Source organism: Melanotaenia boesemani, chromosome 8 (assembly GCF_017639745.1).
Source record: "Melanotaenia boesemani isolate fMelBoe1 chromosome 8, fMelBoe1.pri, whole genome shotgun sequence".
Classification (NCBI taxonomy): domain Eukaryota; kingdom Metazoa; phylum Chordata; class Actinopteri; order Atheriniformes; family Melanotaeniidae; genus Melanotaenia; species Melanotaenia boesemani.
Window position 1 is genome coordinate 33177285 of NC_055689.1, and position 70992 is coordinate 33248276.

Genomic DNA, 70992 nt, shown 5'->3' on the forward strand with positions numbered 1-70992 from the left:
GTTTTGTCATGTCTATTTGTCACATGTCTCTTATTGTGTAGTTATGTGATGCATTGTGCAGGGGAGGGGTGCAGGATGAAACTCTGAAAGAGTCACAAAGTTTTAGTGATTCATGTCAGGAAGTCCAGAAAACCTACAGTTCCAATCTGATGCAAGACGTTACATGACAAAGTGAGCAACATGACCACAGACATGTTGAAAGTATACAGAGAACAAGGTAAACCAGAAGGAGCTAATGGCAAACAAAGAGCAGGTGTAGTAATTAGTTAACTAAATACAGGTGTGTATGAAGACAGCGGAAAAATGACAAACTGAAACAAAACAGCAAACAGACTAAAGAAACAAAACATGAAAACAGATGCAAACAACAGAGAAAAACTAGGAAAAAAGAAAATAAAAAAAGCCAATACAAAACAAAATATTAAAATAAGGACACGATATTACAAAACCAACAAAAACCTACAGACCATGACGCCCTTTCCTTTCATTTAAATTGGAAAATAAACCAAATGTAAAAGATTTGTAAAAGAATTCACAACAAAGTCATCTCAAGTCACTTTAGACACGGTTCAGGTCAATATAATTCACTGTAGTCCCATAATCATCCACGTAAATCAGATATTTGATCCACAATAGTTCAATTTATGACTGTGCTCATATAAACCTACTCAAACAAAATGGAAAATGGTCTGTGTTTATAATGCACTTTTCTGTACCTGGAATGATACCCAAAGCACTTTACATCATACATCACATTCACCCATTCACACACACACATTCACACACTGATGGCGGAAGCTGCTTTGCAAGGCGCTCAATCACAACCCATCGGGAGCAATTTGGGGTTCGGTGTCTTGCTCAGGGAGACCTCGACATGAGCTCGACAAGCTGAGGATCGAACTGGCAACCCTCAGGCTACAAGACGACCACTCTACCCACTGGGCCACGCCGCCCATAATTAAAAAATTATAAACCCACCAAAGGACACCAACTGAGTTCATTCATCAAATCTTCTCTTTGATTCAGTCCTCCATCCTGAGCTGCATGAGGAGACAGTGGAGAAAAAAAACTCCATCAGAACCAGAACCAGGAAGGAAAACCTCTATCAGAACTACAACCAGGAAGGACAACCTCTATCAGAACTACAACCAGGAAAGAAAACCTCTATCAGAACTACAACCAGGAAAGAAAACCTCTATCAGAACTACAACCAGGAAAGAAAACCTCTATCAGAACTACAACCAGGAAGGACAACCATATTCCTGGAGAGGACAGGAAAGAGGGGTCAACAAGCAGCATAGAACGAAGAAGAGAAACACAAATGAATGAACGATGTCAGATATTTCTACATGTTGAGTAAAGAGAACAGAGAGGAGCCCAGTGCATCATGGGACGTCCCCCTGCAGCCTCGGCATGTAGAAGCAGGACTAAAGGGATGGATCAGGGTCACCAAGCCAAACCTGCTATAAGAGTTATCAGGAAGGAAAGTGTGAAGATGATCTGAAGGTAAAGAGGGTGTCTGCTTCCTGAAGTCAAACTGGGAGCTGGTTCCACAGAGAGGGTCCGATAGCTGAAGGTTCTGCCTCCTGCTCTACTTTAAGAGCCTCTAGGAACCACCAGTAAACCTGCAGTCTGAGTGAAGTGAAAATCTGGAACTCTGAGATCTTTGATCATGGAGCTTGGTCACTAAGAGCTTTATATGTGAGGAGAAGAATTTTCTATTCTTTTCTGGATAAAGCAGGGAGCTGATGAAGAGGAGATAAAACTGGAGAAGTCAGAGCCCTGGACTAGTTCTTTTTCATCACTCTGAGACAGGATTTTTCTCATTTTGGGAGTATTATGTAGCTGAAACAGGCTCTGGAAGCTTGTTTAATAAATTAAAGTCCAGATCCGGTACACCAGGACCACAACATGTAAAAATACTTAAAGAATAATTAAAAGATGTAGAAAAAAAGATGGATTTGATAAAAACTGTCTGTGGTGAGTTTGTGTGCCTGGTTTGTTATACGTGGATGATTTATAAAAGTGTTTCCTTCAGGAAGCTGACGTCAGTATCCATCGGCATGGGAGCGTTCTTTATTAAACTGAGTGCAGAATTAAATTATTCAGTAACACAATAGGATGGATTACTTTGTTTATAATGGGAGGTCACAAAAAAGAAAAACAATCTGGTGTGTTAAAATCTTTTGTTCCAGCTCCTCAGAAGCTGGAACTGTAACCGTCTGTATTTCCTAGATTATCCTCCCTCTCTCTTCCTGCCACCAGATCTGAGCATGACAGCACCATCACATGCTCCCAAAGCCCGGTCACATGCTGCTGCTGTCCTCCTCCACTGCAGCTCCCTGCTATGATGCGTTCAGGTGCTCCTTCTCCATGATGTAGTCAGGAGGGGAGTTCAGGAGCTTCCCCTCCAAAACACTGAGGCATCTGTTAAAATATGCATCCTGCAGATGTGTCAGATGTCTCTGTGTACGTCTGCATACACAACTCCATCCATCCATCCATCCTTTCATCCATCCATCCATCCATCCATCCTTTCATCCATCCATCCATCCATCCGTCCATCCATCCATCTATCCATCCATCCATCCATCCATCCATCCATCCATCCTTTCATCCATCCATCCACGCCCAAGATGAAGTGATGAAATCATCTATTATAGAGACAAAAATAAAAGCACTGCCTCTAGCTCTACATGACAGCACCTGGATCCAGCTGGACTCACAGCAGTCTAACTATCACTTAATGATGACGTCCCCTCATGTTTATATTTTGCTTGTGTTGTTCTTACTCTCAGATGTAAGTCGCTTTGGAGAAAAGCGTCTGCTAAATGACTGTAGAACAGAATAGAATAGAATAGAATAGAATAGAATACATTGTTATGTTTCTCTGTCATGTATCTATCCATCCACCTTCTCCCCATCTATACATCCTTTCTACCCCAGTTCTCATCCATCCATCCTTTCATCGTTCTTTATAACTCTCTCCTCTCCTCTCCTTTCCTTTCCTTTCCTTTCCTTTCCTGTCCTCTCCTCTCCTCTCCTCTCCTTTCCTGTCCTCTCCTCTCCTCCATCATCTGGGTGGCCAGCGGTTAGATCGGGTTAATGACATCCTGACAGAATCACCGAGTTTCTACTAAACCTCCAATCACACCTCTGTACAGACCTGTCTGACTCCTTATTAAACCAGTTACACTGTGAACAAGGTAAAAAAGGTCCTTTTTTGATGAAAGACAACTTAAAAGAAAATAAATAGATTAAATAACGACGGCATCTCCAGTATAATTGTCCCACAGGTGACTGCAGCAGAGCAGAAATATTAGAAATCCACCAAATCGAAGCTCAGGTGGGTCAAATACATGAATAAAACATTATAAAACAGTTACAGCATAGAACAAACACAGAAATGATGATTAAAAGTTAATAGAGTAATAAAGACCACCATCTCCATCAATGAAGTGATGACTGTTTGTGCTAAAATCTGCTGCTAGAAGACGAAGGACCAGTGGGAAGAACTGGGCTCCTCACTCCTTTAAACCTGCTTTTCAGTTCATTTCTGATGAAGCATCAGTAACAGCTGAGGGTTCAGATTCATCTCTAATGTCTTCTTTTGTCCTCCACATGTCCAGTTTCTGCACACCATGCTGAGATATGCCAAGTTTTCAGCTAACAGCTCTTTGGAAATCACTCTGTCAGACTGTCTGGTCTTTGCTGTTTTTCCCACAGATCAAACTACAGAAATTGGAACAAATGATTACAAGGAGCCTAAAGATCAAATTTAAAACTGCTTCCTTGCTAAGTTGTTATGTTTTAAAGCTGTTTAATCCCCTGAGTTAGGAGCTTTTTTTAAGCTTAAATGATTCATAGGTCAGGGTTAAGTGGCTTAACAAAAAAGCAGAAAATGTCCAAAGAAAATGTCATGGAGCTGGAGACTTATAGATCAAAACTACTTACAAAGATTGGAAAGATTACAAGAAAATTTGACTGCTTGAAAGGAAAATGTGAACAAATGAGAAACAGAACAGAATACGAAATTTTGGCTGTAACAAATCTGAGGCTGCGGCAACTTGAATCAATTTCTTTAAATTATTTAATGATTACCTAAAATTAATTAAGAAAGGTAAAGATATCTCCACCAGTTAACCACTTAACATCAAACTTAGCCAATCATCTTGTAGTAAATCGATGGCTGGGTTATCATTTGTATTTTGCATTAACACAGTTTAACATTTATTCGTTTAGTCGTGTTATCCTGTAACGTAAAAGCAGTATATAATCTCCTTCAAATGCAGTAACTCCTCTCTTTTTAGCTGTAAAGCTATGCAGCTTTTCCACGTGTTATTCTGTCCTTTTTCTTCTTCTTATCTCTCTGGAGTGCATAAACCTGAGATTTCCGAAAACCCCTGAAGGCGTCACATCCTACATCCATCTGCCGTGGTTCCAGACAGAAGAAAACCGCGCTACACCGAGAAGAGGACACACATCTCCCAGAGAGGACAAAAATAAGCCCACAGATTCACTGTAAGTCACTTCAATATATTTTAAGGTGGTATTTATCTGTTTTGTGTCTGACTGGAGCCGCTTCATGTCCGCTCCGGTCCGCTCCGCACGGCGGCGGCAGCGGCGCCTGGGTTCAGTTTCCGGGTTTGCCGTCTTTGTGCACACGGCACCGGACTGGTGCAGAGCGCACAAACCCAACGTGTTAATGTTTACCTCTGGAGTGTGTGTCCACATTCAAACACCGACACGCATGGCCGCTCGTACAGACGGAGATGGATCTGATTAATTTTATGGTTTTATTTCACCAGCGGACGGAGGCCGAGACCGGGCGGCAGCACGAGGCCCGAGGCCGGGCCGCGGCCACCTGGTAGGTGCTGTCTGTCAGCATCCACTGACCAATGTAGTGAAATCACCGCGGCTAGCAGGGTCGCTTAACCGGCGAACTCACGGTTGCGCGAGACCGTGTGAGTGTTATCACTACTTATTAATAAGTATTAACAGGTAACCATGTGAAGTAAATTAAACTACTGATGGCTAATATTCAAAATGTTAGCTAACGCGGCACCATTTCCATGCGCCGAAATCCTTTAAGAAAACCTAAAATATGGAATTTTCTTTCCTTTCAGGGTGTAAGCAATATGAATGAGCCGCTAAATGATTTCGTTTAAAGCGTGTTTTAAATTCGGCTTAGCATAAAACAAACCTGGGCACAGTTTTTCCACTGATGTCACCTTTTCATCAGCCCCCATCTGTCTATAAACGGCTCTGAGCTCAGTGGCTGCTGTGATCACAGCATTCTTTAATAGGATTGATTGAATAAGAGCTGTTTTTATAGTCATCTACATCCTGAATGAACTTGGCTTGACATATGTTAGCTAATCTTGTCTTCTATTGTGTAAGGTTTTAATACCTTGAACGTAAAACCACTAGAGGCACATCTATTTTTTTTAAACCAATTTAAAGCTACTTGGTGGTAATATTTTCATATATTTGTGGATGTCATTTTACCTGCAGAGTGCAGCTGTGCATTAAATACATCTTGTGGATGAGGTTTTATGTTTACAGTACATTGCTGACAGTCTTTCCACTCAAGTTAGTTCTGAAATAAAAACAGCACACAGTCCAGAGAAAGACTGAATTCCCCTTAGTTCCAGTCATCTGTCTGGTTTACTTCCATCCTCTACAAACAAGGCTGTAATTTAATCTGGATCTGTTATGACCACTTCACTGACTCATGCAATAAGAAAGATTTCAAATTTCTGCGGGTATTTGAGGATTGCTCCACACTGATGACAGCAGGCGCTCGATTCATCAGCATCCTGCAACTGGAGTGTCATTTATTTATTTCTTCATTAATAGTTTTTATATTATTTAGGGCATACGTTACAGTTAACCCTGTTTTTATTCTCTCTTGAGAATTTGGTTTGGATTATGTTGGGAAACGCTTTGAAATTTGAAATTAATACTGACATTTTGGGATTAATTCTAACTTTAACCCTTTAATTCGGCATCATATTTTATGCAGTTTCTGAGACCTTTTGCACCATTTCATGGTAAAAACTTTGCTCGAAACCCTGTCAAACACAAGCTGAGGTCCTTGTCTTCTGCCCCCTGGTGGACACATTTTACACTACAATAATTTTGACAAGCTGTAGTAAACTATAAATACACAAACACACAATTAAACAATCTTCAACATTTTGTAAAAGGGCCAAATAAAGACGATGATGACTGAGGAGGCGGGTGCAGCCGTGCTGGCTGTGATGCTTCTCTTTGCTGTGAGCGACGTCCGAGCCGGTTCCGACTGCAGCCCATCCACCGCGCAGGCGAACGGCGGGACGGGTTTCCTGTCGGCGGTGGTGGACCCGCAAAGAGCCGAGCAGAGCCGGAGGCAGCACCTGGAGGCTCTGTTTTACAGGTGAGACTCCGGAAGATGAAATGAGGTCACTTCGCTGCATTTGGAGTAAAAGTTCTGTTTTTAGAATAATTTTAGTTTCTGAAGGGGCCCTTTTGTCACATAAAAATGTTACATGATCTGCCGAGCAGACTAGGAAACAGTGTGGCTTCTAGTGATGATAGATGCTGTGATCTGGTGGTTTCGACTGAAGGTTTAATCCTCCTGTTTTGTGGAATCGGGCAGATACGGAGAAAATGGCAGCATCTCTCTGGCCGGGTTAAAGCGTCTTCTGCAGAGCGTCGGGCTGGACCGCATCAGAACCGTTATGGTTCAGCATCACGAACAGCCCGGCCATCACCACCATGAACATGAAGGTCATCATCACCATCACCACAACCACGAGCCTCACGACCATGGCAAAAACCTGCATCACCAGAGGCATCTCCATGGCAACCAGTCTCATCCCGGCAAGTTTCCCCAGAATCAGGACGGTGCGCAGAGGAAAAGAAGAGCGGTGGCGGTGACTGCTCAGGTTACCGGATCCACGGCGGCACACAGCGCCCAGCTGGTTGGGAAGCTACAAGATGGAAGCTCGGGTCACCCGAGTCCTGCAGGAGAGGAAGCCATGACGGTGACCCCAGCCAGAGCTGTCACGGAGAGTCAAACACAGGCAGCTGCAGTCAGTAGGGGGGATGACCGCAACCACGACCACGACCACGACCACGACCATGACCATGACCACGACCACGACCATGACCACGACCACGACCATGACCACGACCACGACCACGACCACGACCATATGAACCAGGATCGTCTCCACAACCCAAGTCTGGACTCTGCAGAGGTGCGTCACTGATCCTGATGCTCCAGTTTCTATTTAGCTTTTTTAATCTGAAGGATTGAATCATTGTGGATATGAGGCTCCCCCTGATACTTAAAGATTATTCTTTATTTTTACTTCATTTATTGCTGAATTACATATTAACCCGACACGGGAACATGAGGAGGTGGAGGGTGAGACGAAGACAAAAACAGCAACTGATGTTCAATCAAAACCAAAACACACCAAACAAGACAACCAGCTGCTACACCTGCAAAACAAACAAACAAAAAACATAACAGAAAACATCCAACAGCCTTTGCAAGAAAACAAAACAGACAATGATCAGGAGCACCTACAAGAGGGCAACTGAAGACAAACACTCCAGTTTCTAAAAGAAGCGACAGAAATAACATTTTCCTTTGTTGTAATGTAAATAAATACATTATCAAGATGTTTACTTTTAATAAATGATCATTTTAGAAAATATTATGAACAACCTGAAACCTGAAATTATAAGTTTCAGCAATAAATAATATGATTTATTGCTTAAGATTATTGTTATAGATATAAGTGAAGTTTCAACAGTATTTTACACATTTAATTTGATTTATTTACATATTTTTATTATATTTCACAAATAAAAATGTATTAAAAGGTAATATGTAATATCCATATTATTAAAATATTATAAATATATAATTATAAAAATATTTATGAATTATATAAATTAAACATGTTTTAATTGAAATTTATAAAATTTTATATTTTTTCCAGTAAGTATAATTATCTTCATATTAAATTTTCTATTTTATCAAATCTATTTATATTTAATAAATTATATTTATATATAATTTTTTAAACTTATTTGTATTTGACTTTCTAATTTTCTCGACATGTTTTATTTATTTGACATATTTACTCGTTTTCATGTGCATCACGACTTTCATATTACATTAGATCTACTAGACCACTAAACATTTAATCCCACGTAGGGTGAAAAATCCAGTAAGAAATTAAGTAAAAAAGATATAAAATATAGAAGAAGTTTTCCCAATTTTTTATATTTTCTCATGTACCCCCTGAAGTGTCTCCACGTACCCAAAGCTGTACGTGGACCCCCATTTGAGAAACACTGGTCTGGAGCTCTGAAACAGTTCAGGTGCTTCAACAGAGAAACTAAGTGACGGTCAGCTGGATCCTGGTTTTCAGAGCCCAGATTTCATATTTTCTCTGCAGTGCCTGAACGCCTCCATCATCCTCTCCTCACACGGGATGTCCCAGGAAATTGGCGTGACCCTCCAGGACTTCAGCTACCTCTGCCCCGCCCTCCTCAACCAGATAGACCTGGGAGCCTGCATCTTGCACGAAGAATCTTCGCAACATCCGGAGAGAGGTAGGAACATCGGAAAACTCCACACATAACAGGATAAATCCACAGAAACAGTCAGAAAAACAGGACAGATTTATGGTTTAATGTGACAAAACCCGACTTATTTCATCATTTTCTGTCTCTTTTTTTTAAGAGCATAAACATCACAAACATGCTCATGGTCACCATGGAGACCACAACCACTCAGCCCACAACCACAGCGAGCACGGCAGTGGGGGGATTGGCAGGAACATCGCGACAGGTGAGGCGGGTCTGGACCGTGATCTCGTGGTTCATGAGTCTTTCCTGCTGTTTGCATTCTGCTAACGTTCCACTCTCTGCCTCCAGATTCAGGCAAACCAGGAGTCGCAGAAAACTGTGATTTTTGGGGCAGAAATCACAAGTCGCTGCAGTTTTCACTCAAAGATTTCTAGGTCATGATCAAATCAGCAGCTTAAATGTGTCTAGACAAAAATTTGCACCTGCTTTCTGCACAAATCAGCTGCGACGCAAATGATCCGAACGATTAACCTGCTACGTTAACGCTGGTCAAAGGAAAATTAACATCTGCCCTCACATTCAGTCCTAGATGTGGTTCATCACTACATGGAAATTAAAAAGACTCACCTGCACCTGTAAACTGGAGAGAAACTGCATCTACCAGCAGAGAGAAGCGGTGAGCGTCTTCTCTGAAGCGTCTGCTCTGTGTTGCAGCGTGGATCGGCGGCTTCCTCTCCATCACCATCATCAGCATGCTGTCTCTGCTCGGCGTCGTCCTCATCCCCCTCATGAACAGAGTCTTCTTCAAGTTCCTCCTCAGCTTCCTGGTGGCGCTGGCTGTCGGCACGCTGAGCGGCGACGCCTTCCTGCACCTCATCCCTCACGTGAGTCCCTGCAGAACCTCATGGTTGACCTGCATGTGTTCGCTGGATGAAGCGGTGGTCAGACAAACCAAAATGACTCGCGGTGCAAGATGTCGCTCCAGGTTGAGTCCGTACAAGTTATCTAAGATTAAATCCTTCAATCAGAATCAGTTTGGTTCCTGATATTTGAACCATCTGCTGTGTGTTTGGTGAAGACAAACAACAACCAGCTGTTTCACTCCATCATGGTCTAGATTCTTTATAGGAACCTGGTCTATGTCTTTATCATCCTGGTGGAGGATGCTGGAATCTAAAACGTGAAGTGGACGGGCTCGTCGTTCTCTTACAGAACGTCCCGTTAACTCATCATCACGTGTTAATTCATACTTCTGTAAAGTAGCTGTTGTGTTCAGGGACATAAAATTGTGGTTTCCAGTCCAACAGAATCCCAGACTCCACAGGCTCTGGTCTACAATGAACTGAGTCGACCACCGCGTCCTGTCACCTCCAGCTATTCATGATGTCATGTAAATAAAGTTTTTAGCTCTAGAGAAGCTGGTTGATGGATTTGTTTCCATCTAACTTCCTGTCCGTCTGGTCCTGTCAGTCTCAGGGAAGCCACCATCACCACCACGAGGAGCCGGGCATGCACCTGGAGGAGCATCACCTCCACGACGAGCGAGAGGAAAACATGGACGCCGTGTGGAAGGGTCTGACCGCTCTGAGCGGCGTCTACTTCATGTTCCTCATCGAACACTTCCTGACGCTGGGAAAGATGTACAAAGACAAGAAGCAGAAGGTCAGAAACCCTCCATCAGAGAACCGAATGTTAATAACGTTAACTGTAACCGCAGCAGCTCATCTAATGTAAAACCGCATCAGCTCTGATTTTTATACCTATAAGTTTTAACAGTGAAGTAAAGTAAGCCAACATCTGTGTAAAGAATAAACAAATCCTACATGTTAACGCAGAGAAACCAGATGAAACGGCTGCAGGACAGAAAGCAGGAAGAACATCCAGCTAGCTTTGATTTCCAGCCTCCTTTATCAGAACAGCTGCTGTTTGACACACAAATAGTCCTGGAACAGTGGAAATAAAGAAACTAGACCACGTATCTGGAACTTAATACAGACCATCAAACACTGACATGGACCTCATGCCGGGGCGTTATGCTGGAAGCGTGACGTGTTTAGTTTTTTCTCATCCTTGCGACGTAACCTTCAGTAAACGCTGCTGAACTCATCACATTGCTGCAAGTTAGATAAACATCATTTAACCAAAAATACTAAAACATTAAGCTTTAGCATATAAAGCTGCTGCTTCTCCTGCAGGTGGTGAAACACTGGAAAGATCTCCTCTTTTCTCTGCAATGTTTTTAATAATAATAATACATTTCATTTCAAAGGACACTTTACAAGATAAAAACAATAACAAATAAAAAGCAATCAGGAATAAAAGTGCACTAAATGGATGGATGGCTGCGTAAGTTTGCAGTTTAGTGGTTAAAGTGAGCGGGCAGTTTAAACAGATGAGTTTTGAGTCTGGATTTGAAAATGGTGAGTTTCAGCGTTCCTGATGGCTGGTGGCAGAGCGACTGAAGGCTCGCCGTGGTGCTGAGGCGGACAGGGGGTCCAGTCAGGTGTATGGAGGAGGAGGATCTAAGGGAGCGAGACGGGGTGGTGATGTGGATGGTATCGGACAGATCGATGTTTCGTAGGTGGAAAGATTTTATTCGTGTTTTACAGCAGTGGTCTACAAAGTCGGCCCTCGGGGGTTGCTGTTCTGCAGGTTTTAGGTGTTTCCTGCTGCAGCGCCTGAATCGGATTAATAAGTCAATTTGTTTGAACTTGACAACAAGCCGTTAAGAAGAGATGTTTCTGTTGGATCAGGAACCGTCTAAAACCTGCAGGACAGCGGCCCCGGAGGGCCGGAGCTAGACTCCCTGATTAACACGCTGGAGAACCGTCCTCCACAATCACACCTGGTCTTTATTTTCTGCTCTAACCAAAATAAAACTAAAAATCAGACAAAGATGAAGTATGTTTGGAGGGAATAACTCTTCCTCTGCTGGACTTTCTGGCTCCAACATGGAATGAAAACAAAGCAACACGGATGTTGTGTCAAGGATCTCGTCTCTTTCCATAAAGACATGAGCCATTACGAAAAATTTACAGTTAGTTAATCATGGCATTTAATACAGTGTTTAACTGGAATTAATGAAGTAAGTGTCACATCTCTAATATGTTAACAGGATGACAGAATTCTCCCTTATTTACAGTGAGGCAAACGAGGAGCTCCAGGTTTATTTTTATGAACAGATTTGTTCCTCAGCTGCAGAATATAGATGAGAAAGCTGTGATTTTACATGATGGCAAGAAATACATCATTTATTTTCTCTACAAAAATCTATGAATAATCTTTTAAAGAATAAATTGAGGTCAGATTCAGCTGGTTACTGTGTCCTTTAAGCTCAGTTATTACAGCTTTATTTTATCAGCTTGTTTATGCAACAACATGAGATTTTAAAGCTGATTGGTTGTTTGACATCAAACATTTACACAGTGTTGTTTCACATTAACCTTAAACAGTCACACAGAACCAGTTAAACAGCCCAGAGTTTCCAGCTGGTTTGTCCCTTTTAAATGTGAGGGAAACAAACTCCATTACCCTTAAAACTGTAAGATACCAGAGCACCATCTCTTATATCACCACCAGTTACTCAGGAGCAGGTGTGTGTAACTCTGGGGGATAAATACTGATGGATAGCTACCCTTTAGGTGATCTACCGAAGTTTTCCAGGCATTTCTATCTCGTCCAAGAGGTTTATAATCCAGCTCCTAAATGTAGTTTTTATTCTGGTAAATCCACAATGATCCATAATAACAGCATTATTTATCACATTTCATCATAAAAAGATCACTATCACGGCTATGTTGCTGAGAGACCTCAATTTAAACCTGGACATGATGATGAAGCCACTTCCTGTTAAACTTTCAACCAATCAGAGAGCTTAGATTGACGGTAACGTCCAATCAGGAGCAGCCAAAGATCAACCAGTGAGCAGAAAGTTCTGTGTGTGTGAAAAGAAGAAAAATGATGCAGATGATGTTGGCAGCGGTTTCACGTCGTCATGTTGCCGTTGGTAACCTCTGTCCTCCACACAGATCCAGAAGAAGTGGGATCAGAAGGACAAAGCAGACCTGGAGAAGCAGCCGGCTCTGGAGGAGAACGACCTGAAGCCGAGTGAAGGTGAGACTGGAAACCATCACATGATTCAGAGCTGAGACTAGTACCCCATAAAGGGTGTCAGTTTACATTTGAGTTCAGGTTCCACATTCAGCTCAATCTGGTTTCCAGTGGGTCGGACCAGTAAAACATCAGCAAAATAACCTATAAATAATGAAAACTCCACATCCTTTGTTTTAGTACAAATTTAAGCAACTTTCCATTTAAAACATGAAGTTTCCACAATATTTGGCCTCAGTTACACATTTACATTTACATAATTTAATTGATATTTATTTATTTACATATTTTATTTGGAAGCTGTCCAGGTACTGAGCCACGTTTCTCAGACTGCATTGTGTCTTTTCCTCCGTCTGCAGACATCGAGACGAACGGCGGCGGGGCGCTTGGCGAGCTCTCCTGCAGCCTGCAGGGCAGCAGCGTGGCGGAGGAGGAGCAGGTGATGCTGGCGCCGCAGGTGTCCGTCGTCTCGCCGCATGGTTACGGCCCGTCTGCAAGCGCTGCTGCCTACACCGCAGAGGACTGCGAGAACAAGTGCCACTCCCACTTCCACGACACGGTGGGCCAGGCCGACAGCATGCACCACCACCACCACGACTACCACCACATCCTGCACCACCACCACTCCCAGAACCACCACCCCCACAGCCACTCCCACTCCTACTCGGAGCAGCACTTCCAGCAGGCCGGCGTGGCCACGCTGGCGTGGATGGTCATCATGGGGGACGGGCTGCACAACTTCAGCGACGGCCTCGCCATCGGTGAGAAGCTGCAGGTGGCGTCTGCTGAGACGTGGCCTCAGAGCTGTGAGGGCGCCTCAGAATTCCAGTCCTAACTGGTTCTTCTCATCTCTGCTGTGGGAAACGGCACATATGAACCAAACTTTCTCTTTTCTCAGCTTTAAATATCTTTTAGTCATTATTCAGAAAACAACACTGACTGATCACACCGATTCACGAAGTTTCATGTCTGAGTTTTAATGTTGGTTCCTCCTGCAGGAGCTGCCTTCACTGAGGGTCTGTCCAGTGGTCTCAGCACCTCGGTGGCGGTTTTCTGCCATGAGCTGCCTCATGAGTTAGGTAAGAGATCTGATCTCGTCTCACACCTTTTATTTATTTATTTATTCCTGAAGTCCAGATGTTTGCTTGCAGTCCCAGAGCCAGCTGCAGGGTCTGAACCAGCACCACCAGCCAAGGCCTGAAAGTGTTTTAGTTCCTTGAAAGAAGCCGTTGTGGCTGCTGTTGATTTTAATGTGTGTGTTTAGTCCTCACTGTTCTGTGTGAAAGGTGAAGAGATGAGGGAGGGGTTACTGCTGAGACTGGTGTGTGAACATGACAGCTGTTACAACAGTCAGACTACCCTAACAGGTCTGGTCTCCAGGTCTGAAAACTCTTCGGTTCTGTTTAAGCAAATGAATTAAATCTGTCAATTAAAGGAAAAAAGTTTCTCTCAGTGTTAAAAACTTTTTAACGGATGAATGATTCCACTGTGAACGCCCTCGTCCTCCAGCAGGACTCCAGTGTTCGCTAACGTCATGTTGCTAACATGCTGTTACTTTTCCATTCAGCCTCCAGTGAAGAGCAGCCATGGAAAGCCCGTTCTCCAAACCACCTTTATTTATAAAAGCACTTTACAACAGCAACCACCAAACAAAGTGCTGAATATAAAATATTTTAAAACAATAAAACATTAAATAATAAAAGACAAGACAATAACAGTATGCATCTCGGTCCTGGCTCTGATCTGCAGAGCAGCTCTGTGGAGTTTCCACTAGAGTCTGTTCTCTGTCCTTTAGTGAGAAACAGCTCTTCAACCCTCACCGAGTCTTCGGCTCCAGCATCATCATCATCAGCTTTGTCAGCCTAATGTAAACTCAGGCTCAGCTCAGTGCATCAAACTACAAGAAGAAGTAGGATCAGGTCTTTGGTTTTCCTCTTTGAGATGAGGTCCAGTATTTACTCTTCACATATAACATCGGACCGGATCATGGTCCTGCTCTGGTTCATACGGTACTGATGAAGAAACCTGATTAAATGTTGCAAAACTGGATCAGAAACTGAACCAAAGTCTGATTTGTGTTTCCTGTGTTTAATAATCTGCGTGCCGTTCCTCCCAGGGGACTTTGCGGTGCTCCTGAAGGCTGGTATGACGGTGCGCCAGGCCATCCTGTACAACGTGCTGTCGGCCATGATGGCATATTTAGGCATGGTGACCGGGATCCTGATCGGGCACTACGCTGAAAACATCTCCATGTGGATCTTCGCCCTCACAGCCGGGCTGTTCATGTACGTGGCCCTGGTGGACATGGTGAGTTACCACGACTCCTGTTGCACCTAAACGCACCACGAACAACCAGACCACAGAGCATCAGCAGTGAGGCTGTTTGTACACACAGGTTGTGATGTTTAAGTAGATCACACTACACCTCATTTTAAACAGCTCTTCATTTAGAAGTGTCATCATTTTGTTGTCATGGAAACAAACTGTTCAGTCAGCAGACACCTTCTGCTTGTGTGACAGGCTGATAAAAGACAAACAGGTGAGTTTTTAGTCACCTGCTTCCTGTAAACACAGCAGAGACAGCCGAGGATGCCCTCTTGTGGCCACTATGCTGCACTGCACCCTGTAAAACGGATCTCTGGACCCCGAAGCTGACGGATATTTCATCAGGCTGTCGGCATCCAGCTAGTTTTGGTAGTTTTTATTTAATGGAAGAAATTCAGGTGTCTTCATATAAAAACAGACCAGATGTAGAAGAGATTGATCTTTATATATGAAGATTTGCCCTATTATTAAAGAAATATCAGGATATTTTTTCACTGGTTCAAAATACATCAGTAATAAAGTCATATTAAAACCTGTATATCTTCACAGCCAATAAAAAGCCAATTAGGACCAGAGCTGCAGTTAAATAATCATCCTGCTGATGTTTTCAGTCAGAAATGAGTCATGTGTGTTTGTAGTCTGAAGTTTGAACCTGTGAGTGTTATGACCTCGGTAATCTAGGGTGTAGGTCGATAACAAACCGGGCCGGAGTCAAATCAAACAATATCAAAGATTTATTGTACAAAACAAATATCGAGATATAAACACAAATACTGCCTCCGGCTATAACCAAATATAACAAAAGGTGTCCACGGTAGGTGCTTTAACAATTATATCTACAACAAAAAAGGGTCCACCAGACAATTAACGTACTGGGACTATCAAACAAATCAATAAAGAAACAAAACAATTGCTGAACAAACACAAATTCCTCCTCTTGTTGAGGGAAAAACCAAACCAAAACAGTTAGCCAAAATCGCTCTAATAATGTAACTCAAACACAAACGTCTTTTCTTCAAACCAAACTTAAATCACTGTCACAGAAAGCTCTCACAAGTCCACTATGTCACAAAGAGTTCCCAAACCGGCAAGACTGTGCTCAATGCTCACAGCTGCCACGACCGAAGCTGGAATGAACCATTTATGGGCGAGGCCTCCCAGCCGAACGGTCCCTCGGGCGAGTCCGGAATGCCGGTCGACCAATCCCGGTGGAGGAGGGCGGAGCCGAGGCGGCAGCTCCTGCAGGCGACTGACGAGGCACAGCTGTTCCCAATAATACGGCCTCAGGCTGGCAGGCTGGGGGCCGTAACACCCCCCTCCCTAAAACTTGGCCACCACGCCAAGTAAGGAACCCTTTTCAAAAAAAAAAAATAATCACGTAAACATGCCAGTGTCAAAAGCTATCACGAGGACACAAGCTCATGGTTATCCTTCATTTCGGTCTTTCTGTTTACACACACACACACACACAATGTTCACAATAAATCACTTTGTCACCCTCGAGACAAGGCATCAGCAAACTGGTTGTCAGTCCCTTTCTTATGGGATATCCTCAGCTGGTACTCTTGTACTACGAGCGCCCACCTCATGAGTCGCTGGTTGCTGTTGTACATCCGAGCAAGGAATGTTAGCGGGTTATGATCTGTGTATACCTGTATGGGCACTGGCGAGGACCCCACGTACGCATCGAAGTGTTGTAGAGCCAACAGAAGGGACAGCGTTTCCTTTTCAATTGTGGAATAGTGCAGTTGGTGCCGGCTGAACTTCCGGGAGTAGTAGCAGACGGGGTGATCAATTCCGTCGTCACCAGTCTGGAGAAGTACAGCGCCAACCCCTACCGCGCTGGCATCAACCTCCAATTTAAAGGGTTTAGCCATCTCTGGGGCAGCTAAGACGGGCGAGCTTTTAAGAAGCGCCTTTGCACTGTCGAACGCGTGCTGACAGGCTGAGGTCCAAATGAAATCCTTCTTGGGACTCATGAGCGAGGTTAACGGTTCCACCACTGTGGCATAGTTCCTACAGAAGTTGCGGTAATAACCAGCCATACCTAGGAAACGTCTTAAGGATTTTCTGCTGTCGGGAGCCGGGTATTTGGTGATGGCTGTCACCTTAGCTTCAATCGGGCGCACCACCCCTTGTCCTACCTGTCGACCTAGATATGTGACCGTAGCACGACCAAACTCACATTTCGCTAGGTTTAGGGTTAATGAAGCCTCAGCTAGTCGCGAAAATACCCTCTCCAAGGCAGAGGTGTGTTCCTCCCAGGTAGCCGCGTACACAACCACGTCATCCAGATATGCTGTACACTTAGGCAGATCCGAAAGCAGTTCATTCACTAACCGCTGAAACGTAGCCGGGGCGTTACACAGCCCAAATGGCATTACATTGTATTGTAAAAATCGGTCTGGTGTCACAAATGCGGATATAACTGAAGCACGGTCAGTTAATGGAACCTGCCAGTAACCTTTCAGTAAATCGAGTTTTGTCACGAATCGAGCTGACCCGATCGTGTCCACACAGTCATCTACTCGGGGTAACGGAAAAGCGTCTGGCACGGTAACAGAATTCACTTTTCTGTAATCCGTAATGAAACGCGGTGTCCCGTCTGGCTTGGTCTCTACCAGACAAGGCGAACTCCACGGGCTATTACTAACTCTGGCGAAATTTTTTTCCAGCAGGTAGTCAGTTTCACGTTTCATTATTTCCCTCTTCGTCGGATTACAGCGATACGGGTGTTGCTTGATAGGACGAGTGTTGATGAGTTCAATATCATGACTGACAACATGCGTGCGGGTTGGGATATCATTGAATAGAACACGGTACTCTTCGATTAGCTGGATAAGTTCTGTACGCTGGACGGCGGAGAGATAGTGCAAAGTGGACGGGAGCGCAGCTAGCATCGCAGTGTTAGTTAAACGCGGTGTGAGTCTGGACGCGACCGAGAGAGAGATGTCTTTCTCCTCCGTTGGTGGTTCGTCCCGAGCAATCCCCTTCTGTCCGACTATCACCCCCACCGGTGCAGCGCTTAATGAGGCTGGAGTCGCAGCCTCTTCCTGGTCCATTTTGACGCTCGGCGACACATAAGCCTTCAACATGTTAATGTGACATTTACGCGTCTTTCGCCGGTGGTCCGGAGTAGCGATTACATAATTCGTCTCACTAACACGCTGTGTAATCGTATATGGTCCCGCAAACTTCGCATCCAAAGTTGTCCCAGATATAGGGAGCAAAGCCACTACCTTGTCTCCTACCTTGAACTCTCGTTTTTTCGTCTTTTTATCGTATCGTCTCTTCATTTTAGTCTGGGCTATTTCTAACGAGGCCGCCGCAAATTTTCGTGAGCGCTTCAAACGGTCTCGGAACGAAGACACAAACCCAGAAACGTCAACACTGGGAGACAGTGGTGTCTCCAATATCTTCTCTTTTAACACCTTGAGCGGTCCCCTCCGCTCGTAACCAAAGATGAGTTCGGCCGGGCTGAATCCCAAGGATTCCTGAGGAGCCTCTCTAGCAGCAAATAAAAGGAAGGGAATTCCTTCATCCCACGTATTTCCTTCTACTTGGCAGTATTTTCGCATCATTGCCTTCACAGTTTGATGCCATCTCTCTAACGCACCTTGGCTTTCCGGATGGTACGCAGTCGACGTTACATGCTTAATGTCTAACTCGGCTAACACCTGCCTGAATATTTTAGACATGAAATTACTCCCTTGGTCTGTTTGTATGATTCGAGGTAAGCCGTAAGTTGAAAAGAAGGTCAGCAAAGCTGTCGTCACTGCGCGAGCGGTAATCCGGCGCAACGGGATTGCTTCCGGGTACCGAGTCGAGGAGCACATAAGTGTCAGGAGGAACACATTTCCTTTCTTAGATCGGGGAAGAGGGCCTACACAGTCTATTATTAACCGTTCAAAGGGTTCGGATATAACAGGGACAGGATGTAGCGGAGCACGGGGCACTTTCTGATTTGGTTTGCCTACGATTTGGCAAAGGTGGCAGCCATTGACATGTTTAACCACATCAACTTTCAAACCCGGCCAGTAAAAGTGTTTTAATATCCGCTGGTATGTTTTATTTATCCCTAAATGGCCCGACCAATGATCGTCATGCGCTAATAGTAGAATCTGTTCACGGTAGGGTTTTGGCACTACTACTTGCTTTTCGACATTCCAATCTACTTCCGGGATCACTACCGGACACCAACGTCGCATCAATACTCCATCCTGCAAGAAAAATGCTCTATCTCCAGTCTCCAGTCTGTCAGCACTCACCACCTCGTTAAAGTACTTGCGAAGCGTGGGGTCCCCCCTCTGCGCCTCACACAGTTGCTTTCGGGTCATCGACAGCCGGGAGGTAGCCGGGGACGAGGGGGCCGGTCGAGCTTTTATGTCTGCCTTTACCCCCCTCCCAGCCACTCTCCCAGGTGGCGACTCCCCATCTCCACCTGAAAAAGGTGTACACAGAAAACTGTCAGATAAATCAATCTCATCATCGAGTGATCGATTCTGACGAGCCTGAGCTCGAGTTACCACACATGTTTCTCCCGTGACATCCCTCACCGGATGGTCCAGCACCTCCAATGCGGGGATTACTCTGCCCCCTGCAATGTCGTTCCCTAGAAGGACAGAAACATGATTAATGGGCAGCTCAGTACATACCGCCATCGGAAATATCCCCGTCACTAGATCAGTTTTTAGGTGTACCAGGTGCACAGGACGGGGCGCATACCCCATCTCCACTCCTCGCAGGATCACGCTGTAGCCAGCGTGCGTTTCCTGCGAAAAGGGAAGGGTGCTCGCCAAAATAAGGGACTGGGAAGCTCCTGTGTCCCGAAGCACGTCGACCTGCTTACCTCCTGTGGTACAACCGGGGACTGACACGGCCCCTTTCATCAAAAATGGAGTAAAACATGGATCTATTGAGGAACCTTCTAGGGTACTGACAACCTTACCTGCCTTGCCTGTATTCTGAACAAAACCCACAGACTTTTGTTTTGAAGGGGAGGAAGGGCTGTCCTGCTTGTACTTTCTGCACTGGGCAATTAAATGACCCGTCTTTTGGCAGTAAAAGCAGGCTCTTTCCTCCTTTGATCGGCCTTTTACCGATCTATATTCAGAGACAGGTTGTGCAGTAGAGTCATACACCGTTTTATGTGTTAACACAAATTCGTCAGCAACCACTGCAGCTGACGCTAACACCTTCACTCGCTGTTCATTTAAATGAACAACGAGACGCTCAGGGAGCTGCTTCTTAAATTCCTCCATTAAGATCAGCTCCCTTAACGCCTCGAGAGAAGTGACCCCACATGATGAACACCACCGGTCAAACAGGTTGCACTTCTCCCGAGCAAACTCCACATAGGTTTGGGAAATCTCTTTCTTATAGGCACGGAATCGCTGTCGGTAGGCTTCCGGTACCAGCTCATAAGCTTTCAACACCGTTGCCTTTACAATGTCATAGCTTTGACTCTCCAACAGGGGGAGTGCTGCCACCACCTCCTGAGCTTTCCCCGACAGCCTGCATTGCACCAGGAGGGACCAGCAATCCTGTGGCCACCTTAAAGCCAGCGCGATGCGTTCGAACGCTGGAAAATAACTGTCTATGTCTGCTTCCCGAAACACCGGCACAAACGGAATGAACTTAGACACATCAAAAGGGCCCGAAGACGTGGCGGCGCTGTGGGATCCCAGCGGGGTCCCAGCGCTTGGCTTGGCACCGGTCGCCGCCTGGGCTTCCAGCTCCAGGCGGCGCAGGCGGACAACCTTATCAGCTTCTATCTCCATCCTCCGGATGTCAAGCTGCATTTGCCTCTGGTGGGCCTTTTCCTGGGCTTCCAGCTGTAGCCTGGCCAACCTGACCTGTAGCCGGACGTCCCCCCGAAAGGGACTCGAGCCGTCCACAGAAAAGCGGGGGGGATCAAACCGGGGCAGGGTGACAGGGGTCGCGGGCCTGTCATCCCCCTCGGCCGTCCCCTCTCCCGGACTTCCAGGATCACTCAGATCCCCGCTCTCAGGCTTGCACGGCCCCGTCTCACCTGCTACCTCAGGCACAGTCGGAACACCCTCGGCACCACCCCCTTCCAGGGTCAGCACTCGCCGTTCCACCAAACCAGCCACAACCAACGCCTTCAATTCCCTCTTAAGTACCTGTTTTGGCACCGGGATCTCGTAGAAGTCAGCAATGACAGCTAAATCGTCCTTACGACATAACGCCAATAAATCTAATGTCGGGTTCTCACGGAACCGATCCAAATCGAATTTAGCCATCTCTCTGGCTGCCACAGCCCCTCACAATGCAGTAAGTTTGCAGGAAAGACAATCCAAGCCACACACGCTGATCAATCTATTCACGGCTGATAACTGTTACCAATCAGGTATTAATTAGGCTATTGTTCTCACAATAAACTAATTAAACTCCCGGACGAGCCCCCATTTTGTTATGACCTCGGTAATCTAGGGTGTAGGTCGATAACAAACCGGGCCGGAGTCAAATCAAACAATATCAAAGATTTATTGTACAAAACAAATATCGAGATATAAACACAAATACTGCCTCCGGCTATAACCAAATATAACAAAAGGTGTCCACGGTAGGTGCTTTAACAATTATATCTACAACAAAAAAGGGTCCACCAGACAATTAACGTACTGGGACTATCAAACAAATCAATAAAGAAACAAAACAATTGCTGAACAAACACAAATTCCTCCTCTTGTTGAGGGAAAAACCAAACCAAAACAGTTAGCCAAAATCGCTCTAATAATGTAACTCAAACACAAACGTCTTTTCTTCAAACCAAACTTAAATCACTGTCACAGAAAGCTCTCACAAGTCCACTATGTCACAAAGAGTTCCCAAACCGGCAAGACTGTGCTCAATGCTCACAGCTGCCACGACCGAAGCTGGAATGAACCATTTATGGGCGAGGCCTCCCAGCCGAACGGTCCCTCGGGCGAGTCCGGAATGCCGGTCGACCAATCCCGGTGGAGGAGGGCGGAGCCGAGGCGGCAGCTCCTGCAGGCGACTGACGAGGCACAGCTGTTCCCAATAATACGGCCTCAGGCTGGCAGGCTGGGGGCCGTAACAGTGAGCCAAACAGCTTCTTGTATTTAAACTGTGTGTCGTCCTAAAACCAAAGCAGAAACAGTATCTGACTGCTGGTTTCAGAGGAACTCCGAGCCCTTTTAATCCCTGGAAATGACCGTAGAGATGCTGATATAGTCTGTGGGTGGAGTTCTGCCTCCACCTGGTCTGGTCTGAAACCTTCATTACTTTTCTTTGGAAGGAAACAGCTGTTACTTAAAGTCCAGTGACCATAAAACCCTGCCTAACTCCATCAGCAGATTTCAGACTTAAACCATGTGTGAGCAGGTCTACTATGCTCCATCATGGCTGCTCAGTGACAGTTTTCCGTCTCCTCCTCAGGTGCCCGAGATGCTGCACAACGACGCCGGCGACCACGGCTTCAGCCACTGTGGCTTCTTCCTCCTCCAGAACGCCGGCATCCTGCTGGGCTTCTCCATTATGCTGCTAATCGCTCTCTTTGAGCATAAAATCCGTTTGGACCTGGACTAATGGAGGGGAGGCGTCCGGTCCGAGCCCCATGCATTCCAGCGTCTTCGTCTCATGTCTTTTTGTTGTCAGACACTCCAGCCTCCTGCTTTAGTTCACGTTTCACATGGTTCTTACTGAAGGCGACGCCGGCGAGCTGGTGGAAGCAGAAGTCAACGTGTTCAGTGTTTACGGAGCTCAGCTGGAGATACGGCTCAGAGAAACTTCTTTTTTTACTTTGGTTTAACCTTCATCAGACTGGTGAAGAGTCCTGAAGCAGCTGGATTTATCCTGGTTTTATTTTTCTGTCTGTGTTCAAAGCCGATCAGTGTTACAGTCGATCCTCACCGAGCCGAGTTACACGTTCACACCAGCTGATGTGAGCAAACATAAACTTCCCTGATGTTACATCATTTAATGTCATCACATTCTGGAGCCAAAGACGACGATCACTAATTAATCTGTTCGTGTTTGGGTTGAAAAATGTGAGTTTCCTCGTTATCTACCAGAGCTCCAACACTGTGAAACCAGAAGGAATAAAATCTGGATTTATTCATGTTTTATAAGCTAAAAGCTGGAAGTCAGAGCAGATTTTTCCCTCTTTGTGTTTATTGTGACTCAGTTTTCCTTCTGTTTGTCTGTGATGAAGAAAACCTCTCTGAGGTGTTGATAACCTGAAACAAGGCTCGGGTGTGTTCTGGTCCACTGAGGCGATGCAGGAAGAGGTTAAAGGAGTCATGTGACCCTCGTCAGCAGGTTGAATCTAAGAGCTGGACCTGGAGCTGCTCGTGGTTGTGAACAAGTCTGGTGAGGAGCAGAAATACCAGCAGCTGTATGTAAGCGATGAAGAAGATCATCATGTTGAGTTCAGCTCCAATCCAAACATGTTTTAAATGTTAAATAAAGTTTTTGTTTAAAGTGACTGATATATCTCTAAGCCAGAGCAGAAAAGTTTCATCATATTTCTGTCAAAAATGAGTTTCTAACATCATCATGTTGGTAAAAATGTAATATGGTGCATCTTGGAGCTTTTATTCACGTGAAGGTTTCAGCGTGAGGGTTTGCTGAGTCAGCAGAAAGTCCGTCCAGCAGGAGCTGAGTCTGTTGAAGGTTGAAGCTCTGAGTGATCTCGCAGCAGAAGTTTGATTTACATTCAGCTTGTTATTGTCTGCCGACGTTTCTGATTCCTGCAGAGCCAAAAACTGGAAGTAAATTCTTCCCACTGACAGGAGGAACTCAGCAGTGGGATCAGTGGGACTTTCTGGGTGGTTTTTATTGGAGTAAACGCAGCAGCTGAAGAGAAAACTAACATGTAGAAAGTCTGTTGGTCTTGTTCTGGTCTTCCTCTTGTTCAGGTTGAACATGGACTCACAGCAGCAGAAAAACTGATGTTTAAGCACAAAGTTTCCTCACAGCTTGTTGATGAAGCAGTGATTCTGTTCCATGTATTATATTCCAGTATGTGTAAATACTCTGATGTAAATGCTGAACACGGATTTGTTTCATTTGCTTCACCGACAGTGATGCTTGTTGTGAGAAAACAGAAAAATGTGAGAAATCATTGATGAGAGGCGGAAAGTGGTTTTAATTAGTGATTCTTTTATTTAATGAAGGACAAATTTATGGGTGAATAAAATCATAAAAACACTTTAATTCAGCTGCAGTTCGACTGACGTGACTTGATGGTCATTTTAGAGGAAGTTAAACTGGAGTCTGGTCTGAAGGAAGAATGAATCCCAGCTGGAAACGATGCAACACGACATCAGGAAGGTTTAAACAAGCAAAAGTCAAAAGTAGATCTTCACCATCTGCAGACCTGAAGTCCCAGTTAGTGGAGGGAACGGCTTTAATTCAACCTGTGCAGCCTCAGGTGTGACCATGGAGTCTGATGCAGATGTGTAGAAGCTTCCAGAAAGCAAACAGAGCTGATGTGTAGCTGCAGAGAGCTTTGAAGTGTCCACCTGCAGAGGCCTGCAGCAGCTTTCATGTCCACTCACTGTTCTGACATTCCTGAACATAAATAAACTTTGCTCATCCTCCCTGGAGAGTCACATGTTGTTTTCATGTTTTCTTACATTTAAAAATGTCAGAGCTGTTACATCACTTATTTACCCTCATTTAACAATCATGTGAAAGTCAGAGGGATCAGACTAAAGGTCCATTAATGCTCCGTTAAGTCCTTCAGTAGTCATATCTGATTCAAACGTCTCCACCCCTCATACCCCCATGTGTCCTTTACATTCTCATTGTTTTTGGTTAATACATCCACCAGAGGCCAGTGGAGAGCTCAGAGTTCACCTCCAAGTTCTGACGTCAGTTTCAGAAATTAGTGGAGGATATTTTTAGAAACAGGCAGAGATATAGCGGGTATGTTTATCCTGCTTTGTAGGACAGGCCTCTGGTGACTTGTTGCTGAGGACATTTCCATCCTCATCAGTCCACTAGTAGAACTTCACCTACAGAGACACTCAGACTAAAACTGTAGACCAGGGATCACCAAATCTGGTCTTCGAGGTCGGTATCCTGCAGGTGTTGGTTGTGTCCCTGCAGCAACACCTGATTCAAATGATCAGCTCATTAACAGACTTGATGCAGAATTTGACAACAAGCTGGTGGAGATCCATGTTATTTGAATCAGGTGCAGGACACCCGCCCTCCAGGACCGGATTTGGTGATCCCCACTGTGGAAGAAACAGATTCAGTCTTCATGGAGCTTCTCTATAAAAACCATCAGACAGTTTAATTGACAGGACAGATGATCAGAGGAGCTGAGTTTTTACCACCATTGTTATTACAGGGACTAAAGAACGGGTAGAGTTTCTCAGTGAAGCAGCAGCCAGTAAAGGAGAAGATCAGAGCTGCAGCATCTACATCATAAAAGGAGACCAGACCCTCCTCATAATCCACAAACACCCCCACCTTCTCAGGAACAGACTGGAGATGGAGACGGACTGAAGGATCAGCCAGAGCTTTGTACTCATTTCCATTTCTCAACCATATAGACCAGAAACCATTCTGAGGACTCAGTGTGATCTTTTCCTTCCTGTTGATGGACTCTCTGGCGACTCCTAAATCCCAGTCAGTTTTTCCTTTAACCTGAACCTCAAAGTAAAATCTGCCTGAAGAGAAACTCTGACGTCCTAAAATATTAGCACATTGAGAAAATCTGTCTGCTCTCTCTGGAAGATTCTTCCTCTCATCACCATGATAAACTTGTTTTCCATCATCAGACAGGATGAGTTTAGGATTTGCTGTATCAGGATCCAGAGTAACGTCCACTGCATACTGCTGGACCTTCTTCAGCTCAGCCTCCATCATCTTCTTCATCTCTTTCCTGAGTGTCTCCTCCAGCTGGTCCACAGCTCTCACCACAGTCCCCGCATATGATGGTGGATGGACTCTGACCTTTGTCCAGTCCTTGGTGGGTGGAGAAGCTTTCAGGGACGAGAAGCTTTGGAGGAGGTGGAGGTGGTCTGCAGAGCGCGAGAGCTGCTCCACCTCAGAGCTCCTCTTCATCAGCTCAGAGATTTCCTGTTCCAGATCTATGATGAAGTCTTCAGCCTGTTTCTCTGTAGTTTTCTGCTTGTCTTGGATCTCCTCTACAAGCTGGTCCAGACCTCTCTGAATGGATTTTATCATAGCAGTGAAGACCTGAACACCTTCTGCTGTCTCTCTGTCTGCAGCATCTTTACTGATCTTCATCGACTCTTTCAGCTCCTGAATCTTCAGTCGTCTCTTCTGGATCATCAGCTGGATTCCAGCCTCTGTCTTCCCCAGCTCTGCCTTCTTTCCTTCATATTCTTCTCTCAGAGGAACAAGCTCATGAGTCTTGTGGTCTAAAACAGAGCAGAGCATGCAGACACATGTCTGGTCTGTCCTACAGAACAGCTCCAGAGGTTTATCGTGCTTCCTACACATCCTGTCCTCCAGGTTCTCCACAGGCTCCATCAGCTGATGTCTTTTCAGACCTGAAGCTGTCCGATGAGGCTCCAGGTGAGTCTGACAGTAGGAGGTCAGACACTCCAGGCAGGACTTCAGGGCCTTCAGTTTGGTTCCAGTGCAGACGTCACAGGGAACTTCTCCTGGTTTGGCAGCTTGTTGCTCTGAGCTGCTGCTGCTGGCTTCCTGCTGACGTTCACGTCTGAACTGATCAACCATCTCTCTGATGAAGGTGTTGATGTTCAGATCAGGTCTCGTCTTGAACATTTTTTTACACATTGGACATTGGCAGCTGTCTTTAACATCCCAGTGTCGGGTGATGCAGTTCTTGCAGAAGTTGTGTCCACATGGCGTGGTGACTGGATCAGTGAACACATCCAGACAGATGGAGCACAGAAACTGATCCTCAGATCTCTGGTTGCTGCCAGCAGACATGTCTGACCTCTGAGGAGCCAGAAAAACAACATTTAAACAGATATTTATTCATTAATGTTTCACATTTCACTTCTATGTGATGCTGAAGTTTCACCATGACAGAGTTTATCTGATGAGTGTCAGTAACGAGTGAAACTTGTGGTTTAACTGAAGCTCTCAGTCTGGAGTTAAAGCTGCTTGTTGAAACACAGTAAATATGATCAGCTGTACTCACCAGTATTTCACTCAGTTGATGAGAAAGAACAGATGAACTCAGTTTATTTCCATTCAGACAGAAACAAAATGATTTGCTTTGACTTCAGCCCTGATCTGACAAACTTTTACTTTCATTTCAGGAAACTAAATAAACTTGTTTCCAGGAAGGCTCCACCTCTTACTGCACAAGATGTGTTTGTCCGTCATGTTAAGACATGATTATAGTTGAACACACAAGACGACTCAAAAGGGTTTTAAAATGTAGGAGATACTTTTAGAAAACTGCAGTTTATTTAGTAAAAATATGTTAAAACATACAATCAGGACTTAGTTTTGTAATATCTCAGGATTTAAAAGAGTTCTTTCTGAAGACTAATACACCCGGAGCAGAGAAAACAACGAGGTTAGAAAAATAAAAACACTTTATTTAGTTCAATTTATAAGAACGACCAGCTGTCGCCCCGGGAGTCCACAGTACTAAAGTAGTGATAATATGTCTTAAACAAAAATCTCAAAGCCTGCATCAAGTAAAGGGAGCGTGTCCAAATGAAGCCACCATCGAGATAGATAGATAGATAGATAGATAGATAGATAGATAGATGGTCCTTCAGTTTCTGTGCGGAGCTGCTTCTTCAGTCCCTTTTGAGAGGGTGTTTTCTAAGGCTGGTGACGTTTTTGTTTTTGCTTTATTACTGTGGAAGAGTGTAATCATCCATCCACCCATGATCGGCCCAGGATGTGGTCTTGAAATATAAGCCTTAAGATCTTAAGCTGGTTGTTATATTCTTTTATTAACGACAACATGAGCCGTTATAGTTTCGAATTTGAGTTAATTATTTATATGTTTCAGTTTCCATAGTCGGTTCTGCTCTTTGCTGTTTAGTTTTCATTGTATTCAATGTCAAATGTTTAAATTTAGTTCAGAATTTAAATATCTTGCACCACAAAGATGTAAAAACCATTAAAACCAAACTCATTTTAATTTGCATGATGTTATTAACCCCAGCACCTTCTGTATCAGTGTGGTGGAAAAAATAACTTTTGACAACGATCCAGATGAAAAATTCCATGTTGAATAAAACTCAAACATGACCGGATTTTTTCATACAGTTACCAGCACGTCTGGTTTTAATACTATATTAAATGTCCACAATAGTTTTTGTATTTTACACAAAGGTACACAGAGCATCTAATATGCAATACCTTGACACCTTGCTTTCATACCGTACAATACGGTCTAATTTTGCCTGACTTTAAATCTTTTCCATGTTTTTTCCTGCAAATTGAGCCATTTATTTGTTTATAGCTGTGCTGCATCTGTGAAACACATTAACTTACCTTTAGTTTTCATCATGGTGTGCACAGGGAATCATTCAATACTCAGCCATATAAAATACAAAAATAATCAGACGTTCTTGTTTTTTTAAATCCTTTAATGTTCAAGCTCTGCCTTCACAGTATAACAGATAAGGCTGGAAATCTGCCAGCTCATCCACAAACATCCACATGCTGAGAACATCCAAATAAACTTAAAAGGCTTCAAAATAATTTCCTTCTCATGCTCATCAATACTATCGCTGTCTTCTTGCCAGAGTTTTTTTTGAAGAGCTCTGCAGCCTCTCCCACCTTCTCCTCCTCCCAGAGCCTTAAGGAACTTAAGGATGGGAGTTGAAACTCTTTCTGACAGGGGACTCTGCCAGACGTTCCCAGCAGACCCTCACAACACGCTTGGGTCTGCCAGGCCTGACTGGCATCCTCCCTCACCATCTGAGCCAACTCACCACCAGGTGGTGATCAGTTGACAGCTCCACCCCTCTCTTCACCCGATTGTCCAGAACATGTGGCCGCAAGTCCGACGACACGACTACAAAGTCAATCATTGAACTGTGGCCTAGAGTGTCCTGGTGCCAAGTGCACAGTGGACACTCTTATGTCTGAACAAGGTGTTTGTTATGGACAGTCCATGATGAGCACAGAAGTCCAGCAACAAAACACCACTCAGATTTAGATTAGGTGGGCCGTTCCTCCCAATCATGCCCCACCAGCTCTCTTGTTGGCCACGTGAGCATTGAAGTCCCCCAGCAGAATGAGGGGGTCCCCGGAAGGAGTGCTCTCTAACACCCCCTCCAAGAACTCCAAAAAGGGTGGGTACTCTGAATTGCTATTTGGTGCATAAGCACAAACAACAGTCAGGACCCGTCCCCCTACCCGAAGGCGGAGGGAGGCTACCCTTTCGTCCACCTCCCCAATGTACAAGCATGGGGCAATGAGCATGCCCACACCTGCTCGGCGCCTCTCACCTGGAGCATCTCCAGAAAGTAAGAGGGTCCAGCCCCTCTCAAGGACAGTAGTACCAGAGCCTAAGCCGTGACTCGAGGGGAGTCCAATTATATCTAGCCGGAACCGTTCAACCTCGCGCACCAGCTCAGGCTCCTTCCCCACCAGAGAGGTGACATTCCACGTCCCTAAAGCTAGCTTTTGCAGCTGAGGATCAGACCGCCAGGGTCCCCACCTCTGGCAGCCGCCCAGCTCATACTGCACCCGACCCCTATGGCCCCTCCTGCAGGTGGTGAGCCCATGGGAGGGGAGGCCCATGTTACCCTTTCAGGCTGAGCTCGACCAGGCTCCATGGGCAAAGGCCCATCCACCAAGCACTCGCCTCCGTGCCCCACCTCCAGGCCTGGCTCCAGAGGGGGGCCCCGGTGACCCACGTTCAGGCAAGGGAAACCTTGGTCCTTGTCATCATAGGGGTGATTTGAGCACTGACCTCACTGGCTTTAAATAAAACACTGTACAGTATACACGACAGATTCGTCACTGACATGCAAGGAAACCACATTTTATTTTTTGCAGATCAAGCTGTAGAGAAACCTGCCGCTGTTGCAGAGTCTTACATGTTCAATCTGTTTGTCTTCGTCTAGTCGCCTCCCAGGTGGCGTTTGGTGGGGGAGGAGTGGGTGTGTGTAGAAGAAATGATACTATTCATGCTTTTACACATAAAAATAATCATACTTGTAATCATTTCCTTTTAATATCCACTTAATGAATTCATTCACACTGACTATTCTTATGTTACATCGTATACATTTTATACTTGCTCAGTTCATTTCTCTTGTAGGTGTAAGTTCATTAGAAGGGCAGAATGACTCTCTTTACTCTTGGCCTCTGATTGGCGGGGGTGCAGGCTGGAGCTTTCGAGACATACGTCTAGGGTAACTTGCATTACTTAGAGATAGCATAGGTTGTTTACGATTCCAGCTTGCACCTGCACTAGTCTCAGACTTACGTTTTTGCCTCTTCAGGGTCAGAGGGGCTCTGAAGCCAGACCACTCTCGTAAGTTGAAAGGACATGTGTGTGTGTGTGTGTGTGTGTGTGTGTGTGTGTTGTAACGCAAAGACAAATTTATTTGTAAAACAAAGATTAAAAAAAAATATAATTAATTAAATAAAAAAAAAAACGAAACAGCTAAAATAAAATAGATAAAATGCAAGACATAAAGTTCCAGTGTGGGGAAAAACAGCATTAAAATATGATCAAGTTTAAAGATTCTGATGGGTATTTTTCTATCATAAAATAAGACACAAAGAACTCAGGTTGAGGTCAGCAACATCGCGATGGGGAGAGACAGTGGTTTAGCACTCAGAGAGTATCTGATGTCAACTCCGAAGTCTCAGCCCCAGCGCAGCGGATTATGCAAATTACATGAACCAGTAGTACAAGTCAGTCAGAATGGAAAAACACAGCAACCTTATCGTAACTTTTATCATGCAGAGCACTTGTAGCCACATCCTGTTTTCTGCAGAGCACACAGAACTGCGAGTCACTACACAAGTTTAAAAGAGGAACTTCAAGATGTCAACAATTCTGCTTGCTTTAACAGATTCCAGCTTAAAAGAACCAGATGCAGATCTGGACTGTAAATAAAAACTATTAAATGCAGCAGAGAACAGGTGGGTCTTTAACCTGGATTTAAATAAACTGAGTGTATCAGCTGATCTGAGGCTTTTTGGGAGTTTGTTCCAGACATGTGGAGCACATGTGGAGCATGGAAGCTGAATGCAGCTTCTCCATGTCTGGTTCTGGCTCTGAGAACTGATAAGAAACTGGAACCAGATGACCTGAAGGTTCTGGTAGGTTCATACTGGGTCAAGAGGTCACTGATGTATTTTGGTCCTAAACCATTCAGAGCTTTATAGACCAGAAGCAGAACTTTGAAGTCTATTCTCTGACAAACAGGCAGCCAGTGTAAAGACCTCAGAGCTGGACTGATGTGGTCCACTTTCTTGGTCTTTGTGAGGACTCGAGCAGCAGAGTTCTGAATAAGCTGCAGGTGTCTAATTGATGTTTTAGGTCAAACCTGTAAAAACACTGTTACAATAATCATGCAGACTAAAGATGAAAGCATGGACTAGTTTTTCCAGGTCCTGGTGAGACATCAGATCTTATACCCTTGATATATTCTTAAGGTGATAGTAGGCTGACTTTGTGATTCCCTTAATGTGTTTCTCAAAGTTAAGGTCTGAGTCCATCAATACACCCAGATTTCTGGCCTGGTTGGTGGTTTTTATGTGTGTAGACTGAAGCTCTGTGGTGACCTTTAATCGTTTCTTCATCACTTCTGAAGTCTCTGACATTGTAAAAACAATCAAGTGTAAAACACTTTTATTATATAATAATATTAGTTGTTTTTGGTTTATTACTGTGGAAGATGCAATCATCCAATCCACCAAGAAACACCAACAACAGGAGTGAACATCAACAGAAGAATAATACAGGGGACTTTTCAGTATTTATTTGGGGGCGGTGCCTAAACATTTATCTGTGTTGGTCTTTCTAAAGAAGCACAGCTATACCTTGCTGTAAAGGTAACTAAACACAATGTATAATAACCAGTTAGTATTATAAAAGGAGAGAAATTATATAAAAATAATATTTACTTTTTGTGCTAACTTTATATGTATTTACATATAGTATAATATCAAATAAAAACATGACTTCTGAGTTCTTCCCTCCCTCTTGGTCCTGCAACTATTCCAGGTCATGTGATTTATGAGAAGTCAGCCTGATTTTCTGTCATGACTGAATAAATAAAGGCTGGGGTGTGTCCTTCCAGGAGTATATACAGTGTAAAGGTCCAGCCTTTCTTCAAAGGCTCTCAGAAGATTGAAGTTCATGCACCTCTAGCAGCACAATATTCCTGCTGTAAGTACCAGGACTTTGTTCTGTTCTGTTACACTGATTGCTGTGTAATCTGAGGATAGTAATCTGGAATTTCCATAAAAACACACCATTTTAAATTCTTGCTGAAGGTAAGGATTGACCGTATGTAATATTAATAAAAACAGGAAAACATGACATGAGTAAAGGATGTGTTTCCTGATTCATCTCTTTAATGTGTCTTTTAGTATTTTTCATGTAAGTAAACTGTTTAAGGTGAAGTCGTCTAAAAGGCTCCCTCTACTGTCAAACCTTTAAATCACATGTTCATCCTGGAAATATGTCATAATTGATCCTCAGGGATTGATCCTTTTAGAGATGCTGCTATAACTAAAGTAGGGCCTTTTAATATTATTATTATTAACTATTTGTGCTTTTTACAGTTTATATATCTTTATATATACATTTCATTCCTGTCATTTAGACTAAATTGTTATACTGTATTTATAGCCTTTTTCTGTCTTATCTGTATTTGTTTTAGTTTTTAAATTGTTTGTTAACTTCTTTGTGTACTGTCCTGTTTTTCTATTCAGTATTAACTGTTGTTTGTTTACCTGCTGAGGGACTGCAGGTGTAAATGAGCTTGTAGCTTAATCTGGTGCAGTCGTGTGATTGTGCATTGACCCTACCAAATAAACAATGAATTAAATTGAATAAGCTTTTCTTATAAAATTGTTAGAATTTCATTGTACTGTACCAATTTGAAATTTAGAAAGATTATTTGGATTTTTAGATTTTACACCCTTCATGTCAGATAAATGTATATGTAATTTATATTAAACCATTTATTTTAAATATGTTAACAAGAACAAAAACACATTAAAATCCATAAATGAAAATAATACAATCCCATTAAGTCTGAAAAGGAATAAAAAGAAACATGAGTTACCCAGAAAATTTTGTATGTGTGTGTTTGTGTGTGTGTGACTGTGTGTGTGGATCTTGGTCCTGCAACTATTCCAGGTCATGTGATTTATGAGAAGTCAGGCTGATTTTCTGTCATGACTGAATAAATAAAGGCTGGGGTTTGTCCTTCCAGGAGTATATACAGTGTAAAGGTCCAGCCTTTCTTCAGAGGTTCTCAGAAGATTGAAGTTCATGCACCTCTAGCAGCACAATATTCCTGCTGTAAGTACCAGGACTTTGTTCTGTTCTGTTACACTGATTGCTGTGTAATCTGAGGATAGTAACCAGGAATTTGCATAAAAACACACCATTTTAAATTATTGCTGTTTTAATGTAAGTAAACTGTTTAAGTTGAAGTCGTCTGATAGGCTCCCTCTACTGTCAAACCTTTAACTTCATAGCCCATAGGTCTGGGCTCTTCCACTGCCCCCCTTCCACTACAACTTCTGGGGGGCGTGCCATGTAGTGCATGGCAGACAGGGCTGCTAGAGTGGCCTCCCTCCCAGCGTCTTGTGTTTACTGCCCCTGAGTTTTAATTACAAACAACACACACTTGACAAACATTGAAGAGCAGAGGAAGTGAGGGCAATGCGATCCTCTCACACCCGTTTTTCCTGAGTGTCGCCGGGGTGGAGGAAGGGCATAGGGACGTTGATGGGTATTTTTCTATCATAGAATAAGACACAAAGAACTCAGAGTGAAGTCAGCTTCATCGCGATGGGGAGAGACTGTGGTTCAGCACTCAGAGAGTGTCTGGTGTCAACTCCGAAGTCTCAACCCCAGTGCACCCTTTTTATTGAGCAGCTATCACATTTCAGTAGAGCAAGCAAAGTTCTCGCAAACTTCAAACAGGGAAACACATCAGCATACAACACTTTATGACCCTTATCACACAGAGCTGTGACTACCACATCCTGTCCTCTGCAGGGTGGGTGAGACCGCAAATCATTACCCATCCTTAAGGGAGAAAGTTTAAACTGTTAACTTTAAACTGTCAACTTCGCTTACTCTAACAGACGTGGTTGCCCCATGGGCGCAGGGTCCGGGGGGTGTGGTTGTTTGTGGGTGGGGAGATGGAGGGTGTGGTTTTATGGGGTGGGTGAGTGGAGGGAGGGGGGTGTGGTATGTGGTGCTCTGGTTCCTGGGGGCTCTGGCTGGGGCTTCCATCTGCTGACCTCTGGGCGGGTCTGGGGTTGTCTTCTTGGTGGGGTGGCTTGGGTTTGTGCTCTGGGATTGCTGCTGATCACCTGGGTCTCTGGGCCACCCTAGTCTGCCTCTGGCCTCCATAGAGGCGTGGTCACATTTGCATGATCACATTCATCTCTGATAACCCCTCATTCCTCATCCTCTGCATGCTGACACAGTCACTGAGTTGTCCAGTGTGTTTATACACTAAGATACTTTTGTTTAGACATTTTTTTTCTGTGTGTGTGCATTTCTGGTAATTTGGTTTTTGTTGTGATACATGTTTTTCTTCAGCTTGTCATCTCTTTTAGGTGCTCCTGATCATTGTTAGCTTTTAAAGGCCATGGTATGTTCTTGGTTCTGTTTCTTTACAGGTGTCGCAGTTGGTTATTTGGTCTTTCTGGTTGGACTGAAGGGTGATTGCTTCCTATCTGGGGTATCTTTATCTTCTCTTTCTTTCTCCACGCTCTCATTTATTTCCTGGACCAATGAGACTAGAATGATCCAAATTTGAATCAGTATTGTTGTAAATTTATTTACCCAAAGTTTGTTCAAGCTTCCCATGACAAGTCATATCAGACTGTTATACTGATGGTGATGAAAGTGTGGGTTGAATAAATTCTGTTACATTTTGCAGGTTCATACCAGGACAAATGAAGCATTGAAAGTCAACAGTGACCCTCAGAAGAACCGATTGTCTTTGACCATCAACCCTTGATCTCATAGGAAACAACTGACCTCGTCATTGTTGCATCATTGTACAACTTTTAACCTGTATCATGAGTTTCCTGTGGTCAGGTCTTACAAAAATTAAATCAACCAGTTTTGGAAAAAATATTGCTGAAAAGCATCAAATGTTGGCGAGACAGATGTTGCTGAGACAGCATCACATGTTGCCGAGAGAGATGTTGCCAAGACAACATCAAATGTTGCCAAGACAGATGTTGCTGAGAAAGCATCAAATGTTGCTGAAACAGATGTTGCTGATCCATCAGAGCCAACAGAGACCAAACGACTCGCTGAAGCTGTTAGACAAAAAAGTATAAAACTGAAACTATAAACAGAAAGTCCTGAAGTTTATGCAGTTCCACTGAAAGAAGAACAGATCTCTATAAATGGATGCAAATGTTTTAATTTAGGGAAAAAATGCATGAAACCCAACCGCACCATCATGGTTCTTGGAGCCACTGGTGCAGGGAAGTCAACTCTCATCAATGGGATGATCAGTTACATTCTGGGTGTTAAATGGGAAGACTCATATCGGTTTGTGTTAGTGAATGAAGATCAGTCAATGTCACAAGCTCACAGCCAGACTCCAGAAGTCTTCCACCAGGAGGTTAGACTACTCACTGACCATTGTGGATACTCATACAATCATTTAGCAAACACCTTTTCCAAAGCTGACCCAACTGGAAGGTGTTTGCGTTTGCCCCATTGTAATATGTCCCCTCTTGGATTTTAATTCTGGTCTCCTGCATGGTAAACAGACGCCATGCCAACTGAGCTAACCAGCCACTATAAATGTTTACATTACAGTACAATCCTTTAGCAGATGCTTATCTCCAAAGCAACTTACCTAAGGGTCTTGCCTAAAGGCCCAACTGGAGGGTGTTAATGTTTGCCCCATTGTAATATGTCCCCTGTCAGATTCAAACTCTGGTCTGCCACATGTGAGACGGAAACTGTGCCGACTGTGCCAACCAGCCACCATGCCTGGATTTGGAGACATCAAAGGCATAAACAGAGACAGGGAACACAGAGCAGATATGTAATCTCTTCACTGCTCAGCCTGGTGTCGCTGAAATTGTTGCTGTGTGTTTTGTAGCTCCGGCTTCTTTAGCACGACTCACACCGACACAGAAATACATCTTTGATTCAGTTTTCTCAATCTTTGGGAAAGATGTGGCAGAAAACATCAGGATTCTGGTGACATTTGCACCATTTGCAGACGGGCAGACCACCAGTTCTACAGGCGATCAGTGTATCAGGAGTCCCATGTCCTAAAGATAAAGCTGGGAGTCCAGTTCACTTTAAATTCAACAATCTGTTTGCAGACAATAAATCACCTGCAGCAGGCAGCGGGGGTGGGGACGACTCAGATGAAAACTAACATGTTTTGGAAGATGGGGACAAAAAGCATGAAACGGTTTTGCTGTTATAAATCAGATGGAGACCAAAAGCTTGACACTAACACAGGAGGTTCTCAGAGAAAGAAAACAGTTGGAGGTTTATGTTGAAGGTTTGCAGAAGCAGGTCAGACTTGGTTTATCCAAGATGGAAGAGATAAAACAGACAGAAAAAATACTGAAAGATCATGAAGCAGAGATCAGCAGAAATGAGAAGTTTGAGTTTGAAGTCACTGTGATGAAACCCTTTCAAGTGGATATCTCTGGTACAGGACAGTTCATCACCAACTGTCAGACATGTTATTACACCTGTCACTACCCTTGTAGCATATAAAGAAGGATGTGCTGCAATGACAGATGGATACTGTCGAGTGTGTCCAGGTAAATGTGTCTGGAATGTCCATTTTAATCAGAAGTACAGATGGGATTATGATGAGGTTATTATAATGGGGGGGATTGAAGAAAAAGATTAAAGAAAAGAGGGAGGGGAGTTGAAGCAAAAGTAAAACAACACCAAAGGGAAGAAGATGAGTGTACAGGATCTGATAGATACGGTGCAGGTTGAATTTAAGGATGTGCAGGATGCGGTGATGAGTTCCATAAAAAAATCCGCTGAATGTCTTAACAGACAGCGTTGACGCCAGATCCTCTCTATACTTCAGAGTACATCAATCTGCTTATTGAAGGAGAGAAATCAGAGGCCAAACCAGGCTGGAAGAAACAAACTGAGTCCCTGATGAAGATGAGAGAGAAAGCAGAGTACATGGCTAGAGTAGAGAGAGGAGAAGATCTTTTACATTAAGATTCTGGTCTCTGTTGATCCCAAAGGGATGATAAGAAAGACTTAAAGCTGAATGTGTTTGCTTCCTCTTTATTGATGCCCGTGTCTGCTTTAATCATTCTTGGTTCATCGGTTGTGTTTCCAGATTATCCACCAGCAGAAATCTGCTGTTAGCTCATTTAACCTCACTGATCAAGCTTGGAGAAATCTGGTCTCCTTCTTCTCTGGAGCCTGGATGAAAAGTGTTAAACACGGCTCTTTATGACGGGTTTTTGTTCATCATGTTTACTATTTAGGGCTGGAACTAAATAAGGGTGGATAATATAATTAATTAGAGGTTTTGTGATTAATTAATCATAATTAACGTTAAAGTCCCACCCCTAGTACTAATATGAATATTTTATTTACCAGTGTAACATAAGTTTGTAGTATAATGTAAACTGTTGACTGTTTAATGTGTTTTAGAAAATGTCCTACAGTGGCCATTAATTAGATATTTTCTTTTTTTATTTGAATACTGAATTTTATGATATGAGAAATAAAAAGTAATTTAATGACGTTTTGAACTTAAATCAAACCTGACTTGTTCTACATGCTGTTTTATTTTTTTCTTGTAATCATGTGACAAACGTTATCAACCTGTGGATTAATTAAATGGCTTCATCTGAATGTGTAATAAAATAAGTGGTTGTAAATAAATAATGTTTAGAAAATTTCATTTTCTTCTTTGTTGCCCAACTTAACCCATGCGAGCCTGACATGACATATTTGTCACAAACAGTTTCTGAGACATTTTGCTTCAATTTATGGTCTAAAGTTTGCTCAAAATCCTGTTGAACACAATCTGATACTTGTCTTCTATCCCCTAATAGATACCCAGAAGCAGAAAACCATATTATAATATTTTTAATCTATCACATGGTAATAAATGGTAGTTACATTTTGTTAAAGGGCCAAATAAAGACCTCATATTTAAAATATTGGACTTTTCTTACCATTTTTTTACAGGTCGGGCCTTAACGGGTTAAATTTGTGAAACTAAGATTTTTCTTTGAAATCTTCTAGTAAATGCAAACAGCCATTATGTTAAGTTTGCTGGTTCAGGTGTGTGACATGTAATAAAATGTAAATGTTTAAAAAGCTTTTGGCTGCAAAGACTTTTCAGTGTTTACGTTTTATTACCAGTACACACCAGTTATTTATTGGCCAGTTTCATAAGCAGGTTTTTCTATTTGCTGATCAGCTGATTGGAGCCAGAATAACATCTGATATCAATGTTTGGCTAATTTATCTGTAAATCCCTAAAATTTACTAAATATCTCACACACTTATTAAACATGGCTGAAACAGTGAGACAGATGTTTTTTTCTCAGTGGTTTTTCTCCTTGATTCAAAATGTTTCATTAGGTAAAAAGAACAAATTCAGTTAAAGGGATTTTATGATAAATCTCAGAGACTTGAACCTTTGATGCGTCTCAAAACATGAACAGAACATAAACTGTTTACACTTTGTCCAGTGGGTGGCGCCACAGCACTGATGTAAGATATGTATTTGTATTTACATACAGTATAATGTCATATAAAAACAGGATTTCTGATTTCTTCCCTCCCTCTTGGTTCTGCAGATATTCCAGGTCATGTGATTTGTGAGAAGTCAGCCTGGTTTTCTGTCATGACTGAATGAATCAAGGATGGGGTTGCAGTGTAATCTAATAATGCACATGAGTACCACTGTTCTCTCACATGTTTCTTTATTGACCCCAAGAACACATTAACCTCACATCACATTATTTGGGTCCTACTGCCGCCTACATGCGTCATATAACTGACATCTTAGCTAAAGGCCTGTGTAGTTATTAAAGGCTTACACCTAAAACAATGTCATAACACCACATCTCCACTTTCTAGAATCAATGGGTAGACTGTCATTGATCCAGCAGAGCTTGAGGATTATTCTGCCTCGAGGTTGAAAGGTCTGTTCCTATTTAACCTGAGAGAAAATAACCATAACACCAGTAAGCAACTTTCATTTCATCCTCCAGATTTTAACAGGACCATGAGGCGATGCAGAAAGCTGTTACAGGAGTCATGTGACCCTCGTCAGCAGGTTGAATCTAAGAGCTGGATTTTTTTTTATTTTATTGTAACTGTACAGTCATACAAACATTTAGACATACAGGATATGTTGAGCAAAAAAAAACAAGTAAAAGTAAAGTAAAATAAAATCAACACACATTCAAACAACTGTAAATACCATCAGACGTTTTCACATATTTTGACATTTTCAAATGCATTCCATAGTGACGTTGCTTTTTTACATTTCATGCATTTTAAAGCAGTTAGATAATTCTCTACAACATATCTGATGAACACACTGAAAAAAGGCTTTATTTTTTTTCCACTTAGAGCAATAAATGAGATATTTTGAGAGCAATAACAGATTATTTATAACACAGTCCACTTGTGAGTCCTTCAGGTTGATCCCAAACATTATGTTGTCCAGAGTCAGTGTGTCCTGTAGCTGGACTTTAGAGGAAAGCCAGTCCAGGTCCACCAAATATGTGTTTGTGTAGATACGTTGAAAGAAAAGATAGTTGGTGATTTCAGTGTCTGAGTCTCAGAAAACACAGTTGTTGTGATGGATATTGAACCTCAATCTTAGCATTTCATTGGATGGAAAAATCTCAATCACAATCTTAAAATACACTTCCTTCACCTTTAGACTGACAGGACGTTTTAGATATGGAGTCCTCCATTTTTAACCTCAGAAAACTTCTGAGTGATGGGATTTCTATCTGAGCGTATTGGGTATAGAGTATTATTCAGATGATTGTGGAGGATTTTGTTTTCATCTCTTTGTTAAGAAAGTCTTGTTCTATGATGTAGAGTATTGGTAAGCTAGGAGGAGGCAAACTCTCCAGATCAGTGTTTTGTGCAAGTTGTTTGACTGGTTGAGGAATTGATTTGCATATTTTATTAAATTTAAGCTTTTTGCAAGTAATATTATAAATGGAGCAGAAGTTTTTAAAAGATAACCAGTTGCCCTGATCATCCATAAAGTGTGATATCGACCAAATACCTTTTTTCATCCAGTACTGCAAAAAGAGAGATTTTCCATCACACAGAACACATCTATTATTATTATTATATCCAAACAGGTGTTTGGTGTGGTGTAAAATTGTGATTGAAATGTTTCCAACATAACAGAACCTGTTTGTGAAAGGACGACAACTTAACTGGTAGTTTTTTATAATAAAATCACATTTGAGGACAAACTCAATACCTCCACTTTTTTCAAATGCACCTCTGGAAAGACAAAACCAAACACTATTTTTCTCCAGCAGAAAGATTTGAACCATTTTATCTTTAGGACAGCACTGAGACATTCAAAGTTGATCGCTTGTAAGCCCCCTTCTTTGTATTCTTAAGTAATTTCAGATTTTTAACATAGTGAGCTGGATTTTTCCAAATATAGTTAAAGTTTAGTTGATTTATTGTTTTAATAGTTTTATCAGGTATAGCCACTGAATAGGCAGGACAGCGACATCTTGCCAACGATTCCATTTTAGTTAAGAATGTTCTTCCAAACATTGTTAGGTATCTCTGTAACCATGAATTTAATTCTGATTTACATTAAAGAATTTATCCTGAATATTTAATGCTTCACTAACAGCACTGTTATTGGTCTGGTGAACTCCTAGATATTTGATACAAGACTTAAATGGGATATGATATGCTTCTACGAGGTTGCATTCATGTACAGCCATAAGTTCACATTTATTCTGACTGAGTGTCAGAAGCTTCAGAAAAAAGATCAATATATTTAAATACTTCAGGGATTCGTTCTAGTTTTTTAGAAAAACAGTGGTGTCATCAGCAAACAGGCTTATTATTAACTGTTCATTAAAATTATTTAATTTATCTGTTTCTGAGTCTTTCATAAGGAGTGTAAATATTTCTGCTGCCATAATAAAGAGAAATGGAGACATGTTGCATCCTTTAACTCGTCTCTTTAAGGGGAAGCGAGGAGTCGTACCTGGGGAAGTGTCACCATGCTGGTTCAACCATCATTAAATGATTCTATTATTATTATCTATTATGTTACAAAATTTTGGACCAAACTTATATAAATGCAAGACTTAAAAAAGAAAGTGATGTTCAAGTTTATCAAAAGCTTTGTGAAAATCCAGAAATAAAGTAAAGTCATTGTCTTCAGTTAGGTGAGTGTATACTAATATGTCTTGTACTAACCTCATGTTATTATGTATTGATCTTCTATTTACAAATCCGGACTGTGTCTCACTAATTATTTGACCCTTTTTAATCTGTTGGTATAGATGTATGTTAACACTTTGTAGTCAGTGTTTAAAAGTGAGACTGGACGGTAATTTTCCAGTGTTGTGTTTTCCTTACCAGGGTTTGGAATTAAGGTTATAGTAGCTTGTTTCATGCTTGTTGGAAAAGTCAAATTGCTTGTTGTCTTATTAAAAAGGATGCAAGAGGAGTTCTCTAAGCAGTTCCTAGAAGTGTCGGTAAAAGTTACCAGTTAACCTGTCGAAGCCTGGCGATTTATCTAGTTTTAAACACATTACAGCTTTGTCCAGTTCAACCAGTTCTATGCTTCTTTTTAATATTTATCTTTAAATTCATTGTCAATAGCTGTATGTGGAGCTGGTCGTGGTTGTGAACGAGTCTGGTGAGGAGCATGGAGCTGAAAGAGGAGCAGAAATAGCAGCTGCTTCATGTGAGGGATGAAGAAGATCATCATCATGCGTTCAGCTCCAAGCTGGACTGGATCTGTCTGGTTTCAGGGTTGTTGCTGGTTGAATATGATCCAAACATCTGGTCTCATTAATCTAGTTTTTCTTATAGTTTTTCTTCTAAAAGTCTGAAAATAAAAAAAACATGTTATAAATGTTAAATAAAGCTTTTGTTCAAAGTGACTGACATATCTTTGAGCCAGAACAGAAACAAAAAGTTCACTACAGAAAAGTTTCATCATATTTCTGTAAAAATGAGTTTCTAACATCATCTGATTGGTAAAAATGTAATATTGTTCATCTTGGAGCTTTTATTCACGTGAAGGTTTCAGTGTGAGGATTTGCTGAGTCAGCAGAAAGTCCGTCCAGCAGGAGCTGAGTCTGTTGAAGGTTGAAGCTCTGAGTGATCTCGCAGCAGAAGTTTGATTTACATTCAGCTTGTTAACGTCTGCCGACGTTTCTGATTCCTGCAGAGCCAAAAACTGGAAGTAAATTCTTTCCACTGACAGGAGAAACTCAGCAGTGGGATCAGTGGGGCTTTCTGGATGGATTTTATTGGAGTAAACGCAGCAGCTGAAGAGAAAACTAACATGTAGAAAGTCTGTTGGTCTTGTTCTGGTCTTCCTCTTGTTCAGGTTGAACATGGACTCACAGCAGCAGAAAAACTGATGTTTAAGCACAAAGTTTCCTCACAGCTTGTTGATGAAGCAGTGGTTCTGTTCCATGTATTATGTTCCAGTATGTGTAAATACTCTGATGTAAATACTGAACACGGATTTGTTTCATTTGCTTCACCGACAGTGATGCTTGTTGTGACAAAACAGAAAAATGTGAGAAAGCATTGATGAGCGGAGCAAAGTGGTTTTAATTAGTGATTCTTTTATTTTAAGGACACATTTGTGGGTGAATAAAATCATAAAAACACTTTAATTCAGCTTCAGTTCGACTGACGTGACTTGATGGTCATTTTAGAGGAAGTTAAACTGGAGTCTGGTCTGAAGGAAGAATGAATCCCAGCTGGAAACGATGCAACACGACATCAGGAAGGTTTAAACAAGCAAAAGTCAAAAGTAGATCTTCACCATCTCCAGACCTGAAGTCCCAGTTAGTGGAGGGAACGGCTTTAATTCAACCTGTGCAGCCTCAGGTGTGACCATGGAGTCTGAAGGAGATGTGTAGAAGCTTCCAGAAAGCAAACAGAGCTGATGTGTAGCTGCAGAGAGCTTTGAAGTGTCCACCTGCAGAGGCCTGCAGCAGCTTTCATGTCCACTCACTGTTCTGACATTCCTGAACATAAATAAACTTTGCTCATCCTCCCTGGAGAGTCACATGTTGTTTTCATGTTTTCTTACACTTAAAAATGTCAGAGCTGTTACATCACTTATTTACCCTCATTTAACAATCATGTGAAAGTCAGAGGGATCAGACTAAAGGTCCATTAATGCTCCCTTTAAGTCCTTCAGTAGTCATATCTGATTCAAACGTCTCCACCCCCCATACCCCCATGTGTCCTTTACATTCTCATTGTTATTGGTTAATACATCCACCAGAGGCCAGTGGAGACCTCAGAGTTCACCTCCAAGTTCTGACATCAGTTTCAGAAAATAGTTCACTATTTTCATCAGTCCACTAGTATAACTTCACCTACAGAGACACTCAGACTGAAACTGTAGACCAGGGATCACCAAATCTGGTCTTTGAGGTCGGTATCCTGCAGTTGTGTCCCTGTAGCAACACCTGATTCAAATGATCGGCTCATTAACAGACTTGTGCAGAATCTGACAACAAGCTGGTGGAGATCAATGTTATTTGAATCAGGTGCAGGACACTGGCCCTCCAGGACCGGATTTGGTGATCCCTACTGTGGAAGAAACAGATTCAGTCTTCATGGAGCTTCTCTAGAAAAACCATCAGAGAGTTTGATTGACAGGACAGATGATCAGAGGAGCTGAGTTTTTACCACCATTGTTAAGAAAGGGACTGAAGTATGGGTAGAGTTTCTCAGTGAAGCAGCAGCCAGTAAAGGAGAAGATCAGAGCAGCAGCATCTACATCATAAAAGGAGACCAGACCCTCCTCATAATCCACAAACACCCCCACCTTCTCAGGACCAGACTGAAGATGGAGACGGACTGAAGGACCAGCCAGAGCTTTGTACTCATTTCCATTTCTCAGAAAAATAGACCAGAAACCATTCTGAGGACTTGCTAAGATCTTTCCCTTCCTGTTGATGGACTCTCTGGCCACTCCTAAATCCCAGCCAGTTTTTCCTTTAACCTGAACCTCAAAGTAAAATCTGCCTGAAGAGAAACTCTGACGTCCTAAAACACAAACACAGTATGAAAATCTCTCTGGTTTCTCTGGAAGATTCTTCTCCTTATCACCACAGTAAACTTGTTTTCCATCATCAGACAGGATGAGTTTAGGATGTGCTGTATCAGGATCCAGAGTAACATCCACTGCATCCTGCTGGAGCTTCTTCAGCTCAGCCTCCATCATCTTCTTCATCTCTTTCCTGAGTGTCTCCACCAGCTGGTCCACAGCTCTCACCACAGTCCCCGCATATGAAGGTGGATGGACTCTGACCTCCGTCCAGTCCTTGGTGGGTGGAGCAGCTTTCAGGGTCGAGACGCTTTGGAGGAGGTGGAGGTGGTCTGCAGAGCGTGAGAGCTTCTCCACCTCAGAACTCCTCTTCATCAGCTCAGAGATTTCCTGTTCCAGATCTTTGATGAAGGCTTCAGCCTGTTTCTCTGTAGTTTTCTGCTTGTCTTGGATCTCCTCTACAAGCTGGTCCAGACCTCTCTGAATGGATTTTATCAGAGCAGTGAAGACCTGAACACCTTCTGCTGTCTCTCTGTCTGCAGCATCTTTACTGATCTTCATCGACTCTTTCAGCTCCTGAATCTTCAGTCGTCTCTTCTGGATCATCAGCTGGATTCCAGCCTCTGTCTTCCCCAGCTCTGCCTTCTTTCCTTCATATTCTTCTCTCACAGGAACAAGCTCATGAGTCTTGTGGTCTAAAACAGAGCAGAGCATGCAGACACATGTCTGGTCGGTCCTACAGAACAGCTCCAGAGGTTTATCGTGCTTCCTACACATCCTGTCCTCCAGGTTCTCCACAGGCTCCATCAGCTGATGTCTTTTCAGACCTGAAACTGTCCGATGAGGCTCCAGGTGAGTCTGACAGTAGGAGGTCAGACACTCCAGGCAGGACTTCAGGGCCTTCAGTTTGGTTCCAGTGCAGACATCACAGAGAACTTCTCCTGGTTTGGCAGCTTGTTGCTCTGAGCTGCTGCTGCTGGCTTCCTGCTGACGTTCACGTCTGAACTGATCAACCATCTCTCTGATGAAGGTGTTGGTGTTCAGATCAGGTCTCGTCTTGAACACTTTTTTACACATTGGACATTGGCAGCTGTCTTTAACGTCCCAGTGTCGGGTGATGCAGTTCTTGCAGAAGTTGTGTCCACATGGTGTGGTGACTGGATCAGTGAACACATCCAGACAGATGGAGCACAGAAACTGATCCTCAGATCTCTGGTTGCTGCCAGCAGACATGTCTGACCTCTGAGGAGCCAGAAAAACAACATTTAAACAGATATTTATTCATTAATGTTTCACATTTCACTTCTATGTGATGCTGAAGTTTCACCATGACTGAGTTTATCTGATGAGTGTCAGTAACGAGTGAAACTTGTGGTTTAACTGAAGCTCTCAGTCTGGAGTTAAAGCTGCTTGTTGAAACACAGTAAATATGATCAGCTGTACTCACCAGTATTTCACTCAGTTGATGAGAAAGAACAGATGAACTCAGGTTATTTCCCTTCAGACAGAAATAAAATGATTTGCTTCGACTGCAGCCCTGATCTGACAAACTTTCACTTTCATCTCAGGAAACTAAATGAACTTGTTTCCACAAAGGCTCCACCTCTTATTGCACAAGATGTGTTTGTCTGTCATGTTCAGACATGATTATAACTAAACACACAAGACGACTCAGAAGGGTTTTAAAATGTTGGAGATACTTTTAGAAAACTGCAGTTTATTTATTAAAAATATGTTAAAACATACAATCAGGACTTAGTTTTGTAATATCTCAGGATTTAAAGGAGTTCTTTCTGAAGACTAATTCACCCGAAGCAGAGAAAACAACGAGGTTAGAAAAATAAAAACACTTTATTTAGTTCAATTAATAAGAACAACCAGCTGTCGTCTCGGGAGTCCACAGTACTAAAGTAGTGATAATTAAACAAAAATCTCGAAGCCTGCATCAAGTAAAGGGGGCGTGTCCAAATGAAGCCACCATCGAGATAGATAGATAGATAGATAGATAGATAGATAGATAGATAGATAGATAGATAGATAGATAGATAGATAGATAGATGTTCCTTCAGTTTCTGTGCGCAGCTGCTTCTTCAGTCTCTTTTGAGAGGGTGTTTTCTAAGGCTGGTGACGTTTTTGTTGTTTTTGCTTTATTACTGTGGAAGAGTGCAATCATCCATCCACCCGTGATCGGCCCAGGATGTGGTCTTGAAATATAAGCCTTAAGATCTTAATCTGGTTGTTATATATTCTTTTATTAATGACAACATGAGCAGTTATAGTTTTGAATTTGAGTTATTTATTTATTTATTTGTTTCAGTTTCCATAGTCGGTTCTGCTCTTTGCTGTTTAGTTTTCATTGTATTCAATGTCAAATGTTTAAATTTAGTTCAGAATTTAAATATCTTGCACCACAAAGATGTAAAAACCATTAAAACCAAACTCATTTTAATTTGCATGATGTTATTAACCCCAGCACCTTCTGTATCAGTGTGGTGGAAAAAATAACTTCTGACAACGATCCAGATGAAAAATTCCATGTTGAATAAAACTCAAACATGACCGGATTTTTTCGTACAGTTACCAGCACATCTGGTTTTATTACTAAATTAAATGTCCACAATAGTTTTTGTATGTTACGCAAAGGTACACAGAGCATCTAATATGCAATACCTTGACACCTTGCTTTCATACCGTACAGTAAGGTCTAATTTTGCCTGACTTTAAATCTTTTCCATGTTTTTTCCTGCAAATTGAGCCATTTATTTGTTTATAGCTGTGCTGCATCTGTGAAACACATTAACTTACCTTTAGTTTTCATCATGGTGTGAACAGGGAATCATTCAATACTCAGTCATATAAAATACAAAAATAATCAGACGTTCTTGTTTTTTTAAGTCCTTTAATGTTCAAGCTCCGCCTTCACAGTATAACAGATAAGGCTGGAAATCTGCCACCTCATCCACAAACATCCACATGCTGAGAACATCCAAATGTTCTCAAAAATAAACGTAAAAGGCTTCAAAAAAATTTCCTTCTCATGCTCATCAATACTATCGCTGTCTTCTTGCCAGAGCTGTTTTTGAAGAGCTCTGCAGCCTCTCCCACCTTCTCCTCCTCCCAAAGCCTTAAGGAACTCTGGGCGGAGCTCATCCACCCCTGGGGCCTTGCCACCGAGGAGATTTTTAATCACCTCAGCGACCTCATCCCCAGAGATAGGAGAGCCAGCACCAGTTACCCCAGACTCTGCTTCTTCTTTGGAAGACGTGTTGGTGGGATTGCGAAGGTCTTCAAAGTATTCCCTCCACCACCTCAAAACGTCCCGAGTCGAGGTCAGCAGCCCCCCATCCCCACTGTACACAGTGCTGACCGAGCACCGCTTTCCCCTCCTGAGCCGCCGGATGGTGGACCAGAATCTCCTCGAAGCCGCTTGGAAGTCATTCTCCATGGCCTCTCTAAACTCCTCCCATGCCCGAGTTTTTGCCTTAGCGACCGCCGAAGCTGCGCTCTGCTTAGCCCGCTAATACCCATCAGCATCCTCTGGAGTCCTGCAGGTCAAAAAGGCCTGACAGGACTCTTTCTTGGACTCTTGTCCACCAACAAGTTCGGGGGTTACCACCACGACAGGCACCATTGACCTTGTGGCCACAGCTGCGGCTGGCCGCCTCAACAATAGAGGCATGGAACACAGCCTAATCAGACTCAATGTGCCCCGCCTCACCTGGGACATGGTTGAAGCTCTGCTGGAGATGGGAGCTAAAACTCTTTCTGAAAGGGGACTCTGCCAGACGTTCCCAGCAGACCCTCACAACACGTTTGGGTCTCCCAGGCCTGACTGGCATCCGCCCCCACCATCTGAGCCAACTCACCACCAGGTGGTGATCAGTTGACAGCTCCGCCCCTCTCTTCACCCGAGTGTCCAGAACATGCGGCCGCAAGTTCGACGACATGACTACAAAGTCGATCATCGAACTACGACCTAAAGTGTCCTGGTGCTAGGTGCACATGTGGGCACTCTTATGTCTGAACAAGGTGTTCGTTATGGACAGTCCATGACGAGCACAGAAGTCCAACAACAAAACACCACTCGGATTTAGATTAGGGGGGCCGTTCCTCCCAATCACGCCCCACCAGGTCTCTCTGTTGTTGCCCACGTGAGCATTGAAGTCCCCCAGCAGGACGAGGGAGTCCACGGAAGAGTTCTCTCTAAAACCCCCGCCAAGGATTCCAAAAAGGGTGGGTACTCTGAATTGCTATTTGGTGCATAAGCACAAACAACAGTCAAGAGGGAGGCGAGGGGGGCTACCCTTTCGTCCACCGGGGTAAGCCCCAACGTACAGGCGCCAAGTTGGGGGGCAATGAGCATGCCCACACCTGCTCGGCGCCTCTCACCGAGAGCAACTCCAGAATGTAAGAGGGTCCAGCCCCTCTCAAGGACAGTGGTTCCAGAGCCCAAGCCGTGTGTCGAGGTGAGTCCAACTATATCTAGCCGGAACCGTTCAACCTCGCGCACCAGCTCAGGCTCCTTCCCCACCAGAGAGGTGACATTCCACGTCCCTAAAGCTAGCTTTTGCAGCTGAGGATCAGACCGCCAGCGTCCCCGCCTCTGGCAGCCGCCCAGCTCGCACTGCACCCGACCCCTATGGCCCCTCCTGCAGGTGGTGAGCCCACGGGAGGGGAGGCCCACGTTACTCTTTCAGGCTGAGCTCAACCGGGCTCCATGGGCAAAGGCCCAGCCACCAAGCGCTCGCCTCCGTGCCCTACCTCCTCCTGACAAGCAAGAAAACCACATTTTATGTTTTACAGACTAAGCTGTAGAGAAACCTGCCACTGTTGCAGAGTCTTACGTGTTCAATCTGTTTGTCTTGGTCTAGTCGCCTCCCAGGTGGCGTTTGGTGGGGGAGGAGTGGGCGTGTGTAGAAGAAATTAGACTATTCATACTTATACACATAAAAATAATCATACTTGTAATCATTTCCTTTTAATATCCACTTAATGAATTCATTCACACTGACTATTCTTATGTTACATCGTATACATTTTATGCTTGCTCAGTTCATTTCTCTTGTAGGTGTAAGTTCATTAGAAGGGCAGAGTGACTCTCATCTCCCTCGGGCCTCTGATTGGTGGGGGTGCTGGCTGGTGCTTTCAAGACATACGCCCGGGGTAACTTGCATTACTTAGAGATAGCATAGGTTGTTTACGATTCCGGCTTGCACCTGCACTAGTCTCAGACTTATGTTTTCGCCTCTTCAGGGTCTGAGAGGGAGTGATGGCTCCACTCAGTCTTCTGTCTGAGTCTTATCAGCCTTGGAAATGACCTTCAGTGGTACACAGAGAGATGTAAAACTGTCTTTCTGTATCGGGCTCATGAGAGTTCTCTGCTGACTGGCTTTCTAGTCAGACGACTTCTCCCATACTTGCAAATATTGTCTCATTAATATTCTGTCAAATAAATTTTATCATAATCTTACTCATCCAGACTCTTTTCTACAGCACATGGTAAAGTTAGCTTTCCTGTGCTATGGTGGAGGTGTCCTGAGAGTGGAGCCTGCACCGCAACTGTTTCCACAGAGGAGCTCTGAAGCCAGACCCCTCTCGTTAGTTGAAAGGACATGTGTGTGTGTGTGTGTGTGTGTGTATTGTAACGCAAAGACAAATTTATTTGTAAAACAATTGAAAAAAAAATAAAATTAATTAAATAAAACAGAAAGAGAAAGCTAACCTGTAAAAACACTGTGACAATAATTAAACCGACTAAAGATGAAAGCATGGACTAGGTTTTCCAGGTCCTGCTGAGACATCAGATCTTTTACCCTTGATAAACTCTTAAGGTGACAGTAGGCTGACTTTGTGATTCCCTTAATGTGTTTCTCAAAGTTAAGGTCTGAGTCCATCAATACACCCAGATTTCTGGCCTGGTTGGTGGTTTTTAAGTATATAGACTGAAGCTCTGTGGTGACCTTTAATCGTTTCTTCATCACTTCTGAAGTCTCTCACATTGTAAAAACACTCAATATTAGTTGTTTTTGCTTTATTACTGTGGAAGATGCAATCATCCAATCCACCAAGAAACACCAAGAACAGGAGTGAACATCAACAGAAGAATAATACAGGGGACTTTTCAGTATTTATTTGGGGGCGGTGCCTAAACATTTAGCTGTGTTGGTCTTTCTAAAGAAGCACAGCTATACCTTGCTGTAAAGGTAACTAAACACAATGTATAATAACCAGTTATTGTTATAAAAGGAGAGAAATTATATAATATATATATATATATATATTTACTTTTTGTGCTAACTTTATATGTATTTACATACAGTATAATGTTAAATAAAAACATGACTTCTGAGTTTCCTCCCTCTTGGTCCCGCAACTATTCCAGGTCATGTGATTTATGAGAAGTCAGGCTGAGTTTCTGTCATGACTGAATAAATAAAGGCTGGGGTGTGTCCTTCCAGGAGTATATACAGTGTAAAGGTCCAGCCTTTCTTCAGAGGCTCTCAAAAGATTGAAGTTCAGGCACCTCTAGCAACACAATATTCCTGCTGTAAGTACCAGGACTTTGTTCTATTCTGTTACACTGATTGCTGTGTAATCTGAGGATAGTAATCAGGAATTTGCATAAAACACACCATTTTAAATTCTTGCTTAAGGTAAGGATTGATCATATGTATTATTAATAAAAACAGGAAAACATGACATGAGTAAAGGATGTGTTTTCTGAGTCATCTCTTTAATGTGTCTTTTAGTATTTTTCATGTAAGTAAACTGTTTAAGGTGAAGTCGTCTGATAGGCTCCCTCTACTGTCAAACCTGTAAATCACATGTTCATCCTGGAAATATGTCATAATTGATCCTCAGGGACTGTTCCTTTTAGAGATGCTGCTATAACTAAAATAGGGCCTTTTAATATTATTATTAACTATTTGTGCTTTTTACAGTTTATATATATTTATATATACATTTCATTCCTGTCATTTAGACTAAATTGTTATACTATATTTATAGCCTTTTCTGTCTTATCTGTATTTGTTTTAGTTTTTAAACTTCTTTATGTACTGTTCTGTTTTTCTATTCTGTATTAACTGTTGTTTGTTTACCTGCTTAGGGACTGCAGGTGTAAATGAGCTTGTAGCTTAATCTGGTGCAGTCGTGTGATTGTGTATTGTCCCTACCAAATAAACAATGAATTAAATTGAATAAGCTTTTCTTATAAAATTGTTAGAATTTCATTGTACTGTACCAATTTGAAATTTAAAAAGATTATTTGGATTTTTAGATTTTGTACCCTTCATGTCAGATAAATGTATATGTAATTTAAATTAAACCATTTATTTTAAACATGTTAACAAGAACAAAAACACATTAAAATTCATAAATGAAAATAATACAATCCCATCATGTCTGAAAAGGAATAAAAAGAAACATGAGTTACCCAGAAAATTTTGTATGTGTGTGTGAGTGTGTGTGTGGATCTTGGTCCTGCAACTATTTCAGGTCATGTGATTTATGAGAAGTCAGCCTGATTTTCTGTCATGACTGAATAAATAAAGGCTGGGGTGTGTCCTTCCAGGAGTATATACAGTGTAAAGGTCCAGCCTTTCTTCAGAGTCTCTCAGAAGATTGAAGTTCAGACACCACTAGCAGCACAATATTCCTGCTGTAAGTACCAGGACTTTGTTCTGTTCTGTTACACTGATTGCTGTGTAATCTGAGGATAGTAATCAGGAATTTGCATAAAAACACACAATTTTAAATTCTTGCTGAAGGTAAGGATTTACCGTATGTAATATTAATAAAAACAGGAAAACAGGACATGAGTAAAGGATGTGTTCTCTGAGTCATCTCTTTAATGTGTCTTTTAGTATTTTTTAATGTAAGTAAACTGTTTAAGTTGAAGTCGTCTGATAGGCTCCCTCTACTGTCAAACCTTTAACTTCATAGCCCATGGGTCTGGGCTCTTCCACTGCCCCCCTTTCACTACAACTTTTGGGGGGCGTGCCATGTAGTGCATGACAGACAGGGCTGCTCGAGTGGCCTCCCTCCCAGCGTGTTGTGTTTACTGCCCCTGAGTTTTAATTACAAACAACACACACTTGACAAACATTGAAGAGCAGAGGAGGTGAGGGCAATGGGATCCTCTCACACCCGTTTTTCCTGAGTGTCGCCGGGGTGGAGGAAGGGCATAGGGACGTGGTTGCCCCATGGGCGCAGGGTCCGGGGGGTGTGGTTGTTTGTGGGTGGGGAGATGGAGGGTGTGGTTTTATGGGGTGGGTGAGTGGAGGGACGGGGGTGTGGTATGTGGTGCTCTGGTTCCTGAGGCGTGTGGCTGGAACATTGGGGCCTGTGCCTTGTGGCTATGGGAAGGCTCTGGCTGGGCCGTACTCTGCCGCTCTCAGGGCGGGTCTGGGATTGTCATCATGGTGGGGTGGTTTGGGTTCGTGCTCCAGAATAGCTGCTTTTCGCCCGGGTCTCTGGGCTGCCCTAGTCTGCCTCTAGTCTCCATAGAGGCGTGGTCACATTTGCATGATCACACTCTGATAACCCCTCATTCCTCATCCTCTGCATGCTGACACAGTCACTGAGTTGTCCAGTGGGTTTATACACTAAGATACTTTTGTTTAGACATTTTTTTTCTGTGTGTGTGTGTTTCTGGTAATTTGGTTTTTGCTGTGATACATGTTTTTCTTCAGCTTGTTATCTCTTTTAGGTGCTCCTGATGATTGTTAGCTTTTAAAGGCCGTGGTATGTTCTTGGTTCTGTTTCTTTACAGGTGTAGCAGTTGGTTATTTGGTCTTTCTGGTTGGACTGAAGGGTGATTGCTTCCTATCTGGGGTATCTTTATCTTCTCTTTCTTTTCTCCACTCTCTCATTTATTTCCTGGACAAATGAGACTGGAATGATCCAAATTTGAATCAGTATTGTTGTAAATTTATTTAACCAAAGTTTGTTTAAGCTTCCCATGACAAGTCATATCAGACTGTTATACTGATGGTGATGAAAGTGTGGGTTGAATAAATTCTGCTACGTTTTGCAGGTTCATACCAGGACAAATGAAGCACTGAAAGTCAACAGTGATCCTCAGAAGAACAGATCGTCTTTGACCATCAACCCTTGATCTCATAGGAAACAACTGACCTCGTCATTGTTGCATCATTGTACAACTTTTAACCAGTATCATGAGTTTCCTGTGGTCAGGTCTTACAAAAATTAAATCAACCAGTTTTGGAAAAAATATTGCTGAAAAGCATCAAATGTTGGTGAGACAGATGTTGCCAAGACAACATCAAATGTTGCCGAGGGAGATGTTGCCAAGACAACATCAAATGTTGGTGAGACAGATGTTGCTGAGACAGCATCACATGTTGCTGAGAGAGATGTTGCCAAGACAACATCAAATGTTGCCGAGACAGATGTTGCTGAGAAAGCATCAAATGTTGCTGAAACAGATGTTGCTGATCCATCAGAGCCAACAGAGACCAAACGACTCGCTGAAGCTGTTAGACAAAAAAGTATAAAACTGAAACTATAAACAGGGAGTCCTAAAGTTTATGCAGTTCCACTGAAACAAGAACAGATCTCTATAAATTGATGCAAATGTTTTAATTTAGGGAAAAAATGCATGATACCATCATGGATCTTGGAGCCACTGGTGCAGGGAAGTCAACTCTCATCAATGGGATGATCAATTACATTCTGGGTGTTAAATGGGAAGACTCATATCGGTTTGTGTTAGTGAATGAAGATCAGTCATTGTCACAAGCTCACAGCCAGACTCCTGAAGTCTACCACCAAGAGGATAGACTACTCACTGACCATTGTGGACACTCATACAATCATTTAGCAAACACCTTTTCCAAAGCTGACCCAACTGGAAGGTGTTAGTGTTTGCCCCATTGTAATGTGTCCCCTCTTGGATTTTAATTCTGGTCTCCTGCATGGTAAACAGACGCCATGTCAACTGAGCTAACCAGCCACGATAAATGTTTACATGACAGTACAATCCTTTAGCAGATGCTTATCTCCAAAGCAACTTACCTACAGGTTAGGTAGTAGCGTTAAGGTCTTGCCTAAAGGCCCAACTGGAAGGTGTTAATGTTTGCCCCACTGTAATATGTCCCCTGTCAGATTCAAACTCTGGTCTGCCACATGTGAGACGGAAACTGTGCCCACTGTGCCAACCAGCCACCAAGCCTGGATTTGGAGACACCAGAGGCATAGACAGAGACAGGGAACACAGAGCAGATATGTAATCTCTTTACTGCTCAGCCTGGTGTCGCTGAAATTGATGCTGTGTGCTTTGTAGCTCCGGCTTCTTTAGCACGACTCACACCGACACAGAAATACGTCTTTGATTCAGTTTTCTCAATCTTTGGGAAAGATGTGGCAGAAAACATCAGGATTCTGGTGACATTTGCAGACGGGCAGCGACTACCAGTTCTACAGGCGATCAGTGTATCAGGAATCCCATGTCCTAAAGATAAAGCTGGGAGTCCAGTTCCCTTTAAATTCCACAATCTGTTTGCAGACAATAAACCACCTGCAGCAGGCAGAGGGGGTGGGGACGACTCAGATGAAAACTAACATGTTTTGGAAGATGGGGACAAAAAGCAAGAAAACAGCTGGAGGTTTATGTTGAAGGTCTGCAGAAGCAGACTTGGTTCATCCAAGATGGAAGAGATAAAACAGACAGAACAAATACAGAAAGATCATGAAGCAGAGATCAGCAGAAATGAGAAGTTTGAGTTTGAAGTCAGTGGGATGAAACCCTTTCAAGAGGACATCTTTGGTACAGGAAAGTTCATCACCAACTGTCAGACACCTGTCACTATCCTTGTAGCATATAAAGAAGGATGTGCTGCAATGACAGATGGATACTGTCGAGTGTGTCCAGGTAGATGTGTCTGGAATGTCCATTTTAATCAGAAGTACAGATGGGATTATAACTAGAAAAAGCTGTTATTAGCATAACAGCAAGTGTGAATGCTGTCACGCTGAATGATTGAAATAAAATGCTTAAAAGATGGCTGAAGATGGTTAAAAAAGGCTAAAATGTCTTTTTTGAAGAAGTATTTATTAAGCTGAAGTGAAAAGTTGAAGGATTTAAAGCCCAAACTGGAGTTAAAAGGTGGTGAAAGGCTGAAAGGTTGAAGTGAAATGTGCTTAAGATTGCTGAAGATGGCTGAAAAGGGCTGAAATGTGGTGTGGATGAAGAATATATGAAGCTTAAGTCAATAGTAGAAAGATTTTAAAGTCAAACTGGTGTTTAAATGTAGTTAAAATGGTGAAAAGCTGAACTGAAATGTGCTTAAGATAGTTCAACATGGCTGAAAATGGCTGAAGTCTGGGTGTTGAAGCCTCAGCTGAAGTAATCATGAAGCTGAAGCTACATAGTTAAAGTATTTAAAGCTGAATGATTGTACTGAAATGCTTAAAAGATGGCTGAAGATAGTGAAAGATAGCTGAAATGTGACTTTTGAAAAAGTATTTATTAAGCTGAAGTGAAAAGTTGAAGGATTGAAAGCTCAAAGTGGAGTTAAAAGGTGCTGAAAGATTGCTGAAGATGGCTGAAAAATGGTTGTTGAAGAAGTATATATGAAGCTGAAATGAAGAGTTCAACCATTTAAAGCACAAATTGGTGTTTAAATGTAGTTAAAATGGTGGAAAGTTGAACTGAAATGTGCTTAAGATAGTGAAACATGGCTGAAAATGGCTGAAGTCTGCTTGCTGAAGCACCAGCTGAAGTAATCATGAAGCTGAAGTCAATAGTTAAAGGATTTACAGCTGAAAGTGAATATTAAAGGTGCTGAACTGGTTGAATGTAGAGCAAATGATTGTAAAAGGCAGAAAGAGCTGAAAAAGAGGTGAATTGGCAGCTGAAACACAGTCAATCATATAAGTGAGCAGCAAAGGACATGATGGGAGGACAGATAGAGGAGGAGAGATAGAGGAGGACATGTGGCCTCAAGGACAAGGAGGAGACAGGAGAAGAGGACAGAGACATATGTGGACTCATTAGGAGGACAAAACCAGGTGAGAAATCCATAATCTGGATCAATAAGACTGAATGTATGAGGTCAAAGGTCAGCTGGCTCCTAACAGCTGAGAGCACTCAGTGAGTTGTCATGACAACAGCCCCTCACTTAACTGACAGGCACAGACTGGGAAAAGAGCAGAGCAGAACTGCCGAATCACTCTGCGCACCTCTCGAACTCCTCGCTCCTGCCAGAAAACTTTAGGAGATATCCAAATAATTCTTTCACCGTGAGTGCCAGGAGGGTCTGAGGAAGGCAGGGATGTAATTTATTCATCCCTACTTTGAACAGAATTTAAATGGTGGCGAGTTAAAAACAGAGGAGAAATGCACTTTGACCCAGAATCCTGCCTCTGATTTGAATGGAAGGGTATAGGAGCAAAAGTTGACTTTTGCTCGCTTGGAGAGGCGTAACTCAAAATCTATAAGTCCCAGCTCTGTCGTGCTTGGTTCTATTCGAAGCCAACTTAAATTCCTCCGTTTTGATGTATAATGTATGTCTCTACGATGAAAATTGTAGGAGTTATGAGAATTTGTTTGAGTGGCGGAACAGGCTGAAAAGCTAGAGGGCGCTAGAGTGACAAGAGATTTTGTTGAAAATCAAGATTTTGATGATTTTTAAACTTCCATAAATCCAAAACCGTAAAACATATCGGCAAAAAAAGTCATTTTTAAATAGCCCAATCCATTGTGAGTTGTTTAAAGTTTGAATGGTGTTTCTAGCTGAAAGTATGTAAAAGTAGTAGGAGTTGAAAGAAGCGGAAGTTTTTGAATGAGCTGAAACGTTTTCCATTGATTTCAATGGCAAAATATTTTTGTTTAAAGTTAAATATTTTAAAAAGTATAAAAGTTATAAATACCAAAAGTCAGAGCAGGAATGTCCTGAACGAGCTGAACGTTTTGATACCAAAATTGTTGAAATAGCACAAAAAATGCGGAAGGAGGAAGGTGCCTAAAAACGGCGGAAGAATAATAATAATAACTAGAAAAAGCTGTTATTGCATAACAGCATGTGTGAATGCTGTCATGCTGAATGATTGAAATAAAATGCTGAAAAATGGCTGAAGATGGTTAAAAAAGGCTGAAATGTCTTTGTTGAAGAAATATTTATTAAGCTGAAGTGAAAAGTTGAAGGATTGAAAGCTCAAAGTGGAGATAAAAGGTGCTGAAAGATTGCTGAAGATGGCTGAAAAATGGTTGTTGAAGAAGTATATATGAAGCTGAAATGAAGAGTTCAACCATTTAAAGCACAAATTGGTGTTTAAATGTAGTTAAAATGGTGGAAAGTTGAACTGAAATGTGCTTAAGAAAGTGAAACATGGCTGAAAATGGCTGAAGTCTGCTTGCTGAAGCACCAGCCGAAGTAATCATGAAGCTGAAGTCAATAGTTAAAGGATTTACAGCTGAAAGTGAATATTAAAGGTGCTGAACTGGTTGAATGTAGAGCAAATGATTGTAAAAGGCAGAAAGAGCTGAAAAAGAGGTGAACTGGCAGCTGAAACACAGTCAATCATATAAGTGAGCAGCAAAGGACATGATGAGAGGACAGACAGAGGAGGAGAGATAGAGGAGGACATGTGGCCTCAAGGACAAGGAGGAGACAGGAGAAGAGGACAGAGACATATGTGGACTCATTAGGAGGACAAAACCAGGTGAGAAATCCATAATCTGGATCAATAAGACTGAATGTATGAGGTCAAAGGTCAGCTGGCTCCTAACAGCTGAGAGCACTCAGTGAGTTGTCATGACAACAGCCCCTCACTTAACTGACAGGCACAGACTGGGAAAAGAGCAGAGCAGAACTGCCGAATCACTCTGCGCACCTCTCGAACTCCTCGCTCCTGACAGAAAACTTTAGGAGATATCCAAATAATTCTTTCACCGTGAGCGCCAGGAGGGTCTGAGGAAGGCAGGGATGTAATTTATTCATCCCTACTTTGAACAGAATTTAAATGGTGGCGAGTTAAAAACAGAGGAGAAATGCACTTTGACCCAGAATCCTGCCTCTGATTTGAATGGAAGGGTATAGGAGCAAAAGTTGACTTTTGCTCGCTTGGAGAGGCGTAACTCAAAATCTATAAGTCCCAGCTCTGTCGTGCTTGGTTCTATTCGAAGCCAACTTAAATTCCTCCGTTTTGATGTATAATTTATGTCTCTACGATGAAAATTGTAGGAGTTATGAGAATTTGTTTGGAGTAGCGGAACAGGCTGAAAAGCTAGAGGGCGCTAGAGTGGGAGAGATTTTGTTGAAAATGAAAATTTTTATGATTTTTAAACTTCCATAAATCCCAAACCGTAAAACATATCGGCAAAAAAAGTCATTTTTAAATAGCGCAATCCGTTGTGAGTTGTTTAAAGTTTGAATGGTGTTTCTAGCTGAAAGTATGTAAAAGTAGTAGGAGTTGAAAGAAGCAGAAGTTTTTGAATGAGCTGAAAGGTTTTCAATTGATTTCAATGGCAAAATATTTTTGTTTAAAGTTAAATATTTTAAAAAGTATAAAAGTTATAAATACCAAAAGTCAAAGCAGGAATGTCCTGAACGAGCTGAACGTTTTGATACCAAAATTGTTGAAATAGCACAAAAAATGCGGAAGGAGAAAGGTGCCGAAAAATGCGGTATAATAATAATAATAATAATAATAATAAAGAAAAACAGGAAAACTATAGTGTGAATGCTTAACAGCATTCACACAATAATAATAATAATAATAAAGAAAAACAGGAAAACTATAGTGTGAATGCTTAACAGCATTCACACAATGAGGTTATTTTAATGAGGTTATTATAATGGGGGGGATTGAAGCAAAAGTAAAACAACACCAAAGGGAAGAAGATGAGTGTACAGGATCTGATGGATACGGTGCAGGTTGCATTTAAGGATGTGCAGGATGTGGTGATGAGTTTCATCAATAAATCCGCTGAATGTCTTAACAGACAGCCCTAAAGCCAAATCCTCTCTCTACTCCAGAGTACATGGATCTGCTTATTGAAGGAGAGAAATCAGAGCCCAAACCAGGCTGGAAGAAACAAACTGAGTCCCTGATGAAGATGAGAGAGAAAGCAGAGTACAGGGCTAGAGTAGAGAGAGGAGAAGATCTAAATTGTGCTTCCTCTTTATTGATGCCCGTGTCTGCTTTAATCATTCTTGGTTTAACGGTTGTGTTTCCACATTATCCACCAGCAGATATCTGCTATTAGCTCGTTTAACCTCACTAATCCAGCTTGGAGAAATCTGGTCTCCTTCTTCTCTGGAGCCTGGATGAAAAGTGTTAAACACGGCTCTTTATGACGGGTTTTTGTTCATCATGTTTACTATTTAGGGCTGGAACTAAATAAGGGTGGATAATATAATTAATTGGAGGTTTTGTGATTAATTAATCGTTATTAACATTAAAGTCCCACCCCTAATACTATTATGAATATTTTATTTACCAATGTAACATAAGTTCGTAGTATAATGTAAACTGTTGACTGTTTAATGTGATTTAGAAAATGTCCTACAGTGGCCATTAATTAGATATTTTCTTTTTTTTTATTTGAATACTGAATTTTATGATATGAGAAATAAAAAGTAATTTAATGATATTTTGATCTTACATCAAACCTGACTTGTTCTACATGGTGTTTTATTAGGGTCCGAGCCATACAAAGTATGGCAAGGCCCTATTGTTTCTGCTATGTTTATTATACTCCTAAGCGCTTCGAGGCCTAATTTGACCCCCTAAACACCCATGAAAAGTGGTGAAACTTGGCACACACGTCAAGCCCGGCGAAAATTGCAATATTCTAAGATCCGCATACACTTCAATGCTAAAGTGACTCAACAGCGCCACCTAGAGTCACCAAAAATCACCACATGAATGGGGCCCCGGAAGTCTACTTATATGTAGGAACACGAAACTCGGCACACACGTGTACCACCCCGAGTCGACCAAAAAACTCAATCAAACACCTGTTGTCATGGCAACAGGGCGCCCGCCATCTTGGTGTGTGCGGCCATTTTTTCCCCATTTTTTGCACTTTACACACATCGTATTTGAACGAACTAGTCTGAGGGGATTCGTGCGACTGACTCCAAACTTGGTGGGAAGCTTCCTGACAAGTTGGGGACCAAAAATTGTTCAAATCTTTCTAATAGCAGGAAACGTGTTACCGTGGCAACCGACGGAAAAACGCCTTCTCGCCATGAAGCACGGTTTGCTCATATCTCCATAGAAATACGTGGGATCTGCACCAAACTTGACAGAATTCATACGTGTGACACCCCAAGTCCAGCAAAGAAGTCAATCAAACACCTGTTGCCATGGTAACGGGGTGCCCGCCATCTTGGATTTCACTCCCATTTCAACGAACTAGTCTGAGGGTATTCGTGCGACCGACTCCAAACTTGGTGGGAAGCTTCCTGACAAGTTGGGGACCAAACGCTATTCAAATCTTTCTAATAGCAGAAAGCGTGTTACCGTGGCAACCGACGGAAAATGACCTCGCCATGAAACACGGTTTGCTCATATCTCCATAGAAATACGTGAGATCTGCACCAAACTTGACAGTATTCATACTGGTGACACCCCAAGTGCAGCAAAGAAGTCAATCGAACAGCTGTTGCCATGGCAACGGCGTGCCCGCCATCTTGGATTTCACTGCCATTTGAACGAACTAGTCTGAGGGGATTCGGGCGACTGACTCCAAACTTGGTGGGAACCTTCCTGACAAGTTGGGGAACAAACGCTATTCAAATCTTTCTAATAGGAAAAAGCCTGTAACCGTGGCAACAGACCGAAAAAGCCTCCTCGCCATGAAACACGGTTGGCTCATATCTCCATAGAAATACACGGGATCTTCACCAAACTTCACAGCATTCATACGTGTCCCACCCCAAGTGCAGCAAAGAAGTCAATCGAACACCTGTTGCCATGGCAACGGTGTACCCGCCATCTGGGATTTCACTGCCATTTGAACGAACTAGTCTGAGGGGATTCGGGCGACCGACTCCAAACTTGGTGGGAACGTTCATGACAAGTTGGGGACCAAACGCTATTCAAATCTCTCTAATAGCAGAAAGCATGTTACCGTGGCAACCGACGCAAAATGACCTTCTCGCCATGAAACACGGTTTGCTCATATCTCCACAGAAATACATGGGATCTCCACCAAACTTGACAGTATTCATACGTGTGACACCCCAAGTCCAGCAAACAAGTCAATCAAACACCTGTTGCCATGGCAACGGGGTGGCCACCATCTTGGATCTCTCTGCCATTTGAACCAACTAGTCTGAGGGGATTCGGGCGACCGACTCCAAACTTGGTGGGAACCTTCCTGACAAGTTGGGGAACAAACGCTATTCAAATCTTTCTAACAGGAAAATGCCTGTAACCGTGGCAACCGACGGAAAAAGCCTCCTCGCCATGAAACACGGGTTGATCATATCTCCAGAGAAATACACGGGATCTGCACCAAACTTCACAGCATTCATACGTGTCCCACCCCAAGTCCAGCAAAGAAGTCAATCAAACACCTGTTGCCATGGCAACGGGGTGCCCGCCATCTTGGATTTCACTGCCATGTGAGTGAACTAGTCTGAGGGGATTCGTGCCACTGACTCCAAACTTGGTGGGAACGTTCATCACAAGTTGGGGACCAAACGCTATTCAAATCTTTCTAATAGGAGAAAGCGTGTAACCGTGGCAACCAACGGAAAAATGCCCTCGCCATGAAACACGGTTTGCTTATATCTCCATAGGAATACGTGGGATCTGCACCAAACTTGATAGGATTCATACAGGTTGGGTCCTTAACGCGTTACAGCACCTGTTGTCATGGCAACATTGGGTGGCGGGGTCCAGGCAGCTCGGACCCGATGGATGCCGCTTGCGGCTTTAATTTTTTCTTGTAATCATGTGACAAACGTTATCAACCTGTGGATTAATTAAATGGCTTCATCTGAATGTGTAATAAAATAAGTGGTTGTAAATAAATAATGTTTAGAAAATTTAACTTTCTTCTTTTCTGCCCAACTTAACCCATGAAAGCCCGACATGACATACTGTATTTGTCACTTACAGTTTCTGAGGCATTTTGCTTTAATTTATGGTATAAACTTTGCTCAAAATCCTGTTGAACACAATCTGATACTTGTCTTCTGTCCCCTAATAGATACCCAGAAACAGAAAACCACATTATAATATTTTTAATGTAACACATGGTAATAAATATCTCACACACTTATTAAATACAAATGACTGAAACAGACAGATGTTTTCTCTCAGTGGTTTTTCTCATTGATTCAAAAGGTTTCATTTGGTAAAAAGAACAAATTCAGTTAAAGGGAATTTATGATAAATCTCAGAGACTTGAACCTTTGATGCGTCTCAAAACATGAACAGAACATTAACTGTTTACACTTTGTCCAGTGGGTCCACGGCACTGATGTACAATATGTATTTATATTTACATACAGTATAATGTCATATAAAAACATGATTTCTGATTTCTTCCCTCCCTCTTGGTTCTGCAGATATTCCAGGTCATGTGATTTGTGAGAAGTCAGCCTGGTTTTCTGTCATGACTGAATGAATCAAGGATGGGGTTGCAGTGTAATCTAATAATGCACATGAGTACCACTGTTCTCTCACATGTTTCTTTATTGACCCCAAGAACACGTTAACCTCACATCACATTATTTGGGTCCTACTGCCGCCTACATGCGTCACATAACTGACGTCTTAGCTAAAGGCCTGTGTAGTTCTTAAAGGCTTACACCTAAAACAATGTCATAACACCACATCTCCACTTTCTAGAATCAATGAGTAGACTGTCATTGATCCAGCAGAGCTTGAGGATTATTCTGCCTCGAGGTTGAAAAGTATGTTCCTATTTAACCTGAGAGAAAATAACCATAACACCAGTAAGCAACTTTCATTTCATCCTCCAGATTTTAACATGAGACGATGCAGAAAGCTGTTACAGGAGTCATGTGACCCTCGTCAGCAGGTTGAATCTGTCTAAGAGCTGAACATGGAGCTTTTTTTATTCCATCCATCCATCCATCCATTCATCCATCCATCCATCCATCCATCCATCCATCCATCCATCCATCCATCCATCCATTATCTGCTGCTTATCTGGAGTCGGGTCGAGGGGGCAGATGCCTAAGCAGGGAAACCCAGACTTCCCTCTCCCAGGCTCACCAGCTCATCCGGGGGGATCCCGAGGCGTTCCCAGGCCAGCCGAGAGGTGTAGTCCGTCCAGCGTGTTCTGGGTCTTCCCTGGGGCCTCTTTCTGGTGGGACATGCCCAGAACACCTCACCAGGGAGGCGTCCAGGATGCATCCTGACCAGATGCCCGAGCCACCTCATCTGGTTCCTCTCGATGCAGAGAAGCAGCGTCTCTACTCTGAGCCCCTCCTGGATTACCGAGCTTCTCATCCTATCTCTAAGGGAGAGCCCGGCCACCCTGCGGAGAAAACTCATTTCAGCCGTTTGTATTCGCATTCGGACACAGCCCCAGACTTTGTTTTACAGCACTGTATATCCTAACGGCCGAGTTTTGCTAAGTGGCTAGTTAGCATGTCCTCATTCAGACTTAGTACTGTCGGTTGTCCGGCTGATGTCGCTTTAACCCTTAATAATCTCTGCTAGAATTGTATTGAAGATGCCAGCTGCTTCACTGAGATTACTTCCAGGCAACTGAACAGATATTAATACAGCCTAAGTCTTCGCAAAACATCTGTCACGATGTTCTCCAACTTCTTCTTCTTCGGTTTGTTATGAAAATGCGCTCCTGTTTGTTTCTACTACGTGACTTCCGTTTCAACTGAAATGACTTCCTTTTCAAGTGAAATTTGCTCTCACACACTAGTAGAATTTTTTTCATACATACTAATGAAATTCCCTCTCACACACACTAGTAGAATTCCTTTCATACATACTAGTGAAATGTGATATCAGAAATTTCACTATAGTGTGACACTATATGTGTGAATGATTTCAGTATAGTGGGTGAGTCATTATCACTATTAGGTGCCTTGTGAAACTTCACATTCCCCCACAAAAAAGCTGAGATTTTTCAGTGAACTTCATTTTTATTGTAAGTAAATGTTCCCTTATACATTTTAATCAAAGGCACATGTACATTAGGCCAGCCATATCAAACTAGGCTTGCTGATACCAAATCAACAAAAAAAAGTTTGTTGTCCTCTCTTATCTGTGTATAACACATATTCTTTTAAAAATGTGTGTAGTAGCTGTTGTAAAGTATAAAATTAGTAGAATATGGCCTAAACTATGTGCATGTTCTTACTTTATTTAATCATGTTCACCCTGTCATGACAGGCTTGCTGACAGGGTTGACCATGACAGGGTGGACATTTTTGGCTAATATTGGCATTTAATGAGCACATGGTAGACATTTATTTAGCTGCATGATTCAATTAGCAAGCTAACTGTGTACAGTTTAACAAATATATTCAAATTTCTAAAAGTTTCTTTAATTCATCAATATTTCACAATGACAGAGTTGACATGTTTAGCTTGACAACACCCAGTTATATATACAATGTGATGAAAAATACAAAATATAAGAGTAAATACTTACTTTGTAACTATCCACTGTATCAGCCACCACTGAAGAAAGACAAAATACTGGCAGTGATGTCACTAAAGACATGAGAAGGTTTCTTCAAGGGCTGGTTATCCAGTAATGACAGAGTGGACAGTGATTTCAGGGACACAAACAAAATGTTTAATATCATTGTGAAAATAGAACATGTTTTATGAAGAAAGTTGTTGTGGACAATGAAGCCATGTAAAAAAATTTGATTTAGTATAATTTTACTACTTATTAAACACACACCAGTTAAAAAAAGGGGTGAGTGGGACATGCCAAAATCCTGTAATGCAATAAAAGAAAACTGCATAAAATGAATGAAAAATGTTTTAAGAGACTTTTCATTGTGTGTGAATGTTTGACCATTGATAATGAGACCCCAGAGTTTGATTACTCTACTATATTTCCATGATAATTGTGTGACTGTGATGAGGACTCCAAAAGGAGCCTTATGGTGATATTGACTTGTCTAAGAGCATTTCAGTATAGTATATAAGAGGCAGTTTTAGTATAGTGTATGAGTAGTTTTACTATATTGTGTGAATGATTTCAGTATGATATACGAGAGGTTTCAGTATATTGTGTGAATTACTTAAATTTCACATGTGTCTGTGAGAGGGTAATTCTGAATAATGTCTCAAACTTCCCCTCATACTGACCTATCTCTGACCTCACACAAGCATGAACAATAGCCCAGCAGAAAAAGAATAACATCAATATTTTGTAAAATGAGAACACACAAAATGTAAATGTAATTGTGAATGGATTAACAATAATAACTGAATATACGTGTGATTGATATATAAGTCTGTATGAGTGATGTAGTGGAAATTTTATTATCAAACACTAAGTGAGAATCAAACAATGTATTTTTTATTAAGAGCTGATCAGCAATGACAATCACACAGTCAAACAGCTTAAGCTGAGCAAGTCTGCAGAGATACACATGGGCTTAGTTAATATAGACTCGCATGACGTGAAAGCATCAAGGTCGCAGGTGCAAGCCCTCAGTACACTGTCTTCAGAACCTGCTCAAACTGGTTTTCTTATCACACTTCTTTCTTTTTCTTGATGAGTTTACAGAGTTTCTGAAGAATGTTAACAGCTGGGTACAGGTCATTCTGCTCAGTGAAATATAAGCCATGGTTTTATAATACAAAATGCAAGATTACATGTCTCATCTAAATACCACACAAATATACAGGTTATGTGTATAATTTTCCATTACAGTGATTACCATAAGCAGCAAAATTACTTCCACCCTGTTTAGGAGGATTTGTAAGTTTTTCAATCATAGCAAACAGAGTGCGAGAATTGTTGACATTCCTGTTAATCACTTCAGATAAATGCAGCTCTCTGGCCTTGCACAGCTCATTGTTATAGTCACCCAGGCTTTGTTTGTACAGTTCATAGTGAATTCGAAGTTTATTTTTCCACCATTTCCGCTCAGTTTTCCTGCATTCTCTTTTTAGGCTCGTGACCACAGTGGTTTTTCTCCATGGTGTTTTCTGTTTGCTACAAACTCCCATGCCCCCTCAAAGACCCTGAAGAGGGTGTAGAGCTGGTCCACTGTTCCACGACCGGGACGAAAACCACACTGCTCTTCCTCAATCCAAGATTCGACTATCCGACGGACCCTCCTCTCAAGAACCCCTGAATAAACCTTACCAGGGAGACTGAGGAGCGTGATCCCCCTGTTGTTGGAGCACACCCTCCGGTTCCCCTTTTTGAAGGGACTGGGGTAGTGATGGGGACACATTCTATGTCCCTAGAACTAGCTTCTGCAGCTAAGGATCAGACCACCAGGGTCCCCGCTTTCAGCAAACACCCAACTCACACTGCACCCAACCCCTATGGCCCATCCTGCAGGTGGTGAGCCCACAAGGGGGGGGGGGGGCATATCACCCAACCAGGCCCCATGGGCAAAGGTCTGGCCACCAGGTGCTCACCTCTATGCCCTATCTCCAGGCCTGGCTCGAGAGCAGGGCCCCAGTAACCCACGTCTGGGCAAAGGAAACCTGGATCCACTGATTTGACTCATCATAGGGTTCTACTGAGCCACACTTTGTCTGGTCCCTCCCCTAGAGACCTGTTTGCCATGGGTGACCCTACCATGGGCATAAAGCCCTCAACAACATAGCTCCTAGGATCTTCAGGACACGCAAACTCCTCCACCACAATAAGGATTCAAATGAATCGGCTCATTTACAGACTTGTGCAGAACTTGACAACAAGCTGGAGGAGATCCATGTTATTTGAATCAGGTATTTCAGTAGAGAAACATCCAATACGTGCAGGACACTGACCCTTGAGGACCGGATTTGGTGATCTGTGCTGTAGAAGAAACAGATTCACTCTTCATGGAAATGATACAACATGATAGCAGGAAGGTTTAAACAGCCAAAAGTCAAAAGTAGATCCTCATCATCTTAGGCCGGTTCAAAAAATTTAATCTGGATAAAAGCTAACCGGATTCGGAAGCCCATTTTTCAAGACCGCGGATCATGTAATCCAGCTTACTTCTCCCCCGGATGTTCAACGCAACATTGGATTGGATCACTCTAATCCAGAATCCCATTTTTCAGGATCACCAAATACGAATTTCCAGCATGTAAATCAATGTGAGCTTCCGGCTATGTGAAGAACAACAGGTTGAAGAGCTGGTATGGAGTTACTTTAAGTGATTTTTATTGTGAGACAACACACAGAAACCATAAACATCCACTTCTATTTACAATTGTATGACTCCTCATTGGAGCCACAATATAAATAAAAGAAGTACATGTCCACCTACATTGTGGTGAAGTATCTTATTCTCAACGTTTCATAATTAGAGTTACTTAAAATACATAGATTAGGACTATACTTCATTGCAGCTGTGAGCAGACTGCTCTTTGCTTTAGGATCCAAGCATGGGCAGGCTTATAGGCCTCTAGGAGTATCTAAACAGCATTGTGTAAGACACACTTACAGTAGATTGTTTCCTTATAAGGGTCTGTCATAAAGGACTGTACTCTGCAACTTAGAAACGTTCCCAGCACAGGATATAAACATGAAATTCGGGGAAGAACACACGAACATTGTAAATGTAAACTTGTATCTGATCTATGATTGGCCGATTCAGGACTGAGGAATGTTCTTTGTTTGAAAACTATAAAAGAGAGACTTACACATCTAGTCAGGGGTTTTTCTACGATTGGCTTCAGAAACCTCACAGAGATGCATATCTGTTTATGATGTCACTTTTTGTAATAAACCATCATTTTTACATAAAGCTGATGTCCGGAGCTCTTCTTTTACCTGAAAGTATTTTTGTCACAGCATAAGCCTAAAGTAATTTACTATGAAATAGTATGATCCAGAGAAGAAGATCTTCATATGATGAAGTCATCATATCACAGAAACGGCTATGAAGACACAAAGGACACTAAAGGGGAAACCACCGTACAGCACAGAGAGAGGAGAGGTTATCAACCAGATAATGGCTTCACAAAACTATAGAATGTTATTAAGGACAGTAAACTACAAAATGCCACAACAGACTATTTCTCCACAACACCTGCTTCCACAAAATAAACCCCACCATGGCATCCAGAGTCAGAAAGTACTCCACAACAGTGGATAGTGTGAAAACATCTCAATGTCCAATTGTTAACAAAATAAAGACTGTTCAAGGTTCCTCATCCCTGGAGGGGACGGAGGGGAGAGACAAGCGTCAACATCCAACTTGTGGGCGACGCTGACCTCACCATCACAAACTGCGTCATGAAATGGCCAGGGTCTATTCATGATGCTCGTATCCTGAGGGAGAGTGCCTTGTACAGAGAGCTCCAAACCAACCGACCAGATGGCATCATATTAGGAGACGGTGCCTATTCACTCCTACCATGGCTCATGACGGCCTTTCTTGCTTCTCTAAAAAAAACCATCAGACAGTTTGACTTACAGGACAGATGCTCAAAGGAGCTGAGTTTTTACCACCATAATTTGGACAAGGACTAAAGAACGGGTACAGTTTCTCAGTGAAGCAGCAGCCAGTAAAAGAGAAGATCAAAACTGCAGCATCTACATCATAAAAGAAGACCAGACCCTCCTCATAATCCACAAACACCCCCACCTTCTCAGGACCAGACTGAAGATGGAGACGGACTGAAGGACCAGCCAGAGCTTCGTACTCATTTCCATTTCTTAACCATATAGACCAGAAACCATTCTGGGGACTCAGTGTGATCTCTCCCTTCCTGTTGATGGACTCTCTGGCCACTCCTAAATCCCAGTCTGTTTTTCCTTTAACCTGAACCTCAAAGTAGAATCTGCCTGAAGAGAAACTCTGATGCCCTGAAACATTAGCACAGTGAGAAAATCTCTCTGGTTTCTTTGGAAGATTCTTCCTCTCATCACCACAGTAAACTTGTTTTCCATCATCAGACAGGATGAGTTCTGGATTTGCTGTATCAGGATCCAGAGTAACGTCCACTGCATACTGCTGGACCTTCTTTAGCTCAGCCTCAATCATCTTCTTCATCTCTTTCCTGATTTTCTCCTCCAGCTGTTCCACAGCTCTTTCCACAAACCCCTCATATGATGGTGGGCGGACTCTGACCTCTGTCCAGTCCTTGGTGGGTGGAGCAGCTTTCAGGGTCGAGAAGCTTTGGAGGAGGTGGAGGTGGTCTGCAGAGCGTGAGAGCTGCTCCACCTCAGAGCTCCTCTTCATCAGCTCAGAGATTTCCTGTTCCAGATCTTTGATGAAGTCTTCAGCCTGTTTCTCTGTAGTTTTCTGTTCGTCTTGGATCTCCTCTATGAGCTGGTGCAGATCTCTTTGAACAGACTCCATCAGAGGGGTAAAGACCTGAACACCTCCTGCTGTCTCTCTGTCTGCAGCATCTTTACTGATCTTCATTGACTCTTTCAGCTCCTGAATCTTCAGTCGTCTCTTCTGGATCATCAGCTGGATTTCAGCCTCTGTCTTCCCCAGCTCTGCCTTCTTTCCTTCAGATTCTTCTCTCAGAGAAACAAGCTCATGAGTCTTGTGGTCTAAAACAGAGCAGAGCATGCAGACACATGTCTGGTCGGTCCTACAGAACAGCTCCAGAGGTTTATCGTGCTTCCTACACATCCTGTCCTCCAGGTTCTCCACAGGCTCCATCAGCTGATGTCTTTTCAGACCTGAAGCTGTCCGATGAGGCTCCAGGTGAGTCTGACAGTAGGAGGTCAGACACTCCAGGCAGGACTTCAGGGCCTTCAGTTTGGTTCCAGTGCAGACGTCACAGGGAACTTCTCCTGGTTTGGCAGCTTGTTGCTCTGAGCTGCTGCTGCTGGCTTCCTGCTGACGTTCACGTCTGAACTGATCAACCATCTCTCTGAGTAAGGTGTTGATGTTCAGCTGAGGTCTAGCAAAGAAACTGTCTTTACACAAGGGACACTCATACAGAACTTTATCTTCCCAGTGTTGGGTGATGCAGTTCTTGCAGAAGTTGTGTCCACATGGTGTGGTGACTGGATCAGTGAACACATCCAGACAGATGGAGCACAGAAACTGATCCTCAGATCTCTGGTTGCTGCCAGCAGACATGTCTGACCTCTGAGGAGCCAGAAAAACAACATTTAAACAGATAATTATTCATTAATGTTTCACATTTCACTTCTATGTGATGCTGAAGTTTCACCATGACTGAGTTTATCTGATGAGTGTCAGTAACGAGTGAAACTTGTGGTTTAACTGAAGCTCTCAGTCTGGAGTTAAAGCTGCTTGTTGAAACACAGTAAATATGATCAGCTGTACTCACCAGTATTTCACTCAGTTGATGAGAAAGAACAGATGAACTCAGGTTATTTCCCCTCAGACAGAAACAAAATGATTTGCTTCGACTGCAGCCCTGATCTGACAAACTTTCACTTTCATCTCAGGAA

The 70992-nt window shown here is 42.6% G+C and overlaps 5 protein-coding genes and 1 long non-coding RNA gene across 12 annotated transcripts in view; 3 read left to right on the forward strand and 3 right to left on the reverse strand.

Annotated features, from left to right (window-relative positions):
• The first annotated feature begins 4379 nt into the window (after positions 1–4379).
• Positions 4380–24228, forward strand: slc39a6 (solute carrier family 39 member 6). Of its 6 annotated transcripts, none has more exons than XM_041993459.1 (13): positions 4380–4521; positions 4809–4867; positions 6210–6418; positions 6641–7244; positions 8460–8616; positions 8747–8854; positions 9307–9476; positions 10063–10254; positions 12621–12705; positions 13062–13463; positions 13701–13781; positions 14819–15009; positions 22450–24228. In XM_041993459.1, exons 3-13 carry the CDS (start codon positions 6225–6227, stop codon positions 22597–22599), a joined length of 2334 nt encoding a protein of 777 aa, XP_041849393.1. In that variant the 5' UTR covers positions 4380–4521; positions 4809–4867; positions 6210–6224; the 3' UTR covers positions 22600–24228. The 6 variants fall into 6 exon arrangements, with proteins under 6 accessions (XP_041849393.1, XP_041849391.1, XP_041849392.1 ...); XM_041993457.1 differs by having other exon boundaries at positions 6222–6418; XM_041993458.1 differs by lacking the exon at positions 4809–4867.
• LOC121645113 (E3 ubiquitin-protein ligase TRIM21-like) lies at positions 24155–27297 on the reverse strand. The gene is made up of 2 exons (XM_041993496.1): positions 27164–27297; positions 24155–26958 (listed from the first exon to the last, which is right to left on the reverse strand). Exon 2 carries the CDS (start codon positions 26947–26949, stop codon positions 25315–25317), a length of 1635 nt encoding a protein of 544 aa, XP_041849430.1. The 5' UTR covers positions 26950–26958; positions 27164–27297; the 3' UTR covers positions 24155–25314.
• A 4933-nt stretch (positions 27298–32230) lies between these two features.
• On the forward strand, positions 32231–38068 carry LOC121645194. Its single transcript, XR_006011362.1, has 4 exons — positions 32231–32347; positions 33402–33490; positions 34828–34889; positions 35091–38068. It is a non-coding gene; the product is annotated as an uncharacterized LOC121645194 (long non-coding RNA).
• A 4898-nt stretch (positions 38069–42966) lies between these two features.
• On the reverse strand, positions 42967–46002 carry LOC121645105 (E3 ubiquitin-protein ligase TRIM21-like). The gene is made up of 2 exons (XM_041993485.1): positions 45889–46002; positions 42967–45683 (listed from the first exon to the last, which is right to left on the reverse strand). The coding sequence occupies exon 2, from the start codon at positions 45672–45674 to the stop codon at positions 44031–44033; it is 1644 nt and encodes a 547-aa protein (XP_041849419.1). The 5' UTR covers positions 45675–45683; positions 45889–46002; the 3' UTR covers positions 42967–44030.
• A 4862-nt stretch (positions 46003–50864) lies between these two features.
• LOC121644995 lies at positions 50865–55381 on the forward strand. The gene is made up of 5 exons (XM_041993269.1): positions 50865–50988; positions 52015–52103; positions 53479–54321; positions 54570–54592; positions 54663–55381. Exons 3-5 carry the CDS (start codon positions 54060–54062, stop codon positions 55023–55025), a joined length of 648 nt encoding a protein of 215 aa, XP_041849203.1. The 5' UTR covers positions 50865–50988; positions 52015–52103; positions 53479–54059; the 3' UTR covers positions 55026–55381.
• A 13328-nt stretch (positions 55382–68709) lies between these two features.
• The window catches only part of LOC121645107 (E3 ubiquitin-protein ligase TRIM21-like), a 3472-nt gene continuing 1189 nt past the window's right edge, over positions 68710–70992 (reverse strand). The window contains exons 1-2 of one of the 2 annotated variants that reach the window (XM_041993489.1): positions 70869–70971; positions 68710–70663 (exon numbers count right to left, since the gene is read on the reverse strand). In XM_041993489.1, coding sequence (XP_041849423.1) covers positions 69011–70654 — 1644 coding nt within the window. In that variant the 5' untranslated portion in view covers positions 70655–70663; positions 70869–70971 and the 3' untranslated portion in view covers positions 68710–69010. Of the gene's footprint in view, positions 70664–70868; positions 70972–70992 lie in introns of those variants that run through there. The other variant, XM_041993490.1, reaches the window with a different exon arrangement.

What these genes read in the sequence shown, in the direction of transcription:
- LOC121645105 (XM_041993485.1), bottom strand. Translation starts at nt 45,674, where the DNA reads ATGTCTGCTGGCAGCAACCAGAGATCTGAGGATCAGTTTCTGTGCTCC.
- LOC121644995 (XM_041993269.1), top strand. Translation starts at nt 54,060, where the DNA reads ATGCATGATACCATCATGGATCTTGGAGCCACTGGTGCAGGGAAGTCA. An exon ending in AGCTGACCCAACTGGAAGGT is followed by an intron (nt 54,322 to 54,569) that starts GTTAGTGTTTGC and finishes GTCCCCTGTCAG; the next exon opens with ATTCAAACTCTGGTCTGCCA. An exon ending in CAAACTCTGGTCTGCCACAT is followed by an intron (nt 54,593 to 54,662) that starts GTGAGACGGAAA and finishes CCAGAGGCATAG; the next exon opens with ACAGAGACAGGGAACACAGA.
- LOC121645113 (XM_041993496.1), bottom strand. Translation starts at nt 26,949, where the DNA reads ATGTCTGCTGGCAGCAACCAGAGATCTGAGGATCAGTTTCTGTGCTCC.
- slc39a6 (XM_041993459.1), top strand. Translation starts at nt 6,225, where the DNA reads ATGATGACTGAGGAGGCGGGTGCAGCCGTGCTGGCTGTGATGCTTCTC. An exon ending in CAAGTCTGGACTCTGCAGAG is followed by an intron (nt 7,245 to 8,459) that starts GTGCGTCACTGA and finishes TTTTCTCTGCAG; the next exon opens with TGCCTGAACGCCTCCATCAT. An exon ending in TTCGCAACATCCGGAGAGAG is followed by an intron (nt 8,617 to 8,746) that starts GTAGGAACATCG and finishes CTTTTTTTTAAG; the next exon opens with AGCATAAACATCACAAACAT.